Source organism: Nelumbo lutea, chromosome 3 (genome assembly GCF_056320005.1).
Source record: "Nelumbo lutea isolate HS-2025 chromosome 3, American lotus-T2T, whole genome shotgun sequence".
Lineage (NCBI taxonomy): Eukaryota > Viridiplantae > Streptophyta > Magnoliopsida > Proteales > Nelumbonaceae > Nelumbo > Nelumbo lutea.
Window position 1 is genome coordinate 30,502,026 of NC_142686.1, and position 72,089 is coordinate 30,574,114.

Consider the following 72,089-nt stretch of genomic DNA (forward strand, 5'->3'; position numbering starts at 1 on the left):
AGCATTCAGAGAGAAGAAAACAAATTCAGTTTTAATGTACGCAATTAATCAGTTTATCTCCTTAATGTAGGAGATCAATCACTTACATGTTGGATGCATTGTTGGAGTCCCAAATATAGGAGAAAAACTTTTATCCAAACCCTTTTTATACAACACTTAAAGAAGACTCTAACAACAAGATCCCCACAAATCTCAATCTACCATTTCTCCCACTTCATCCGTCATCTTACTTAGGGTTTCGTTGGATTAAATGATATACGAGGTGGCTTCTGTATCACTGTTCAACCGAAACTTGTCCAGTGATTGCTAAGCTTATTACCCTGTCAATGATAGAAAAATCTGTCGATTATGTAGATTCAAAACTGCAATAGACATCTATTAAGGTAAATAGTAATATTACCTTAGATACAGCAGAGAAAATAGAAGAACAAGAAAGCACAGGCGTAAGACAACCAACCACCTCATTTTTTGTTTATCACTCTCATTTTCCCCTCCCTTTATAATGATATATGTATTTGATGGTGGCTTAATTGATTGGTTCTCTGCCTAGTTGTATTAGAGACTTGTGATCAAATCCCGCTAACACCAACGATAAGGGATGGACTTACATTTTATGGTTGAATCAGAACAATCCATGAAACAAATCTATATTAAATTAATAAAAAAAAAATAGTGAAAATTTTGACAAAGTATCAAAAGAGCAATGGAACGATCCTTTCATATTTTTGCCTTATCAAAAGAGCGAAAGAGCAATGGAACAATCTATATTAAATTAATAAAATAAATAAAGACACATGAGTGTTTTAATTTTGCCTTATCATGTTTTTAATCATTTCATTTAAAAAATATATATATGCACATATGTGAAAAATGAGAAAGGAGAGGAGGCACACCTGAACTTTGTGGTGAGAGGACTCCTCACCTTCCCTCTTTCCTATTTTTTATCTAGCTATGGAACAATCCAACTGTAGCGCCAAATCCACCTCTTAATCTGCTATTTTACGTAGGTGGAGTTTGATAAATCTGAAAATTCAGATATGAAAAGTTAAAAAGTTATTAAAACTGTTGAAATTTGAAAAGATGAACAGTTGCTTTTCTACTTTTTAGAGGATCTGAATCCATATGTTTGTTTGTATTGGATGGACCCTTTACCATCTAAAATGTACTTGATTTTACTACTTTACCCCTAGATCATACTATTTGGAAATATTGAGTTCAATTTACATTATCTCATAAAAAATAATTTTCAACCTCAAAATAATATTAAAATAATAAAAATAATAAATAATAAATTATTAATTATTAATTAATAAATGAAACGATTAAAATTAAAAATAATTAATGCCTATAAAAATATTAAGCCAATCACATTATATTGATAAAGTACTTGAGAAAATTAAGCATTTAGGGTTTAAAGAATATAACACGCTATATGATTCTAGTATAAAGGTAGTAGAAAATACTGGTAGAGCAATTGCACAATTTGAGTATGCTAGTGCAGTAAGGAGTTTGATGTATGATATGCTTTGTACCAGACCTGATATTGCATTTGCAGTAAGTAAACTCAGTCGATTTACAAGTAATCCCAATGCAGAGCACTAGAAGACAATTGGGAGAGTTCTTGTGTATCTCAAGAGAACCTTGGAACTTGGCTTGTTTTATTGTGATTATCCAGCTGTACTAGAAGGGTACACTGATGCAAGTTGGATTACCGGTAATGGAGATAACAGTCCACATCTGGATGGTTTTTTGTCCTTGGTGGGGGTGCGATCTCTTGGGCATCTAAGAGACAAACTTGTATATCTCACTCGACCATGGAATCCGAATTCAAAGCCTTAGCGACTGCTGGAAAAGAGGCTGAATGGATTAGGAATTTATTATTGGATATAAAACTTTGGCCTAGTCCTATGCCTCCAATTTCCATTTACTGTGATAGTGAGGCAACTCTGTCAAAGGCCAATAGTGGTACCTACAATGGTAAGTCCAGACGTATAAGTCTAAGACATGAATTTGTTAGGCAACTAATTCAAAATGGAGTCATCACTATAACCTATGTGAGGTCAAGTAAAAACTTGGTTGATTCTCTTACCAAGGGTTTAGCCAGAGAATTGGTAAGAATGACAACCAAAGAGATGAGATTAAAACCCTTTACTTAGTCACCTGTAATGGTAACCCAACCTGAACTGAAAAGCCATCAGTATTGGGTTTAATGGGTAACAACAAGTTACAACAATGTGACTGTTAGCACTAACATTGAGAAATTTCCCATCACAACATAAACAGTGATGTCCGTTATGATGAGAGGTTGAGATAAACTCTTAATGAAGTTCTGAAATGTATCAAATAACAGAGCACATAGTGGAACTTCACCTATGTGAACATAGAAGTGGTGCCGCTTCTCATGAGGGTTTGGGTTTGCTCTCGGGATTGTTCATGAAACCAAGAAAGAAGCACATGGCTATAACAGTGCTGAGCAAAATTTGAAAATATTGCAGAGACTGAACATTTTTATGTGTATAGGTGTCTCCGGTCTGTCTTGAGAGTAGTTGGTTTAAGGTCTTACCACCAATAACTTTGACAAGGCTCTGAGACAACTATACTAACAAGAGGTTTAAGTTGATAAATACCTTTTGTATGCATAACTGTATCATAGTAGTTTGGATTGAGAGAGAACTATGTAATTGATCGATCAATGTGGGGGATTATTGGATTTTAATCTCATAAGAGATTAAATCCAATGGGTTTGATTAGTCAATTACATGAAAAATTGCACCTGCACACTTGGTTGAAAAATCAGTTTTTCTCTTACAAAAAAAAAAAGGGAAAAAAACACAGTTTTGAACTTGTCCCACATTGGATAATTACAAGGTTTGTTTTCAGTATTTCAATAGGAGTTGATTTACACTCCTTAGAATTAATAGAGGAGAGTATGGGGATTCGATACTGCGCAACGCGCTTGCACGCGTGTGCATGCGTGTGTGTGGCGCAATGAGGCGCTTTAGAGGTGCACTTTGCTCGCACACCTGCGTGGCTCGCAATAGGCGACTCTGGTTTTGGTGCATTGATGACCGTTGATCACCGTTGATGAGATCAATGGTCACGATTCAATCGGGTGTGATCAAGAGGCACAATTCAAAGTTAACAGTTATGCATACAAAAGGTATTCAAGGTGCCTTCTCTAAACCAGCATCTACATTTTCCTCATACCTCTTCACAAATTATTTAAGGAGTATGAATCAGACTCCAAAACACACAATTTTGAAATTCACTCTCTCTCTCTCTCTCTCTCTCTCTCTCTCTCAGTCTGGTTTGCTACAGTCTCATAGAAGGTTTTCTTGGAGACCCTTCAACTTTGCTGGTTGCAAATTCTTGCTCAAGGCTCTGTTGTATCCTGGGAACGAATTTGCTTGTAACCCAACAGCAAACTCGGTAAAGCTGAGTGGGGGCAAATAACGTTCTAAAGACAGTGTTTTCAGACACGCCTCAAAGCTTCTCCTCCAAAGTTACAATGACCCCATATTCTCCAACACTACAATCCTAATGTTCTTTTTGGTTTCTATATTCAACAAATCGAAGAACCGTAGCTCACATCAGCAGTTAATTTTCATCCGAGCGAAGGTGAGTTACCCGAAACCCTAGTTATTAGTAATTTTTTCCCCTATTTGTTATTTGAGAAGACGAAAAAACAAAAGTAACACTTTGTGTGTTGGTTTAATATCTTAACCAAGATTACTTGGTTTAGTAACTAAACCCAACAATTTCAAACACTGAATGAGGATAGGCCACTCTACCCAATCGGAGGCCTTTGAAAGGTCCACCTTTAATAAAAAGAAACCTTCTGAGCAATTACTCTTATTAATCGAGTGAAATAATTTGCCAACTACCACGACATTATCAATTATTCTCCACTTGACTTCCGACTTTTAACGCTGAACGTAATTAATGGGATTAATGGGTCATGACCAAGCATACATTTGTTTTGTTTGATTTTTGTGTTTTGTTATATCCCTGTCAAAACTTTGGTCTTGACTTGTTCAGTCTTCACTTGTACCATTTTACTTGACTTTCCTAACTGATACCGATGCATTCATCTTCGATTCCTCACCCTCCACTGCCACTGACTCTGACTGAAAACTCGGCTCGAAATGGGTCTGTGGGATAATCTTTTAGTTAGGGTAATTTTAGTCTTGAAAAAAAACAAAACTTCTCCAACTCACTGTTTTGGTTATCTTTTTTCTGATTTCATCATTTTCTTTTTTTATGTAATTACTATATATAAATGTAAAGCATGTACAATAATAAAACAATTTTAATGAGCTAGCCACAAACTATTTTAATTAACAAGACTTGTCCAAGTTTTCTTTTTTTTTCTTTTAAGAAATCCATTGAGCATTTCTATTGACTTTGGTCAAATACATATATCATTATAAATGGAGGGGAAAATGAGTGAATTGATATCGGCCGGAGTGATAAACAAAAATGAGGTGGTTGGTTGTCTTACGCCTGTGCTTTCTTGTTCTTCTATTTCTAAGGTATACTACTACTTACCTTAATACATGTCTTGCGGTTTTCTATCTTATATAAGAGACACACTTTTCTATCATTGGCAGGGGAATCACAGAGCAACGTGGACCTGTACCTCCGTCGGGTAAGTTCCATCCCTGGGGTAGGTACAGTGGTATTCACCAAATCAATCCATCTCCTACAGTATTTATTCCAAGAAGACCTTAAGCAAAATGACAGATGAGATGAAGTGGGAGAAGAGGTAGATTGAGATTTGTGGGGATGTTGTTAGAGTCTTCTTTAATTAACTGGTCTTTAAGATCCTTTTATTTATCTTATTTTTTCTATTGAAAAAACCGAAAATTAATAAATATGCTCTTGTTTTATTAAGCTCTTCAGTAGTTGGAGAATCCCTCAATTCATTGAAGGGTAATGAAGTGTTTTATAAAAAGGGTTTGGATCTCTCTCCTGTCATTCGCGAGCTCACACATTTGCCAAAAGCTTCCTATCAAGCTTTGCAAAAGGAAGAATAGGAGAGTGAGGAAAAGTTTTATGTTTAGTTTGTTTTCTGTAAGCTGTATACGATGTTTATTTTGCACCTACACAATGTTTGTTGGGAATAAACTAAGTTTATCCACAAATTATTTCTCTCCCAAAAATAAAAACTTGTAGATATTCAGCTATCACAATTCCAAACAAGGTATCAATAAAAACAATCATAAGCCAAGCAAAGAGAGACACACACGATATTTAACGTGAAAAACCCCTCCAATGTGAAGGGTAAAAACCACGGGGCCAAGGAGACCCAACAAAAAATCTCCACTAATAACTTGAGATAACAATTACAGCAACTCAAATACCACAATATGCTCACAAGCTTAGAGGAAATACAGATTCTCAAACATACAAACGAGAATACCAAAAGCGGTGAAAATAACAGTCAAAAAAACTCACAAACATAGCTACTGTTCAGGCCACAACATGGAGACCTTCACTACTCCAAATCAGATCTCCACCATTCCGATCGTAGGTATATGAGTTTCAAACAATCCCACCAAATTTCAGTCAAATCGAACCACAAATGACCCTTGATCAGAATAATTGATGAAGACTGCCGCGAAATGTTTTCTTTTCCCGAACAACTACGAGTTGCTTCTGTTCGACCTCAAATAACCGGCGATTCAAAGCTCCGATCAAAGATCCGACCGTTCAGAATGAAGAAAAATGAGTTATCCACTTACTATCCAAATTTCTGCTCGATCGGACGGTGGATCGGAAAGTTCTGGCCGTTTGATGAACTTTGCACATTGAGAAATCTGCACAGTATTTCGATTTCTCTCTTTTCCTCTCTCTTCAACACACCGCGCGCAAAAGAAAATCTAACCCTAGTTTTTGTTTTTCTTTTTTTTTTTCTTTTTTAAAAAAAAAAACAGTTGGCTGAAGGAGAGTGGGCTATAATATGGGTCAATATCCCATAATGGGCTGGGCCCAACAATTCTCCCCCTCCAGCCCATGAGAGAAGGGAGACACTTCAAAAAAGGCAACTATGCAAATTTAAGGCCGGCTGCTCCGGCACACAATTCAAACTTCTCCCGATGCACCACTTTTGTCATCATGTCAGTAGCATTTTTGTCAGTGTGAATCTTTTCAATTTCAATCAACTTGGAGTTGAAAACATCTCGAATCCAATGATATTTTACATCAATATGCTTCGATCTATTATGAAATGTTGGATTCTTACCAAGATGAATAGCACTCTGATTATCACAATATAAGACATACCTCTTTTGAGTGAAACCAAGTTCATGCACAAACTTTTTCATCCACAGCAACTCCTTACATGATTCAGTAATAGCGATGAACTCAGCATCAGTCGTAGACAATGCAACACACTTCTGCAACCTAGATTGCTAGGCCACAGCTCCCCCTGCAAAGGTAATCAAATAACCAGAAGTAGACTTTCTAGAATCAACATCTCCAACGATGTCTGAGTCTGTAAAACTACAAAGAATAGGTTTCACAATTCCAAAACAGAGTTTTAAACTAGAAGTACTCCGGAGATATCTCAATATCCACTTCACAGCAGTCCAATGTTCTCTACCTGGATTGGATAGAAAACGACTAACAACACCAACTGCATGAGCTATACCAGGCCTTGTGCAAATCATTGCATACATTAAACTTCCTATTGCAGATGCATAAGGAATACGTTGCATTTCTCCTTTTTCTTTATCACTAGAAGGAGTTTGTCTAGTACTAAGCTTAAAGTGTAAAGCAAGAGTTGTACTTACCACTTTAGCCTTATCCATATGAAACCGCTGATGTATTTTCTCAATATACTTCTCTTGAGATAATTACAACTTCTTGGCCTCTCTGTCACGAGTAATCTGCATGCCAAGTATATGTCTTGCTAGTCCCAAGTCTTTCATTGCAAAAGACTTACTAAGCTCATTTTTCAACCTATCAATTCTATAATAGTTATGACCAACAATCAACATGTCATCGACATAGAGCAATAAAATGATGAAGTCATTATCAGAAAACTTCTGCACAAAAACACAATGGTCTGAGGTTGTCTTCTTGAATCCCTACTGGATCATAACAAACTCAAACTTCTTGTACCATTGTCTCGGGGCTTGTTTCAACCCATATAGACTTTTCTTCAATCTGTAGACATAGTCTTCTTTACCCTTCACTACGAAACCTTCTGGTTGCTCCATGTAAATTTCCTCCTCCAAATCACCGTGAAAGAAAGCAATTTTTACATCCATCTGCTCAACCTCTAAATCAAGACTGACTGTCAAACCAAGAACAACTCGGATAGAAGACATTTTGACAACATGCGAGAAAATCTCCTCAAAGTCAATTCCCTTTTTCTAACGATAGCCTTTGACAACTAATCTAGCTTTGTATCGTGGATTAGAAGTATTCTCCTCAGTCTTTAACCTGTAAACCCACCGATTTTGCAAAGCTTTCCTGTCCTTAGGCAACTTGACCAGCTCAAAAGTATGGTTGTCAACCAAAGATTTCATCTCATCATTCATAGCGGCAACCCATTCTTTCTTGTGCTCAGACTCCATAGCCTCTTTATAGTAATCAGGTTCTCCCCCATCAGTGAGAAGCACATATTCATTAGACGAATAGCGAGTAGAGGGAATATGTTGTCTAGAAGACCTTCTAAGTGGGGCAACATGTTCACCAATAGCACCACTGGTAGAAACTTCAATATCATCAACAACATCATCATCATTATCTTCAACTAAATCATCATAAATATGATTTTGGCCATCATCATGATTACCAAACTCAGCTACACTGGGCGTATGTGTCTTAGGAACTGGATTAAGATCAACCAATCCATCAGTACTTGAAGATTCTGATTTCTCTGCCTTATCAATATCCTCAATGGTCTGATCCTCCATAAAAATAACATCACGACTTCTTACAAGCTTCTTTTCAACTGGATCGTACAATCTATAGCTAAATTCATCGTGACCATAGCCAATGAAGATACATTGTCTTGTCTTGACATCTAACTTTGACCTTTCATGTTTTAGCACATGCACAAATTCTTTACAGCCAAAAACACGTAAGTGGTCATAGGATACATCTTTTCCGTACCACACCCTGTCAGGAACATCAGCTTGCAAAGCAACAACAGGAGATAAATTAATAACATGTGCAGCAGTATATAAAGCATCACCCCAAAAAGATCCAAGCAACTTTGCTTCTGAAAGCAAACATCTAACTCTCTCCATCAACGTCATGTTCATCCTCTCTGCCAGGCCATTAAGCTGAGGAGTCTTAAGGGGCGTCTTTTGGTGTCTAATGCCCTGCTGCCTGCAGTACTCATCAAATGGTTCACAATATTCACCACTATTATCAGTGCGAATACATTTCAGTTTCTTCCCTGTTTCCCTCACAATAGAAGCCTGAAACTGCTTAAAGAAACTAAGTACCTGGTCTTTACTCTTCAAGACATAAACCCAAAGTTTCCTTGAATGATCCATCAATAAAAGTAACAAAATAAAATGCACCACCAAATGTTTTTATCTCCATCAGACCATAGAGATCTGAATGCACCAACTCAAGCAACTCTGATTTCCTAGAGGGAGGATGGCTCTTGAAAGAGACTTTATTTTGTTTCCCAGCCAAGCAATGAACACACTTTTCTAACCTTGCACCTTTCAAACCTGAAAGTAGATTCTTCCTCGCCAAACAATCAAGTCCCTTCTCACTGATGTGGCTTAGTCTTTTGTTCCATAACACTGATGAGTTATCACACTCAACTGCATTCACACCATCAATGGAAACCGAAGTCTTGGTCTAGTACAAACCAGAACACTTCTTTCCACGTGCCACAACCAAATAACCTTTCGAGAGTTTCCATTGTCCATTACCAAAGGTATTAACATAACCATCATCATCAAGAACATTGGTAGAAATCAGATGCAAATGAATGTCTAGTGCATGTCTGACATTTTTCAAAATCAATTCAGTCCCATTACATGTTTTTAGACAAATAGTAACAATGCCAATCACCTTTGACAAACCATTATTACCCATCTTTAAAACCCCATAATCACCTAGAGTATAAGATGTGAAAAAATCATTTCTCGATGTAACATGAAAACAGGCACCACTGTCAACAACTTAACTTGTCTCATCACAAGCAATATTAATCAAATTCTCATCACAAACAATCACAAGATCACCTATAGTGGTGGTAGAAACACGATCATCATTGTCATTATCTTTATTTTGTTGCTTACCTTTGTTACCTTTATTGTCTTTCTTCAGCTGAAAATAAAATCTTTTGATATGTCCCTTTTTACCACAATAGTTGCATTCAAGGTTTTTGTACTTAGACATTGATTTGCTTCTAGCCTTACTTTTACCTCTGTTACCTTGTCCTCGGTCTCTATCATTGCTTCTCCCCCTGTTTTCAGTAATCAAAACCTCTGATTGAGAAGAGAATGCTTACTGAGTTCGTCGTCTGACTTCTTCATTCAAAACAACAGCTTTTACATATTCCAAGGTCACTACACCACCAAGAGCAGAACTGGACAAAGTCACGCGCAAATTTTCCCAAGAGTCAAGTAGAGTTTTAAGCAACCAAAGTCCCAAAATTTCACCTTCAAATTTTATACCCATATCGGACAATTGATCAAAGCACCCCTGAAATTCACTTATGTGATCAGAAATAGGAGTACATTCCTTATACCTCAAATTCATAGCTTGTTTCAACAGAAATAATTTATTGTTCCCAGATTTAGAGGCATATAAAATCTCAAGCTTATCCCACAAGGTTCTGGCATGCGAATCATTAGCAATATGATTCAAAACATTATCATCTACCCATTGTCGAATAAAGCCACAAACCATCTCATGCTCAAAAGCCCATTCTTCATTAGATTTATTTTCAGGTTTTTGAGTAGAAAAAACTGGTAAATGTAACTTTTTCACAAATAGTAGATCCTTCATTTTTCCTCTCCACTTGTGGTAATTGGTGCCATTCAAACTAATCATTTTACCATAATTAGGCTCCATTATGCAATCAAACAAATTCACAAACAAATAACCTGGTTTTGATACCACTTTGTTGGGAAGAAACTAAGTTTATCCACAAACTATTTCTCTCCCAAAAATAAAAACTTGTAGATATTCAGCTATCACAATTCCAAACAAGGTATCAACAAAAACAATCATAAGCCAAGCAAAGAGAGACACACACGATATTTAACGTGAAAAACCCCTCCAATGTGAAGGGTAAAAACCACGGGGCCAAGGAGACCCAACCAAAAATCTCCACTAATAACTTGAAATAACAATTACAGCAACTCAAACACCACAATATGCTCACAAACTTAGAGCAAATACAGATTCTCAAACATACAAACGAGAATACCAAAAGTAGTGAAAATAACAGTAAAAAAAACTCACAAACGTGGCTACTGTTCAGGCCACAGCATAGAGACCTTCACTACTCCAAATCAGATCTCCACCGTTCCGATCGTAGGTCTGTGAGTTTCAAACAATCCCACCAAATTTCAATCAAATCGAATCACAAATGACCCTTGATCAAAATAAATGATGAAGACTACCGCGAAATGTTTTCTTTTCCCGAACAACTACGAGTTGCTTCTGTTCGACCTCAAATAACCAACGATTCAGAGCTTCAACCAAAGATCCGACCGTTCAGAATGAAGAAAAATGAGTTATCCACTTACTGTCCAAATTTTTGCTCGATTGGACGGTGGATCGGAAAGTTCCGGCCGTTTGATGAACTCTGCGCACTGAGAAATCTGCACAGTATTTCGATTTCTCTCTTTTCCTCTCCTCTTCAACACGCCGCGCGCAAAAGAAAATCTAACCCTAGTTTTTGTTTTTGTTTTTTTTTTTTTGTTGAAAAAACAGTTGGCTGAAGGAGAGTGGGCTATAATATGGGTCAATATCCCATATTGGGCTGAGCCCAACAATGTTTTGGGGTGAAATCTTTGTCAACTTCTCTAAATGTATTTTTTTATTTTCTTATATACTCGATGGTTTACAAAATTCAAGCAATCATGTTGGTAGAATCACCAAATAACAAGCGTAAAATCAAAAAATGAAACCAAGCCCCAAAAAATCAATCTGATTATCATTGTCATATTTTTTTGGTAATTGGATAATGATCACGAACCAACACTAAGGGTCCATTTGGTTCATTCCCAGAATCCATATCACCTGACCACACAAACTCTGCCCACGGCTACCTCCATAACATCGCAGCCACACATGGAGAACATATCATCCTCCTGCATAGTATTATGCAGGGGGAGATGTTCCCAATTTACGGGGGGTAATGTACTGTGGGTAGACGTGGGCAGAATTCTCATGGGCAGGAGATCCGGAGTCCCATTCCCAGTCTCCTTGGTTCAAACAAGAATGAGAATGGAATTTCATTCCCAAGAGAAGGGTAGGGAATGACCATGGAATTTCAATTATGCACAACCAAATAGTTGAAAATAACTAATTCATTCCAATTCCAATTCCAGACCCCTATTCCTGCGAACCAAATGGGGCCTAAGTTTTTAACTCTAGCAATAGCAACATGAAAAGAAAAGCACCGTACATTTTTTCCATAGCACAATCAAGTCTTCCTCGAATGATAAACTGGGTAGATTTACTGGATCAAGTGTAAGACCATCATAGCCAATAAGGTCCAAAAGCTCAATTAAACTAACCATGTGTCTAAGTCTAAGAGTGGTAGTTGTCTTTGACTCTTTTCCATAATTAACCATCCATATTTTTCACCTATATTTGGGGCTCCAACTAAAGAGATAAACCGATTGCGTACATTAAGACTGAATGCTTGGAAGGGCGCAAGGGAATGGGTCTTATACATACAGAAAATGTATTTATAGGTGATTGGTTACTTAGCCCGTAATACACGTTTGTGTTGTATCAGATTGGAGTACTGATGACCTAGCTGTGGTTATAGAATCTACTTCCATTCAACACACATGGCAAATGAGTACCCAGTTACTTATTGGGATTGGGTATGTTATGATAAAAGGAAATAGGCATAATGTTACAGAACCAACTCCTAGTTGTAGGGTTAATTGCACCATTGGATTACTTTTCATAAACTAGAAAACTTTGCTCAAATGATTTAATGCACGATCGATTTAACAGTTATGCATTATACATGGCTAGTATTCCTAGCTATTCCTATAAAAAAATAAAAAAAATAAAAAAAAGGTATATTTACAAGGGCAAATGTCTAAAGAACCCTCCACTTCCAATTAATCTACAAAAGTATCCTTCATTTCCAATTATTGTTGCCCAAGCATGTTTCAATGACCATACAGTACTCATTGATAAAGTGAATCATACTGTTTTTTTGGGCTCTTATAACTAACAAGAAAGAGATGGAGACAGCGACTGATCTCAGGCCTATTGGGCTTTGTAATGTCATACACAAGAAGATTAACAGTAAAGGAAAGGTAATTAATTACTTATGGACTGAAGCCCATGTTATCCAAGTCTATCAACCCTCGTCAATCAGCTTTTCTATCAGGTAGAAAAAGTATTGATAATTGGGTGTTATAGGTCATGAATTCTCTCGCCTTTATCAATGGAAATTTCTATTACAAGATATTCATGGCTTCAAATGCAAAATAAGTGCAGCTCCCCTATATATAATAAAATAATCTCATGTATGGCAGATGACCTACTGGTAGTGGGCAAGGCCTCTCTACACCAAGATTCACTTGGGTTATATGGTCTTTGGTCGGAACAGGCTTTCAATACCATACCTCAAGTCAGTCATATAGTTTAGCAAAAATGTTCATAAAAGACATAGGAGAGTACTTCTCCCTTGCTTTCAGGTGCACCACCTTCTTTTCTTCCAAAGGAGGACAACCATTTGGGCAATCCACTGCTATTTGGTGCATCAAAAACCAAATATACTAAATTATTGGGTGGTCTCCTTGGTGTAGAGAGGCTTTGCCCTGTTCTCATAGTTTCTACTTTACAAACAACCCCCTCATTTATCACATGTCCAACCAAATCATTGGGTGGTTTGGGCTTCAGGGATTTGCATGTATCTCCTGAACACTTGTATTAATTATGAAATTGTTCTGGCACTTTCTTGTTACATCAAATACCATATGAAGGTCTTTGTTGTTAAGCAAATATCTCCCTAATAGCTCCCTATCAAGTCTTACACTACATAATTCTTGCTCTTCAATCTGGAGAAGTCTCATGAAAAGTTGATGTAGAGATGTAGAGCAGTAATGTGTTTTGTTATATCGTTATCAATTATTTGCTGTGGTCTCCACTGCTGCTATTACTTGCTTGTTGTTAGTGATGTTAGTTTTGTTAGTTATTTGCTAGCTTATGTAAGCAGTAGGGGCATTACTATAATTGCTGCCTTATTTATGATGTTAATATAAATAGTTGAGTGGGGCGGCAACTCTAGTCAACCCACACTCTTTCTCTCATCTCTTTCCTTTTTTTCTTCTCTCTCTTCTCTTCTTTTTCTTCTTCTTTTCTGTTTTTTTTTTCTCATTAAATCACATCAAGAATTGGATTGATTACAGTCCTCATTGTCCAACTTGGCATCAAGGCCAGTCTAGGGTTTTTCATGTGTGTCTCATTTAGTCGAGTGCATGCGAACTTACTAGGTCCAAAAGTTTAGCAAGATCCATCCAACGGCTGATTCTTGGAGGTTACTAAAAGGGTTTAGCAGATGTCCAAGGATTTTTAGAGTCTTAGAGAGTGTTTGGTAATGAAGAAGAATCAAAGTAGAACAAGAAAGATCAAGATTAGGGTTCAAACTAGGATTGGAAGAGGCAACATGTTTTTTTCTAGGTAAGTTTTTATTTTTCCTTGAGATTGACACCAATCAGAAATGGATCAAACCTATCTAGAAGAGCGTCTAAGAATTTTTTTTGTTTTCTCAAGAGTTTTCTTTAGGGTTTTTCTTACCCCTTTGATCAGACCTGACTGTTAACAATTTTTTGGGTGATTTCCAAATTGGTTTCAGCATCCCAAACTGTTTTTTGGGTGATTTCTATACTAATTTCAACATTCCAAACTATTTTTCTAGGAAACATAACCTTTTCCAGGTGATTAACAAATCCGTTCTAACATAAAAGTTTCTCTTTTTTTTTTTTTTTGTTTTTTGTTTTTTGGGTGGGGGGAGGGGTCTTACAAAGAACTAGTTTCTTCTAATAAGCCTCTTATAGAAATGGTAGGAACCCAAGGGGAATGTGTTTTAGGATTTAGAAACATGGTAGAAAATAGTTTTCAAATTACCATTGTTAAATTTGATGGTTTTAATTACTTAGAATGGGCTTAGTTAGCCATGATGGCAATTGGGGGCAAGCAAAGTTCGGCTATGTAAATGAGGATGTAAAGAAACCAACCAAGGAAGATCCTTCATATGATAAATGTGTTTAGAAAAACTATTTGGTCATGACTTAGCTATGTAATTCTATGCAACCTCACATTAGCCCAAATTACTTTTGAACAAAAATAGCTAAAGAGATTTGAAAAGTGATGAAGGAGACATACTCTCAACCACTCAATATTGATAAGGCCTATAAACTGAAATGTAAAGTAAATAATCTCAAGAAAGGGGAAAAGCTAGTCTCAATTTACTTCACTCTAAAATCTTTATGGCATGAAATTGAACACCTAGAAACCATTGAGTAAGAAAGTTAAAATGATGCAAAAACCTATAGAAAATAGGTTGAGACTAAAGGGGTTTTTGAATTCCTACCTGATCTAAATTCAGAATATGATATTGTGAGACAACAACTACTCACTAGGGAGAGTGTGACCTTATCTCAAGCCTATTCTCCAGTGCATAATGAATAAAGTAGGAGAAAGGTTATGTTGCAGCGTTAGCCTATGAATAAACTCTAGTAGCAATGAAACCAAAATTTTAGGGCGACAAGGAAAGGAACATAAAGAAGGAGGATAATAAAGAGTTAGTTTGTGACAATTGCAAGAAATTGAAATATACCAGAGACACTTGTTAGAAGTTATATCCACATCTAATTCTAGTAAAGCTCAGAAACAAAAAAAGGAAATGCCAATGTGGCTATCACTACTAATGGTGCATCTTCATCCAACACAAGAGCTACATCCATAGACACTTTAGATGTTGTTTGAACTACTCTAACTAAGTTGGAAAGTGAAGTTGGCACTTCAGCCCCTTCATTTTAACCATCAGTTGCATCTACTACTCCTTAGCATTTACTCATTCAGGTACAAGGGCATCAACATATCGTATTTCATTTCTAAATAACAATAGACATTGTTGGGTCATATATTCAGGTGCATCTAACCATATGATAGGCTTATCTTCTCTGTTTACCATTTATTGTTTATCTTCTAATAGTGGCAAAATATTCATTACTTATAGATCCCTTGTCTTATCTCCCCTTGCCTGACTCCTGACTCTCACCCTTGCTGGCAGATAGTTCGTTGGCACCGGCGGTTCCAGCGCGTAGCAGATAGGGAGCCTGTCACTGAGGAACGGGGGCTTACTCAGGACTACTGCAACTGGTATGCCTCGGTCTATGTTGGACGCCAGAAGGGAGACATTAGATTGTTTGATATCATATCCCTGTCCTTAGTTTTGCATGTTCATAAGCTTGGTACTAATCTATTGTCAGATAATAGCATCACTAAAAATTAAAATTGTCCAATGATTTTTTCCCTGATCAATGTATTTTTCAAGATCTGGAGACAATGAAGGTGATTGGGATTGGCCATGAGATGTATGAAATCTAACTAATTGGATGGCATCTACATGGAAAAGATAAAGAAGTTGGAAGGTCTCTTGTTTCTCAGTCTATAAGTCAAATTATACTTTTGCATAATTGGTCAGGGCATTTGTCTTTTAGGTTTTTAAGGAGTTTGCTTTCCAATTTGTTTGAATCAATTCAAATGTCTAGTTTAAAATGTGATAGTTATAAACTTGCAAAGCATTATAGAACAACTTAATTCTTTGAGTAATAAAAGTAGTATTCCTTTTGAAATTATTCATATTGATGTTTGAGGACCATATCACATCATTGCTCTGAGGGAATACAAATACTTCATGTTGTTTGTTGATGACTATATTCCCTTCTATCTTATGCATTCTCGATATGAGGTCTCTACCCTGAATCAAAATTTCCATCAAATGATTCTAACCTAATTTGAAGTCAAAATCAAAATTTTCAGATCAGATAATGCCAAAGAGTATTCTACAAAACTTTTGGCCTCATATTTTCTTGACCATGGGATTATTCATCAAAGCACATGTCCTTGTACACCTTAGCAAAATGGAATTGCTGAGAGAAAAAATAAGTATATATTGGAAGTAGCAAGAAGCATTATGCTAAACTCTAATGTTGTTAGACGTTTTTGGGGGGATGCTATCCATACAGTTGTGTATCTTATCAACCAGGTTCTTTCACAGGTCCTAAATATGAAATTTCCATTCAACCTTTTATATTCCGATAAGAACTTGTTCACTATTTCCCTTAAAACTTTTCGATGTATTTATTTTGTTCAGATTCTTGGGCCTCATTATTTCAAGTTTGATCTTAAAACTTCCAAATGTATTTTTCTTAGGTATATACAAAATCAAAAGGGATATGGCTACTATGAACCTATTTCTAGGAAACGGTTTGTTTCTATAGACATCACATTCTTTCAGGATGTTCCCTATTATCATAGAGTTTCTTCTATGGGGGAGAGTAGTGAGATGGTTCAATTACATCAAAAATTCCATCACTTGTCTTAATCACTGAAAGGGGAGTGTAGTGTGAAGGGTTCTCAAAAATCTAAGGATTTGAGGGTGTTTCACAAGCAATGAGTTGATTTCAATCCTCAATAGTTTAGGCCAACTCCAATGTCCTCTATAGTTCTAAATCTAGATACCACAACTCCTTTACATCCTACCACAGATGAGATACCCCCCATCACTAAGCCTAATCAAATGCCTTTCATTACTGAGCTTTCTCCTCTAAATAATCTTGATCTTCCAATTGTAGTCTACAAAGGAAAGTGCCATTGTACTTCATCTACAACACATTGTATTTCTCAGTTTCTAACTTATAATCATTTCTCTCTATCCTATAAGTCCTTTTTGGCATCTATTTTTACTATTCTCATTCCCATGACAGTACAAGAGGCCTTGTCAATACCTAAGTGAAAGGATGCCATTAAGGTAATAATGGATGCCCTTCTCAAAAATAATACATAAGAGTTAGTTGATCAACCAAAAAGGAAGAAATTGATTGGGTATAAATGGGTGTTTACAGTGAAACATAATGTTGATAGCTTGAGAGGCATAAGGCCAAATTAATTGCAAAAGGGTTTACATAGACTTATGGCATAAACTATTTGGAGACTTTTGCATCGATAACCAAAATAAACACTATCAGAATCTTATTGTCTATTACAGCAAATCTTTCATTGCCATTATTCCAAATGGATGTTAAAAATGTCTTTCTCAATGGTGATTTGCAAGAAGATGTGTACATAAAATTATCTCTTAGACTCTATAGTATAGAAGTAAGGGAGAAGGTCTATTAGTTGAATAAAGCCTTATATGGATTGAAACAGTCTCCAAGAATCTGAGTTTATAAATTTAGACTTATTCTTAGAAATTTTGACTATGTCCAAGCCAAATCAGACCACACTCTTTTCATTAAGAAAACAAACTCCTTAATTCTACTTGTATATGTGGATGATATTGTGGTGACAAGGAGTGATACCCATGAGATTGACTTTCTTAAGCAATTACTTCACCAAGAATTTATAGTCAAATACTTGGGAGAATTACGTTATGTCTTGAGTATTGAAGTAGCCCGATCCAAAAATAGGATTTCTGTCTCTCAAAGGAAATATATTCTTGATCTTCTAGAAGAAACTAGGAAGCTAGGTGTTAAACCTGCTAACACACCCATTGAACAAAACCACAAGATAAGGGCTGAAACTAGAGGTCTCATTAAAGACAATGTTATGTTTCAACAGTTGGTTGGGAAACTTCTTTATCTTTGCTTCACATGACTAAACATTTCTTATGCAATCAATGTAGTTAATCATTATATGCATTACCATAAAAGTCTAGAACCACTCACCTTCTTGTAATTGAGAGGATTCTTGCTTATCTTAAGTAATGTCCTAATAGAAGCATACTCTTCAAAAATAATAATTACATGAAGATATAAACAAAATGTTGTAGTTCATTCCAATGTTGAAGTAGAATACATATTTATGGCACATGGTGTGGTTGAAGTATTATGGTTGAGGTCCATATTCAAGAAACCGGGAATTGCTTATGAGAAGTCTTTGATATTGTATTGTGATAATTAGACTGCTATTAACAATGCTCATAATCCAGTACAACATGACAAAACTAAACATATAAAGTGGATCGACACTTTATCAAAAAGAGAGTTGTCTCTCAAGAAGTGTCTTCCATATATTGCCTTCGATATACAACCTACATATCCCTTCACCAAGACAATTACAATGACCAAGTTGAAAACAGATCTACACAAATTGAGAATGATAAATATATATTTCCAACTTAAGGGGAAAGTGTAGAGATGTAAAACAATAATGTGTGTTGTTACACGGACAAAATTCAGTTACGTATCGAATGATACATATACCAAGATCTTCTTGATACACCCCTCCAAGGGGTGTTTCAATGTCTAACCCAGTTCAGGGAGTAACCGGGCCTTAAATTAACCACTCTGAACTAGGTTGAAGAAAAAAGAAAAAAACTAAAAAGTAAGGGAGCGAATCACGACATAATCGGATACGCTGAACTGTACCCAAATTTTGAACCTTGGAAAGGAAAGGGGTGAAGCAGTATTAATCATGAGAATTCATGTAGCCCATGTACAGTATTAAGCATGAGAATCCCAAATCACTGCTTTGCTATGGCAAAATATCTCAGGATTACTCGTCCATTGCTAAGATATCCTTATCTACACTTTATATGATAAATACTTTATAGACCCTAACCACAAAATCACATGATCCAGGCAACGATAACCATCTGATTATCCACTCTTTCAGTGATTGAACATAATGTAGGCATCAGGCTAATTCTTGCCAGTTTATTGGTTTCTGGTCTTCTTGCAGACGAGTACACCACATTTTAAACTGCCCACCTTGAATCTTGTGTCAAATAAAAGAACAGTTGAAGCACAGGAAGTATCAAGAGATGTCGCAGACATCCAAACTGGCAAACTATGAGTTTCAGAACCTAACCTACTTTTTACAACAAAACTTAGGGCTTCTTGTCTCATCTTTTACACATCAAATATAAAATGGTATTGAGCTCCATATTCTTGACGTTTGTCAATGGATTACAGGCTTGAGGGGATGCGCTCTCAGTTTTGATAGGTCAAGATTTGCATCAAGCTCCTCATCTAGTTCCCCAACGATACTTCTATGCAAGTCAAAGAGAGGAAAAATACAGGGAAGTGTTAAGAAAAAAATGCTCTGACAACATGACAACATACGAACATCATAAATGACTATTAAGAAGTCTTACATGTTATCACCCCTTATTATGTACAAGCCTAATACAAGTTGCTGGACGCCCTCCTGCAAAATGGGATAAAATAGGAATTTCAACTGGTAATGAACAAAATCTGGACTCAAAGACAAAACTGAAAGAACATTTAAGGAAGAAAAAGGAAGATAACAATGAAGAAGACTACCGTAACTAGATAGATAGCTGATTTTAATATAGGTGACCCATGTGAAGTGCCACAATAAGTGCAAACAGCAAAGGCATGACCTACACAGTTTGTACACCACTAACACTAAAACAAACACCTTAAGGTCACATTATTTAATTGTTTTATAAAATAAAATCTCAAAATAGTGGTGATGGCAACAACATTTAAGAAGCAAAATATGTTAATTTGATGATGTCTGTCAACATGGACTCCCAAGCCCTAAGCCCATTGAAGCAAGAAATAACCAAGTTCCTAAGCTTCAAATTAGGGATTTCAATGGGCCGGATATGAATTGAGTCCAATTTGAATGGTCGAATCTGACCTGACTAAAATGGACTGGACGGTCCAATACTTCATATTGAATCAGACCAGTCCAGAATAGAAGGTCCATTATTTTATCGGTCTCTCTCTCTCTCTCTCTCTCGTTCCTCATCCAAAAACCCCTGACGACAGAATGCTACCACTTCACCACTTCTGATGGCCAGCCATCAGCATTGCTGCCGCTACTGCCACCACCCACCTCATAGTGAAACTAAAAGAGCGTTCTTGTCTCTTGTCTCTAGAGTTGTCTTTAGTCACAACCTCGCTCCTTCCACAGAAAAAAAAAAAAAAAAAAAAAAAAAAAAAAAAAAAAAAACTCAATTTTTTTCATTTTTTGTATTTTTTCTATTGTTTTTATTTTCTAGTGATTTTTATGATTCTTATTTTTATGTTATTTTTGTAATTTAGACTGGTTCGAATTTGACCCGTCCAACCAGACCCATTAAAGGATCAGACTGAACGTTCTCTTTACTAGATTCAGATTGGATTGGGTCCAGGCCATCTGTTAGTGGATTTAAATTGGATCAGATCGGGTTAGACAAAAACCAGGTCCATTAACACCCCTACTTCAAATTATGTTTGGGGTGATAAATCATCTATCTTATTCTGCATAATATAAATATATAATGGTAGGTTGCAACAAGAGAAAATAGAATTCCAACAGACTTATCAAAGAAATAAACAAGGCACCTAAAAAAATCATTCAAGGCATTCATGATAATGTAAAGCCAAATAAAGGACAAGTGTACAAACTGTTGTGGAGTAAACCCGTTCATGAGACTCATCGAGGACAATATTTGTAGCCTGATCAAAACCTTTTAAGACTCCCTGAATGGAAATAAACAAAGATTAATGCAAATGTAATCAATACAGTACAGAAATTTCTTTTTTTGATGGACCTTTCCAGTACATAATTCACCACTTTCTAGTGATTGTATCCTGAAACTTACCACTATATTGCGCCCATCATTTGTTATAACCGATATTTGTTCTACACATAAGAAAAAGAAATTAAAAAGAAACAACGAATCTGAAAGTAAATAAATGCCATGGCTAGTGGGTTTTATGAGCAATAAAAAAAACTTCAAATTAGCTTCTCAGTAAGACCAAAATAATAGGGATAGGATATGGCTCAGACAAGTCATGATGGCCAAAAACAGAAACAGGGTTCAGAGTGATGACAGGAGTAATAGTATGGTCAAGTCTAAGTTGATGTAGTCAGCATTATTTTCAAGTACCATGATATTAAGCAGATGCTCCAATATCACTAATGCAGAGCTGATATGGAAAAGCAAATAATTACAAATGTAAAGTAGGGTTTAAAGGAAAACTATGGGCATGGAAGGAGTACGCTGGGTACACTGGGTACAAAACAAGGGAATTCAGCCATTTTAGTGCTGATGACAATGACATCATGAGAGCAAGGCAAGTAATATGTCTTCTGTACTGAGGACTTAATTATGGTTGCAGCCTTGCAAACCCAGCCAATTCTGGAATTTAGAGGAATATATAGAAATAGCAGGTGAAATTCTTACAATCCAAACAGGATCAAGTTGAAATTGGTTAACTCTGACTGTGTTGAATTACTTTCTGTTTTGCAAGGTCTGAGTTTAATCGTCTTTTGATGATGTAGAGCTTGAAGTGGGAGGGGATTTAAAAGTTGTAATTGGGTGGCCCAAAGGTGATGTGTCAGTTCCCTGGTTTTACACCCATAACATGAGGGAAGTAACAAAAGAGCTTGAAGTGGGAGGGGATTTAAAAGTTGTAATCCGGTGGCCCAAAGGTGATATGTCAGTTCCCTGGTTTTACACCCATAACATGAGGGAAGTAAGATCCTTGGTGTCCAGATTGAACATCTCATTTAATTAGGAGAGATGGGTTTTAGACCCATAACATCTTGGTATCCAGATTGAACATCTCATTTAATTGGAACCCTAGGAGAGATAATTCTTCTTGCTGACTTTCTTGCAAAAAAGGAGCTAACAAACTTACATTGGAGTCTAGCCTCAGCAGCAACAACTTTACTAGTCACTGTTATTGAGTTTTTTTCTATGTGCTTTTGACCTGCTATCTAAGCCTTTCAGTTTTCTTTAAACTGCAATAATATTCCCGGACCATTACTAGACCTGTAACTTGGGGGAGCCCAACCCAACCTAAGGTTTTAAACAGCTCAGGTTTGAGGTTTCAGGCTGCAGGATGAGCCTGGGTCAGAAAACTTGTGCCTAACCTAAACTTAAATCTATGCATTGTGTATTAAAGATATGTATATATGCATGTATATTAGATACATATTTATAATATCAGATACACCTTAGTCTGTTTAATTATTTATAGGGTTTGACTATGATACCGGAAAAACTTGTAACCAATCAACTGGTACCATAGAAGTGGTAATTAATCAGGTGGTATTTATCAAAATTCACGGGGGTTTTGATTGGTCAAAGCTCTTTTGGTATCATGTCATTCCAAAAGCATGGATTTTTCCTTATTATAATTAGCCAAAACTCATACCCATACACAAACATGTAGAAATTCACGCATATTTTGTATAATTTTGATCTATTATACTCTTAAATTGGGCTATAAGCCCAATAAAAGGTGAAAACCTACCAAACCCAACCAACCAGCCAAGGCTTGACCAAGCCCAGCCTAAATAATGTTGGGTTAAGCTCGGGTTTAGCTTGGGTTGGTAAACTCAGGCTTGACCTCAAGTTGGGAAAGGTCAAAGCCCAGGGTTTAAGTCATAGGGTTCGGCATAGGTTGACCCTCAACCCGGCCCAACATGACCAAGTTGCCTCTAACCATTACCAAAAGGAGTAAATGACCAAGTAAACCATCATCCAACTGATCCATTTACCCCCAGAACCAATAGTAGATGAATGCCCCAATTCACATGGTGATACACTCTTCCCTAGTCCAACTTGCAAGTCAGCCACTTCTTTGCAAATTTAATAACATTTGCTGCCATATTTTCATCCAAAATTTAAGATTATCTTCCTTCACAAAAGTTGAACCCGGAAACTACCTTCTCCAATGCTTCCCTCAGTCTAAGAGAAAGTGTCTTCTTTTTTTTTTTTTTTTTGCAGACGCTTTAATATCATCTGCTGCCTTGCTTGCAACCAAAATTTATTTTAAGATTTACTTTCCTTCACGGAAGTAAATTGAAGCTCAGACACTACCATCTTCAATGCTTCTCTAATCAAAATGATTAAGCAACAATCATTGGACACGAGGCACCCTGCATTCTATGGATCAAGGAAGTCAATGTCAGATTTATCCATTTACTAATCTATCCTCTTTGTTATCAATTATTAATCCTTCCTCTGTTATAACCTTAAATACATTCATCATAGCCCAAATGATTCACCTCTCAACATTTATGATACAACGCCAAAGAAAAATTATCAGGTTTGGTGCCTCATACATCTAAAAGATGGCTGCTTCACCTCCTTCATTACAAATGGTCTCATCAATCAAATAATTTGTCCTTGAGATCTTATCCCAATTTCACTATCACATTCTTTTCTTTTCTCCCATTTTCTAGACAATGGAAAGGTTTGCAATTCTCATTCCCTTCTTTTATTCATCCAGATCTAGTCCTTCACCTCGAGTTTATTTCCTCTCTCCTAATTAGTTTCTTAAACTCCATTTCCAACCTCTTCTACTCCATAATCCTCTTGATTTAGATTTCTATCATCTTCCAATCTATCCAGATCCACCATCTGACTGAGCAAGAGTACATCTCCCACCAAGAATCCTATCTAGCAGTACTCATCATTCAAACATTTATCTTCGATTTCCTTCACTTGTCCTCTATTCTTCAGATCTAGGCTTTTTGAACTTCAGCTCACATTCTTCTCACATGTAGTTCTTTATAAAAACATGAAATCGGATAATTGATAAACTGTCTATACAAAGTCTAATTTCACTCCCAGCATCCATTTTCCAAGCTTGTATTTGGACTCCCCACCCCACAAAGAATAAAAGGCTTTTACAGCTTTGCTAAAGTAGAGGAAAGCATGTGCACTCTTCTCTATGGACCCATTTCGTCGATATGTTTCGCACTAGGTGGTGCTTCCCAGGAACTCTCAAGGAAGCCTTTGAAGGGTAGCATGCAAAGAAATTAGGCCAAAAAGGAAAGCAAGGGTTTTCAACATCAAAGTCTCTTTCTCAGAGGCTTTTTGGCTGAAACTAGTTGGCAAGGTGTCCTATTGGTATCCATCAACAAAGAGTTTGGGGGAGTACCCCATTCAAAGTTATTTGTTTCTGATATTTTGAATACGCCGTATCAATAAAATCAGATAAGATCCCTTGTTTTATATGAATGCCTATATTCTGGTTCTCATGGTATAGTAATTTATCATGGGTAAATTGTATATGGCTTTAAACTTTTGACACAATAAAAATAAATAAAAATTTAAAAAAAAAGGCAAACTAGTAGCATTTGAGCTGGATTTGACGATAATAAATATAAAAGTGGGTGCAAATATCCTTCCTGGCCCTCAAGGATAGCCCATTGCCAGCATATATACAATGAATGTTAAAAGATTAAGTTAGCAATATAAGAGAATGATGAGAGTTTGCATACGATCCACAAGAGACTCTAATCCAGGACCACTTGACATTGTTCAGCTCCCTTCACAAACTAGCTATCACACCTAAACAACTTTTACTGCAGAAGAAATGAAAAAAATCTTCATCAGATCCAATGCATATTGAAATAATTATGATTTAGAAGAATTGTAAACATGATGATAATTAGACAAAACCAATACCACCCTAACATAAATAAAATGGAGTGCATTGCAAGGAAAATAAAATTGATGGTTGATAATGATAGTAACAGCAAATACTGTAAAAAAATAAGATACAAAAAAAACAGAGTAGAACTTGGTTGAACGAGAGAAAGGTTTTTTAGTATTCTGATTTTTCTCTCCTCTATATCGAACCAATACAGAGGTCTATTATACTAGATGAAGTCGGTTGAAGGTGAACCGACTTACATTGGACTTGGGCTGACATTAATTACCTTGGGAGAAGAATCGACAGACCTTGGGAATTAACTAGATTTGGAAGATGCAACGAGTTACATTGGAATGAAACAAAAACATTGAAAATAGATTATCTTTACTGATCTTCGAGAGAGTTCATTTAACGACTTCTGAAAATGTGTACCAACATTTAATACTCCTCCTTGGTGCACATTTCAGCAACTCCAATCATGTCTCGTAACAATTCGAACTTGCCTTTTGGTAGAGCCTTTGTGAATATGTCAGCTAATTGTTCTTCAGTTTTGCGATGTTTGAGCTCTATTTCTTTGTTTCCTTCTGCTTCTCTGATAAAGTGATACTTGATGCCAATATGTTTGGTTCTACTATGAAATATGGGATTCTTTGCCATTGCAATAGCAGATTTGCTATCACAGTAGATTTCAGTAGCACCATCTTGTGGTTCTCCCATGTCATCAAATATTCTTTTGAGCCATATAGCTTGGCTCGTTGTTATTGTTGCTGCAATATATTCTACTTCAGTTGATGATTGGGCAACAGTTGCTTGCTTCTTTGAAGCCCAAGAAAATATCCCTGATCCAAGTGTGAAAGCATAACCAGATGTGCTTTTCATGTCATCAACCGAACCTGCCCAGTCACTGCCGGTGTAGCCAATGAGCTTAGAGTCATGTGTGACTCTGTACCAAATTCCATAGCTCTTTGTACCTTGCAAATACCTTAGTATTCTTTTAGCTGCTCCATGGTGGACTTAACTTGGATTCTACATGAATCTTGATAGTAGACTAACTACATACATGATGTCTAGTCTTGTAGCAGTTAAATAGAGAAGACTTCCAATCATACTTCGAAATTGTGATTCATTTGCCTTAGGTGAGCCATCTTCCTTTTTGTATGCTTTAGTGTTGTCTAATGGAGTGGAGACTGTTTTGCACCCCTCCATTTTGAATTTCTTCAAAAGAGTTTCTGTATACTTCTTTTGTGAGATGAATGTCCCTTCTTCTTCTTGAGATATTTCAATTCCAAGAAAGTAGTGCATTAGGCCTATATCAGTCATCTCAAAAATCTTCATCATGTCTTCTTTAAACTTCTTGACCATCCTCTCATTATTTCTAGTATAAATGAGATCATCAACATATAAAGAAACAATGAGAGTGTCATTTGTACCTTGAGTCTTGATGTAGAGTGTTGGCTCACTATAGCTCCTCCTGAATCCTTGCTCCAAGAAGTAATTGTTGATTCTGCTGTACCAAGCTCGCGGAGCTTGTTTTAAGCCATATAATGCCTTCTTTAATCTGAGAACTTTGTCTTCTTGTCCTTGCACCACGAACCCTTGAGGTTGTTCCACATAGATTTCCTCCTTAAGATAGCCATTGAGGAATGCAGATTTCACATCAAATTGAAAAGTTTTCCATTTCTTCTGTGCAGCAAGTGCTATCAATGCCCTGATTGTGTCAAGGTGAGCAACTGGAGCAAATGTCTCATTGTAGTCGATACCGTATTGTTGTGAGTATCCTTTGACAACTAGCCTTGCTTTAAGCTTCTGGATTGAGCCATCTGAGTTAAGCTTTGTCTTGTAGACCCACTTAACTCCAATAGTGCCTTTGTCTTGTGGACGATCCACAAGTTCCCAAGTCTCATTTTTTTCAATCATTTATATCTATTCATTCATAGCTTTTCTCCATTTTTCTTCCTTAAAAGCTTCTTCAAAGCTTTCTGGTTCTATGATCATCAAGTTGTATGTCTCATATATTTCTGTTAAGGATTTAGTGCGCCTTGGTGGTGAGTCCGGAGTAGACTGTGAAGCTTGTTCCGGTTCTGATTGTGTTGGCGAATTGATTTGATCACGATCTTCTTCAATTCTTTGACTTGGTAATAGAGGCAAGTTGATAGTCTTTCTTTCAACTTCTTTTGTCTCCCAATTGTATGCAGCATCTTCGTCAAAGCTTATGTCTCGACTGATTATGAGTTTTTCTTTCCTTAAACTATAGACTCGATAGCCTTTTGATTGAGTGCTATAGCCTAAGAAAATTCATTTCTCAGTCTTCTCATCCAGTTTGCCTCTTTTCTCTTGTGGGACATGTGTGTAGCATATGCATCCGAAAACTCTGAGATGCTTTGTTGATGGTTTTTGCCCACTCCAAGCTTCAATTGGTGTCCTATCTTGCACAGCTTTAGTAGGACATCTATTGAACAGATAAACAGCAGTGCTTACTACCTTTGCCCAGAAAATTTTGGGAAGACCTTTTTCCATGAGCATGGCTCTTGCAGTCTCCATAACAGTTCTGTTTTTTCTTTCGGATACTCCATTCTGTTCTGGAGTGTACCCGACTGTAAGTTGATGCTCCATGCCTTCATCTTCACAGAACTTGTTGAATTCATTAGAGGTATATTCTTTGCCTCTGTCACTTCTTATGGTCTTGATGTTGTGACCACTTTGCTTCTCAACACGGGCTTTGAATTTTTTAAAAATATCAAAAACTTACGATTTTTCTCGCAAGAAATAAACCCATGTCATTCTAGTATAATCATCAATGAAGATGATGAAATACCTGCTTTGATTATTTGATGGAGTGAGTACGCATTGGACCACAAACATCTGTATGAATTAACTCCAATGGTGCTTTGGCTCTCCAAGCTTTCCCGGATGGGGAGGGTTGTCAATGTTGTTTTCCGAGCATACACCCTTCACAGACATTGTTGAACTCCTTGATGGCTGGTAGGTCACGCATCATGTTCTTCTACTGAAGAATCCTTAATCCATGGAAATTATAGTGTCCGAATCTTCTATGCCATAGCCACGACTCGTCCACTTGTGGTTGCATTGCGATATAACTTACATCTTTCCATTGAATGGGAAAGCACCTGTTTTCTGTCATTTTTGTTTTTGCAATTTCAAGGGATTTGTCTTGCTTATCATAGATTGTGCAAGAGTTTCCCTCAAAACGTAGAGAGTAGCCTCTTTCTACCATTTGGCCCACACTAAGTAGATTTTGATCAATGTTAGGGACCAAAAGTACATCATTTATGTATTTCTTGCCTTGTTTGGTGTCAACAACAATGGTGCCTTTGCCTGTTGCTTCTACGAAGTCGCCAATACCAATTTTGACTTTTGTCTTGATTTTATCAAGGCTATGGAAGATGCTTTCATTTTTAGTCATGTGATTACTACACCCACTGTCAAGATACCAAGTATCATTTTTTTCTTCTATTGCAGAATGACAAGCATAAAAGAGATTATTTTCCTCATCTTTCTTTTCTGAAAAATTAGCTTGATGGGTTTTCTTGAATCTACAAACTTTTTCAACATGGTCAAATTTTTTACAGTTTTGGCACTGTGGTTTTCCTTTAAATCAGCAACCTTTCTCCAAGTGATTTCTCTTCTTGCAAATACCACATGAAGAAAACTTGTCATTATTTTCTTTTGGTTTTCCTTGTGACTTTCTTCCATCAACTTTTGGTTTATGAGACCGCAGATTAACTTTAGACTGAAAGGCAGATTCAACCGAATTTTCATTCTACCTGTCACGCCTATTTTCATATGTCTCGAGAGAGCCCATCAATTCTATTGGTGATAGTGTTTCTAGATCCTTTGTTTCTTCTATCACCGAAATTATTTGATCATATCTCTCTGTGCAAGAGATTATAATTTTTTCGACTATTTTCTTGTCAGAAATAGTCTCCCCATAGGCTCTCATTTGATTTACTATTCCTTTTATTCTAGAATAGTAATCTTTTGCAGTCTCATTATCCTTCATCTTAAGATTTTCAAAATTCCTTCTAAATTTCTACAATTTAACAGTGCGTACCTTGACAGATCCTTGGAACTCCTCTTGCAATGTATCCCATGCTTCTTTTGCAGTTGATGCGCCCACGATTCGAGGAAATATCTCCTCAGCCATTGCTTGCTGTAAGCAGAATAGTGCTTGACAATCCTTTTGTTGATTTTCTTCATAGATCTTCTTTTGACTTGCTGAAAGAGTATAGGTGTCTTCAGCGATGCAGAATCCTTCCTCAACGATTCTCCATAAACTTTGTGACTAAAAATAGGTCTTCATTTTGATAGACCAGAAGTCATAGTTTTCTCCATTGAAGATTGGAAGAGAATGGGTGGAACGATTGGCTTCTACACACATTGTTTAGAAGAACTCACACCCAAGAGATTTGATCGAACGTGCTCTGATACCACTGATGGTTGATAATGATAGTAACAGCAAATACTGTAAAAAAATAAGATAGACAAAAAAACAGAGTAGAACTTGCTTGAACAAGAGAAAGGTTTTTTAGTATTATAATTTTTCTCTCCTCTGTATCGAACCAATACAGAGGTCTATTTATACTAGATGAAGTCGGTTGAAGGTGAACTGACTTACATTGGACTTGGGCTGACATTAATTACCTTAGGAGAAGAATCGACAGACCTTGGGAATTAACTAGATTTGGAAGATGCAACGAGTTACATTGGAATGAAACAAAAACATTGAAAATAGATTATCTTTACTGATCTTCGAGAGAGTTCATTTAACGACTTCTGAAAATGTGTCCCAACATTTAGAAAAAATGCTAACATTTAGAATAGATATTTGGGCCAAGAAATTGTTCATTCTACAGAGCTCCTTGTAGGAATTGTTTAAAAAAATCAACAGAAAAATAAAAATAGAACAATAACATTCCTTCGTTTTGTTGGTACAGCACAACAATATAGTTGCTAAAGGCCCTTAAGACCATATGCATAACCAGCAAATCTTCGTTGTACCCAAGACTTTAAGAGATAAAGGTGGAGGTGAAGTGGTTAGGGCTAGAGAGGCTGGGGTAGACCTTAAGGTGTTACAAGATGTAAGCAATAAAAAATCAGAATTATCAATATAATTTATAAAAAAACAAAAGCATAAAAGAAATTAGCTAGATTGCTAGTATAATCCTGTAGCTCAGTTGGTAGACTAGTGATCCACAACAACCATGGGTTTGAGTCTTGATGTATTATTTTTTTCTAAACATATAAAAACAATATTACAATCAAAACAAATTAAGAGCAATCTATCATGTTCCAAAATGACAACTAAACTTATTCTAATAGTCTTTAAACAAGAGAACTTCAAATTCATTCTTTGAACAGGCAATATTACAATCAAAACGAATTAAGAGTAATCTATCATGTTCCAAAATGACAACTAAACTTATTCTTTGAACAGGAGAAACTCCAAAGAAACTTTCTTTGAAAAGGCAGAGGGGAGAAAAGAAATCACCAAGTAAGTTGGGAACAAGTGTGCAAACCTGAGGAAGGTGGGTTGGGAACCGATCATCTTAAGGAGAAGAATACCTCTCTTTTGCGAAAATGGCTTTGGAGATTTCCTAAAGAATCTAATTCCATGTGGTAAGCCATCATTTCCAGCAAGTGTGGGACAAGCACTAACAGCTCGGATAGCAATCTCCATTTGAACCAGGTAAAATCCACAAATCCTTGGAAAGGCATCACTTCTACCTAAAGTAGTATTTTAGAGAAGAAGAGGAGGAAGACACTAACCTGCTTACAGCTTTTATTGTAAAATCCTAGTTATCTACTGTACCAGCACCAATTAGTGAGACATGGAAGCTTCCTAAATAAGCCTAGCAATACATATTTACAAATGGGCCCTTACCTAAAAGGCTAAAACCCTTCTACTCGGAAGGGAAAACTTTAAGATGCATCAGTCTCTCATCTGTCTCCACACCAAGGAACTCCGCAGAAATAGGCGTCTCAATGCCGTCGCGATACGACTCTGCGCTGCATAGAACTGAGAAACTGCAGTCCTGCACCTGAGAATCTCCAGTAATGTGACCGGAACTGCCCTCCTCACCATCACCCCATCCTGATGTGATGGAAAATAAGTCAACTCTCGAAGACAGGCTGTCATCTGCCCTCATTGCCATTCTCCACTATAGAGCTGACAGAAAGCTGACTCATCCTCTCTAGCAGAAGCCAGATCTATCAAACAGAAGCTATCCTCATCGTCCCCATTTTTATTTGAGAACAAAAATGGCCATATTGTAGCCATCTTTTGAGGCCCTATCAGTATCAGGAGCTCCATGAGGGCTGGGCTCCTTACTGCTCTCCAAGGAATCCAATGGGTAAAAGATATGAACTGGGAAAGGCTAATCATTGGGGGTGACTCCATGGTCGTGGTTGGATGGCTGATGAACAATGAAAAGCGATTTGGGAATACAGGAATGAGATAAAAAAGACAAATGGCTGACTAGGAACATGGATGTAAGAATGCAATGGGAGAATAAATCGGCTAATGGACTGGAAGATTCTTTAACCAAACAGGGGGTCAATAGGGATTCTTTGTTTTGAGTTCTATTATAATCAATAACTGTATACTTGGGGGAGGTGGCACTGATGACCTATCCAAGGAAAGGGTAGTGATGTTGTATTAATAAAGTTTTCTTCACAGTTACCAATCAAAAAAATTATCCTCTCAAAAAGTTTCAAAATGAAATTTCTTTGCCTTGTACCCCTTACAAATGCATTTTTAACCATATAACTGGGTTATTATATGTAGAACCACCTGAACTGATAGATTGATGAAACAGGACTTATGTAGCCAATCCCACCATATAGATGGGATAAGGCTTCGATGATGATGATGGCCTGAACTAAGAGATTGGGACTGAGCTCTACAACGACATCAAAGTGAATGGCTTCTCTAAGGAAGTGGTGCCATCAATCTTTGAATAAGGGGCAAGTATGTGATGGGTGCTGTTTGATAACAGTACAAGTGGTTGAACTGAATGATTAATTGGTTGCTGTGTTAGCAAACAAGATTAAATAGGTTGTGAGCTCCTTAACGGCCGAACAGAATGTTGAATTAGGTTACTTTATCGCTAAGTATTTTTTCTAAATATTTTGTCCAGTAAGGGAAAAAGAAATTATCCATCATCACCATATTTGGGCTGCATCTGGGGGAGGGAGTTTTTTTCCATCTAAACAGGTTTGCAAAAGGAATCCACTGTTTGAAAAGTGCAATTTGGCTGAGTGTTTGGATGAATGATTTTTGCCAATGTGACTGACTAATAAAGGGGTTCATTCTATTCTATTTTTAACGTTACACTCCTTACCATTTATCATGTATATTTTTTTGATAATTTATTTTTTATCAACTTGAGAGAATCAATGTTTGGATCTGAATGGAACACTAGATGGGCAAATTGCCCATTAATTGCATGTAAAAAACTTAATTAGTCCTACACATTCTATTTTTACCATTATATCCCTACCATTGACATGATCATTATTTTGAATATTTTCCAAGCAACTAAATACTAGGAAAGTTAAAATAAGAATCACCAAATTTAAAAAAAAAAAAAAAAAGGAATAATTGGTTAATGGTTCAAGCAGAGAACATGACCTGTGATTTACTTGCTATTATAGAGAAAGGGATAGTTAAATTGCTTGCTTTCACAGATGGCTAGTAGAAAAAAAAAAAAAAAAAACAACATCTAATGAAATTTACATTGCTTAGAAAGTAAATAACAAAAGAAGGCAAGCACAATGGCCACGATCTAAAATCATTCACTTGACTTTGTAATTCTTAGAGGAGAAAAAAGTCCTTTTATAATAGCTACATCATACTCTTTCATATATGTTGTCAACCTGACAAAACAGACAGACGCCATAACCATTCATATATGTATCGGTCAACATAATCCAAGTTTTAATACTCCCTCTCTTTCTCTCAATCAAATTATTTTCCCATCTCTCTCTCTCTTAATTTTATCACTTTTAATTAAGTCTTTAAATTTGACATGCCATTAAATGTTAATTTAAATCACATTTAATTAATCTTTTGAATTTGACATGCCATTAAAGGCAACATTCAAATTCGAATTTGAATTTGGCACACCACGGAATTAACTTGTTAAAAACCATAAGTAGAAGACAGGCAGATGTGAACACTGGTCATTCATTTCGAATGACCGTAGCCCACCACTGTGCCATACGGCCCATACCCTGATTGGATGTGATCATTATTCATCCAATCCGTTTGCATTCAAATGAATCAGACTGGGTCGGATCAGGTTTGGACTGTTTAGTTACGGACGCTTGCTGGGTTGGGTCAGATTGGATCATAACATGTTCAATTGACACCCCTGCTAGTTAGATGATTAGTGGGGTTGCCGGGGAGATGTCTGAAATTCAAGCAGTGCTGTTAATGTTATTTGTAAGGTCGTGTTTGAGTTGGTAGCTATTCAGGATAGTTTCACTAAATTTAGTGTATGGTTAGAAACCTTCATGTATACGATGGAGAATGGGGATCTGTCTGTAGAACTGTGTACTGCATTGTTATAGGCGAATTCAGCTTGGGCTATAGCGAAATCCCACTGTTTTGGCCTCTCCCGACATATGCTGCGAATTAAATTCTCTAAGATCTGGTTTACCACTTCTGTCTGTCCATCTGTTTGCGGATGGATTATACTAATAAAATTAAGTGATGAATCAAACAGCCTTCACAGGGATTTTTTTCATATGTTCTCTTTTTATTTTAATGACAATTTTCTTTTACTATTAAAAATAATAACAATAACGGGATGTTACTGATTCAACTATCAAAGAGTGATATACAGTTTATGGATCTAGTTCATCCAGGCAATAGGATAGCCAATAGTGTAAAATTGGACTCTATGCGTAGAGACCATAAAGTTGAACTTAATACGAGCTCGAATGGGAACCACGGGCATCAGGTGTAGGGAGGAGTATTTTGATTAGTTGTCAAAATGCAGAGGTGAGATTTGTAGATTGAACCTCCTCATACTTTGTACGTGCTGCGATAGAAGATAAAAGAATTAAGATTTGAAAATATCCCAAGTTCATCGGCAACGGAGAATTACTGAGAACTCAAAGTAAAACAGAAATAATACCAACTATCCTGAATTTACGAAACTGAAAAGAATCCTACACTACACAACAACATTGCCATGACATAGAAAATTTTCAGAAGACACCCATGGAAGTAAATGGATAAAAATGTCTTGAAACAAGTCGTGATACAATTAACAAACTCATCATCACATCCACACTTTGCCCAGAAGAAAATAAATACATCAAATCCATCACATTGGGTGAGCTTACTTGTCAAAATAGATGATAGAATGGCGATGGTTCAAATTGGTGAGATTGAGAATCATAATCACATCAAATTAGTATGTCCACTGATCTATGACAACTCGTTTATCAACATAGGTCTATCACTCAGTTTATCAAAATAGATGACGGAACCGATCCATGACTCAACAGTTGGTTTCTCGTTTATGTTTGAGATTTTCGTTTCTCCATTGAGGCAAGATTATTGGTACCAAAAGAAAAAACCTTTAAAAGATATCTGCACAGGGGAAACACAACCATACCATAGGCAGTAGTTTGTAGCCTCTTAACCAGCGGCGGTACTCGCCCTACCGTCTGCCATTGATCAGACGGTAACGCCACAGTTCTTTGTTCTTTGTTCGGTGTATGCCTGTGTGCTGAGGATATACCTGTTCTTGGCCCAGGTAGCCCGACGGGCTGGCCCGGCCTGGCCCGTTATAAGTCGGGCTTGGTCATAATTTTAGGCCTACAGGTTTGGGCTCGGGCCTAAAGCACCAGGCCTGACTTTTTTCGGGCTGGGTTGGGGCTTTCATAAAAGAGCCCGGCCCGAGCCTGAGCCTAACTTGATACTATATATTAAATAATAAAAATATATTTTATTTAATAAAAATTATATATACAATATTTTTTCTTTGTTCTTCTTCTCTTTTTTTTTTCGAATAATAGTAAGATGTTTATCATTTTTGAGTTTTGAAGGTTCTTAATATAAATAAAACATTTTTTATTGAATAAAAAATTTAAAAAAAAATTGTTTTCAAATTTTTGGTTGGGCTCAAGGTCAAGACCTAGGCCCAATGGTCGACCTAGGCTCAAGCTTGGGCCTAAGCGTATTCTATTGATACATATACAAAACTCGGCCAAAACCCAGCCCAGCCCAACCTATGAACATGTCTAGGTGAGGATAGGAGGTGCAAGTCAGACTGGCTTAGGTCGGGTTGTAGTCAAACCTAACCCAATCCGAGTTGTTGAGCCCTAATTATAAACCTAAAGTATAGGTGTAATGCAGGTCATGCTATTCTGACCAGCCCATTTTTTGTGCTACGAGCAATATAGGCCCTGTTTGGCAACATTTCGTGAGAACATTTGGCGGTGTTCTCACAGATGTTTGGTACAAGAAAAACAAAAAAAAAAGGTGTCTCATGTGACAACAACACCCAAAAAGCGTGTTCTTTGGGAGTGAAAAAATGGATGCTCCCAAGGAATGCATGGTTCCCACAACATTAACCCCTATTAACAAATACGTGTTAACAACTCCCATGTGAGAGAAGGGGTATTTTGGGTATTTCACACTAAATGATTGAAAGAATCCCTACCAAACATTTTTCATTCAACAATGAACGCCAATCAAATGGCAAGTGAACAGTAGAAAGCAACATTGACATTTCCAACTAGGAACACATCAACAGGTATGTTATCTCGTCATTGTATCTAGTTTTTGTATCGTGTTCTTTGTTTAACCTCACTTTTTCTCCAGCCAGATTCACTTGAAATCGTCTTTTCTCCCACCACAAAGATGAATTTTAAACAATCTCTAACCGATGCTTTTTCATATATTAGTTTATTTGCATTTGCTAAATGTTATGACGAATGGGTGTAGTTTCTTCTCTAGTCCCATCATAGGTTATATGTTATGCCAAATGGGCGGGGTTTTTTCTCTAATCCCATCGTTGTGTTTTGTTATATCTTTTGTTGTATGTTGAATATCATGAAGATTGTCTTTTGTTATGTGTTAATGTCTTTTGTTATGAAGATTATGCTAGTGACAACATGAAGACATCGCTATGACAATGACACGTTTTTTTATGGTTAATTTTATGCTTAATGTGGGTGAATTTGCAAAAAAAAAAAACTGATGTTAAAAAATAGTTTCATTATCCAAAACTCCTGAAAGAGCAAGAAATAAAATCCTTGTTCTGGAATAGGAATTTCTAAAAGAATAGGAAGAGATGAGAACATTGCCAAGCAAGGCCATAGTGGTCCATGCTGGCATGATACAGCCATGGTAGTGGGCTGTAGCGACATGACAGAAGTGCAAGGATGGGGCCAACACGAGCTCATACCCACAGCCCATGGGCCTGTGCCAAGCCAACACATTTTACACCTTTACTTAAAAGGTTGGGCTTGATCTACCAAAAAAGAAAGGTTGGGCTTGGGTGACTCCGGATCTCCTGCCCATGAGAACTCTTTTCACGTCTACCCACAACACACTACCCCATGAATTGGAAACATCTCCCCTGCATAATCAATATCTATCAATATCAATATATATATTAAGCTGAAATGTGTACTTGAGAAGGCCTGAGAATGAAGGAAATTGAATCTAACCATATTTTTTGCCTTTTTTCATGGAAATTACAAGAATGCCACTCTCTCCTACCAACTCTCTCTCTCTTACTTTTTTTTTTTCAAATTACAAGAATGTCACTCTCTCTCCTACCAACTCTCTCTTATAAATTACAAGAATGCCATCTCTCTCTCTCTCTCTCTCTCTCTCTCTCTCTCTCTCTCTCTCTCTCTCTCTCTCCTTATAAATTATTAAGGGATACCTCGGCTCGACACTTTGTCAACTAAGGGAGACCTTAGCTCGACACCTCACCTCCTAAGGAAACCTTAGCTTAACACTTCAATAGTTGAGGGAGACCTCGGTTTGGCAAATCAGCAATTGAGGGAGACCTCAGCTCGGAACCTCAACTCAACACCTCAGATGCTTGAGAGACCTACAATCAAAGGTAGTCAAGCTCGAACTTTTGAAGTTTTGACTTGAGTCAAGCTCCACTAGTAAATATATTAAGATGAAATGTGTACTTAAGAAGGCTTGAGGATGAGGGAAATAGAATCTAACAGTATTTTTTGCTTTTTTCTTAAAAATTACAATAATGCCACTCTCTCCTACCAACTCTCTCTCTCTCTCTCTCTTTTTTTGTTTCAAATTACAATAAATGCCACTCTCTCTCTCTCTTGCAAATTACAAGAATGACATCTCTTTCCTTATAAATTATGAGAATGCCACTCTCTCTCCAATTGATGGAGACCTCATCTTGGCAACTTGGCTGTTAGGGGACCTACAATCAAATGTAGTCAAGCTCAAATTTCTAAGCTCAAGTTCAAATCTCTAATTTGAATCAAGTGCGAGCTAGATGACACCTCGACCACTGAGGGAGACATTGGCTCGATCATTGAGGGAGATCACAACTCAGCACTTCAACAACGAAGGAAGACCTCAGCCCGGCACCTTGTCAACTAAGGGAGACCTTAGCTCGACACCTCTCTTGCTAGGGAAACCTCAGCTCAACACTTCAACAATTAAGGGAGACCTCGACTGCTTGAGAGACCTGCAATCAAAGATAGTCGGGCTTGAACTTCTGAGCTTTTGACTCAAACCAAGCTCGAGCTCGAGCTCAAGTATAAATTTGAATAAAGCTTGAGCCTGATAGTTTATGAGCGAGCCCATACAACTTAGGGCCCCTTCCGCTAGTATTATGTAAGAAGATGAGATATTCTACATGTGTGACTGCAATGTTATGTGGGTAGACGTGGGCAGACTTTATTTGGGCAGGAGATTGGGACTCAACTTCGGTTAGGTTTGCATACTTTTCTACTTCCTTTCAAATGCTGCATCAGATATACATGTGCCTTTTCCAAAAAAGAAAAAGAAAATGTATAATTAAAATATTCATATTCACAATACGTTCTCTCTCTCTCTCTATCCAAGTGTTCTCAAAAGAAATAGCTCAAGAGAGAGAACTTAACATGTAGACATATCTTTCCCTTCTGTAAATCTAGATTTGCTCCAGTAGCCAACCAATGCCCGGGGCTATCCTTTGGCCCCTTACACAACTCTAATAAGTCTACAAATTTCAACAGTTTCTGAGTATTCACAGGAAGTGGTGGACCCTTCGGAAATACCGCAGAATCTATGACTACTGGAGCTGGCTTCTCCTTCTCTGAATTGCCTGAAATTGATGTACTAATTGCTGAGAAAAAGCTTGATGACTTGTGAGAGAACTCTGACGGGCATTGTGTCCACACTGATCTTGCAATGCCAGAACACAACACCTTGGAGAACAAAAGCCGGAGGTGGAGTACACTCTTGGACCCATGCTTCTTCACATGGAGCTGAGCTCCTGTGATAATGAATACAACATCTCTGCAGCCAACAGTCCACTGGGGATCATACTTCACTGGTGCTGTGCATACATGTGAGAATTTCTTCCATTGTAGAGCTTCGAGAAACCGGTCGTCGGCAATCTCTTCCGATCCTCGCCATATCGGAACATCATCTATCCTGTTTTGGAGCACGACTGGTGTATTTGATAAATGTTCTAGATGTATGGCTAACCTGAGCAGAGATTGTTTCTTGTTAGCTTTAAGTATTGGAGATGGTTTTGTGTTTGTAGACTATCAAGCAAATGTTTTACAGGCTTTCCAAGCAAAATATCCAATTTCGGCTTCATTGAATGTGGCCCTGCCCATCAAACCGGCCCAAAAAAGGGTGGGCTGTTTGTTAGCCGGCCCATTTGCTGGAAAATGCTCACATTTGAGTAAAAAAAAATGTACAGTACCCAGATCGGGTGGACAACAACAACATATGCTTACCCATTACATTTCATTCCCTCCAGATACAACCGCATCCCTGTCACTGGTCTCTTTCCAACCGTAACCTGAAGATCAGAATAGATCACTTCGATTTAACCCAATCTGACGGTACAAAACAGAAAGAAAATCTCGAAAGCAGTTCATTTGTTCACCGACACCTACCTGAACTGGATTTACGTAAAGCTTTGGGCCCATTAAGTTGAAATGAAGAGCTGGAATTGGAATAACCCTGTTTGTGGTGGGACCCAATGGAAGGTCATTATGAATGGGGGCCCACAATTTGTGAGATTGGAAGTCCAGAAAGTATTGCAAATCAGCCATAGGTGGTTTATCTGTACATAAAATAAAAATAAATCAGAATCCAAGTGTGGGCCAATTCTTAGGCAGTAGGGTAGGTTAGGTTATTTATAATTCAAGCTGGGGTGGACTCAATCCGGTTTAATGCCTACTGGATATCGACCCGGTTTAGTGCCCACCTCGTTCTCTCTATTAATCATGCTCATGCTCAATTAGGTATATAAACGGGTCGAGTTTGGCACGCTTGGCTCAACCGGAATCTGACCGGATTTGTATTCAACATGGAACCCGATAGAGTCAGGTCAGTGCAACACCACATAACCCGACCCATTGACATCCCCAAGTTCTTCAATCCTTGACTGAGATTGACCAGCCAATTATAAAAGGGAAATGAATGGAGAGACTTACAGCGGAGGTAGAGGTTGATTGCATGTGATAAGAAACCTTTGCCGGGGACTCCTTGGAGGAGAGAAGTTATGGGTATGAAGCTGAAATGGATGGCGTCCGGCATCGACGGCACTGTAAGAAGCCACTCACAGTGGCTGTTGGCTAATAAATCCCCTCCTCTCTTAGAGCAAATAACTGAAATTCCCTGAAATTTCATGGATTTCTATCTTAATTAATTACTAGCTTTCCAAAATGCTAATGAAGGGAAAATTTTATATATGTTGAGAACAAATTTGATTTTTCCCATTATTCCATTTGTTTCACCAGAAATGGGGTGGGATTGGGATCTGTACTGGTGCAAAAGATTGAAATTTTGCACTGTAGTTTTACTTGCACTGGTGCAAAAATACGAGAACGCAAGGAAAACAAACTTTAGTTTGTTTCTATTTCATGTTTTACGTTTGTTTTGTTCGTTTGCAATGCAGATGAAATAAGTAAAAGCCTGAAGCAAAAATAAATCAGAATTTGCACTCTGATACATTTATTCCAATGAATATAATTGAAAACACCTATACATACATCTTTAGTTGTGATCGACGAGAAGCTGTCCATGAAGTTCGGGTTTGGGTCGAAAACGTTGAATGCCTTAGGAGCCTGTAAATGAAATACAAATTAATAAATTTAGGGTTGAAGGTTCAATTATGATATAAAAAGACATAATACCTGAAAAACTTATAACCAACATCTATACCACAAAAGTGTATGATAATTAATCAAGTTGTATTCATTAAAATTAAAATTCATGATTTTATTTTTTTCCCTAGAATTCAATCGAGGTTTGATAGGTCAAAACTCTTCTGATATCATACCTTTTTAACATCATAGATTTATCAGTTTATTAGTGATAAAGAGAAAGAGTGTCTAGTTCAGACCTTGTGCCTGGTATAAACCCTGGATTTGCAATGAAGTGGGAGGGTGCATGTCCCCGTAAACAATTGATCTCCAAGGCTTTCCAAGTGCTTTTTGATCTCTGCTGGCTGCAAGTTTGAACTTTGATCTTGTCTAACAAGCACCACATCTTGACCCCCAATCCCCAACCCCACAATAACGTGAGTTCCGTAGGTCTCTATGAACCTGTAAACAGATTAATTTAAACGGTCCAGTTAGACTTGGATCATTCAATCCATAGAATCCTTCAAAAATAACCGAGACTCAACAAAAATTCTTTACTCGATCATTACACAATGGTTGAGCCATCTGATCTGACCAATCCAGACAATTGTTTTAGATCGAATTCCATTCCGGACTGAAGTGTTTGTTATACCGTCCACCATTGATTTTTTATTGATCCCATGCTACGTCGAATTGGTTCATATCATGATATTCAATCATTAATTTTTTTATAATAAATTATCAAGATTTTATATTAAAAATTTTGTTGACAATAGGGATGAGTAAGAAAAATCAAAAAATCGACTGAAATCAAAGCAAAAATCTGGTTAACTGAACCGATTGGTTCAATTTTTTAAAAAAATTAAAAGTATTTTAACTTTGAATTGTGTCTCTTGATCACACCCGACCGAATCGTGATCGTTGATCTCATCAACAGTTAGCATCGCACCAAAACCAAAATTGTGTGCGCGCAAAGTGTGCCTCATTGCACCACACACACGCATGCACATGCGTTGCACGGTATCAAACCCCCATACTCTCGTCTGCTATTAGCTCCTATTAAAATACTAAAAACAAAGCTTATAATTTTTTAATGTGGGACAAATTCAAAATTGGGTTTTATAAGAAAAAAACTAATTTTTCAATTAAGTGTATAGTACAATTATGTGATATTAATCTCATATGATATTAAAATCCAACACATATTATAATATTAACGAGTAATATCTATGTGATACCAAAAGAACTTTGATGAATCATAACCGCACCGTGAATTTTGATCAATACTGGGCGATTGATTACCACTTTTATGACTGATTAGTTATCAAAGTCAGATTTATAAGTAATGTTTTGAGCCCGTTTTAACCATTGGTGCAAGCCAAGATTGGGTAGAAGTTAACCATAAACCAATTAGTGTTGTCGAACCCCCAAACCTAACTCTAATTCAACTTTTTTTTTTCGCATTGGGTTCATGCATGCATAATTTCATTAATACATGCATAAAGGCTATGTTTGGTTTGAAGGAAAAGGTAGGGAAAAAAAAGGAAATGTAAGAAAATTTATACAACATTTATAAAGATTTTCCTACTTTTCTCTTCCTTTCCCTACTTTTTCCTTCAAACCAAATAAAAAACAACATAGACCAAGGACCAACCAGCCAGACATAATCCTGCACACAAACAACTTGCAAGAAGCATATTAGCCGATCACTTCAGATCTATTACCCCCAGACTTCTTCCACATTTCCACCCACACGACACTACCACCTTGAATTGAATTGGGAACATCTATCCATGAATGAAAGGAGATATTTCCAATCCGAACCTGTAATGTTGTGTGGGCAGGGGATCCGAACTGGCTTAAGATTAAGGGTGCAATTCTGGTTGGCTCGAAATGGCATTTTACACTCCCTTGGATAGTTGGATTTGGGCCTTTCAAATCAAATGAGGCTCATTCAAAGTTTGACAAAAGCCCAACCTAAATCCATCTCAAATTGCAAGGGTACTTAAAAATGTCCAGAGTTGTAATACCTGGCTAGGGCAGCGGGATCCCAGGTAGAGGGAACTGCTTTCCGGACTTTGTCGGAGAGTAGAAGCGGATAACGGTCGATGTGGAGGTTGAAGAGGATGATGTAGTAACCATCAAGAGCCAAGCATTTGGTCCCCGAAGCGTCTCTCGCCCATGAACTACTGTCGAACCCAAACATAGAATTGAATAACCCCGACGGGATCTTTCCCGGCAGCGAGCACTTCTGATTGAAAAAGTCCGACATCTGCATCAATTTGTTTGTTATAATATCTCAGTTTCTTACTCATAAACATGATTCTCAAGAGTAGGTTTATCAGTTTGGTTCGTTCTTCTACTAAGGTTTCTAAGCTGATCTCATCTACTGACGTTTTAAAGAAACCTACAAAGAATTTAGCCCAAGATCATTCGTTTTTCCATGGGACTAGTATCTGTCATTGTCTCAATTACAGAGAAAGAGAGAGAGAGAGAGAGAGAGAGTGGAGTGGTCACGAGCAGAGCTTTTTACGAGCTATTCGAGTTAGGTTCGTGAAAAGTTCGGTTTGGCTCGGTTTAAATCAAGCTTCGAGTCGAATTCGAGCCTAATATATAGGTTCATTTGTTAATTGAGCCGAACTCGAGCCTAATGAAACTCAGCTCATGAGGCTTGCAAACCTAATAATAAATAAATAATTTTTATTATATATAGTATATATGCATACATATATATAATAAATAATTATATATAATACTATTTTTATTTTTCGTGTATAATAGTAAATAATCTTTATAATTCTTAATTTCTTGTCTAAAAAATAAAAAATAATTTCATACATATAATTTTTATTTTTCAAAAAAAACTTGGCTTATAGTTGAGTTCTAGTTGAGCTGAGTTCAAACTTGCAAGCTATGAACTGAGCTGAGTTTGAGCTCGAGCCTAATACTACTCTTACAAGCTGAGCTCAAATAGCTAAATATTCGACTCGGCTCGGCTCAAATCCACCCTGAAGAGAGAGAGATGTAGTTCAATACAAAAAAAAAAGCCGAGATTGATTCATTAATTAATATGCTATTTGTGACAAAGCCAGTGAAAAAGCATGATTTAGTCTCTGTCCATAGTATCAAAGAACAGTGGCACTGACTGCTATCTTGAATTGAACATATTGTTTGCTTGTTGCACACAGTTTCTTACTTAGGTACAAGAGTGCCACATCAAGAAAAACCACAGGTTTAAACAACAGCACTTGGTGCGCTTTATGCTATAGGAACGGTCGCATGGACTGGAGCATATAGAGTCCAACGATTAGTTGAATATCGAAAGCAAGAAGTGAACAGTGGGCGTTCCATTATGACCAATCTTATAAGTTTGAATTATTTTTCCATAGCCATGTACAGCCATATTTTCCTACATTTTTTTCTTTTTGGCTAAATTACTTATACCTCCCTAGAGTTTGGCCAAATACTCATACCGTCTTAGTCTTATAAACACTAAGTACAGTTTTATGATGTTAAATTCTTATTTGTGATAGAAAAATTCATCTATTTAGATTAATTTAGGGTATCTCTGGTATAAATTTATGAGGTAAAAAGGGTAAATTGGGCTTTTAAAAAAATCAAGGCCTTCTGAAAACTCTTATCAGTGCTTTTTTATTTCCTAGATAAATAAGATAATGATTAATTTAACTATAAAAAAATCATTATTAAAAGAAATAATTTTGTATTATTCTTGATAACTTTCCTCGAGAAATGGAATACCCCCACGGAATGAATTTTTCATAGACCATATAACGCCTGTTTGGGAGGATTTTCATACAGCCGCTTTGGCATTGTAAGGTAGGCTCCACACGGAAAGTCATGCGCATTTGATAAAAATCCCAAAAAGCCAAAAACATTGAAAAAATAGACTTTACCATGAAATTATTTTGGTAATTTACAGTAAACTGTTCAATAAATGCAAAAACCCTTTCAAATAAATACAGGGGAAAAATACGGATACACACGATGCAGAATTCTGAATTCCAGCCCTCTCTACTAGCCCTTTCCACCTTATAAATCACATCCTACGGTCAGGATGCATTCCCCCTGTGGGGTTATAAAATTCTGATCTCGCTATAATACAGCAACTACTTGTCTCGTTGCTCCCCACCAAGAGTAAAGCTAGTAAAACGGACCTACCACTAAGAGCAATATTAGCAAAACGGGTCCATGATAGTAACATGGGTGCAGAGCCCCAAACGACAAACATTAATAAGGTGACAGGGACTCAGGTGTGGTGTTTGGTATGAAACATCCTTTAATTTAATCTATTTTAATTTAGAACGATGTGCATCTATCCTGTCATTTGTTGGCCGGGCTATGCATGAGCGCTGCTCACTTAGCATCAATCCACGCTCACTTGCGTGTGAATCTAAAACTACTTTTATTTCCACACGCTCACTTGCGTGTGAATCTAAAACTACTTTTATTTCCACACGCTCACAACTTACAAAATGACAAGCCGGGTCCCAGATACTTGGATTTACCGATTTAGACCTAGAGTAGCAACAGATTACAAGTAGACCTGTTCATAGGTCAGGTAACTTGACGGCCCGGCCTGCACTTCAGTTGGGCTTGGATAGGTAATTAGACCCACGGGCCTAATCTGGCCCGATTTAGTATTATATATCTTATAAAATATGTAATATGTATTTTATATTATATAAAATATATAATATTTATTATAATATATATTAATAATTTAATATATACATTTTTTAAATTTTTTTATAATCTCTCTCTCTCTCTCTCTCTCTCCAAATGTTTCAACAATAGCAGCGGCATGAGTTAGACTTTGGGCTCGGGCCCAAATTGTAAGCTTGATGGTTGGATCAGATTCGGACTCGGGCCTTAGAAAAATCTGTTAATGCAGAGTAAAAGCCCGGCCCATGAACAGGTTTACTTATAAGAAGGGATTCTTTCCTATTTAGGAGTGTACAAGTATAACCAAGCAGAAAAAAGAAAAAAAAAGTTGACTCATTAGTATTTAAAGGATTTAAATCAGATTCGAAATTTCAAATTGAGTTCAGATTTTCAATTATGAATAAAATGATAATTTGATAATAATTTTTATGAGTAGTAAAATATATAGCATTCAAACCAATTTTAAATCTTATAAAGATACAAGTATATATATTTAAATATTATGGGATCGGATAAGGGTGGGTTATTCAATTTAATTATAGATGGATCAAATTCATAACACCCTGAAGTTGCTAAGCTAAAGTAATAAACCATGAAATTTTTTTATCTTTTGGTTGATAAAATAATTAAATAAATATTCAATAATATAATAATCATACCTAACTTCAATTTTAACCATTAACCTCAAAACTTATTCACCGAAAGAGAGGAAGACAACGATGCTCAGTACAATAAGCTTTTCAGTTCTGCCACTTCAACATCAAACGATTACTTAATTATGGGATTTTTTATTTCTTTATTATTATTATTATTTTTTTAATCCCTTAATTATGGATTTTTTTTTCTTTTTGAATTCAACGAATACCATTTACAGCCCCAGTGGAACTAGATCTTGCAATTTTGCAAGAGGGTGAAACTCCAACATTCAAGAGCCTCGCTAGAATTACCAAAGTTCCCTTGATGGAAAAAGAACTCCTGGTTCGGGTTTGTTCGTTCAAGAACTAGATCTTCCACGTCAGATGTTTTATGTGAGACATTGACCTGACAGACCTTTTATATGTGCCAACCTAACCAAATCTGAACCCGAATTGCTGCAATATTTAATGTCTGTGTCACCAATAATAACGCTCCACCTAAGCTACGCATGCCATCGGGCGTTTTCATTGGTTAGACAGCCTTTCACACACGGCCATCATCATCAAGTGCAGCCAACTTCGACTGAGCAAAATAGGTGTCAACGCTTGCGCCACGTAAGATGTAAATTTTGGCACCCAACAGGAGATCACATTGAGAACATTTGTCATACTCGTTATGGGGAGATGTTCTAAAATGTGCCGTGGGGTGCTTATGTGAATTCACCATTCATACTGTGAGTATGAATGAGTCTGGATATCCCATTAATTGAAGCAGCCCACGGGAAACGGAAGCCAGAACTAGGAATTTTTGGTCAATTATATAATTAGGGATTTGTCCCACAGCAGCCGCCTTCTAATTTCCTGGTCTAAACTCTAAAGTGAGAAACCAAGTTCTGGGTGGGATTCACCGGTGTGGCTTCTGTCCCTGGAAAACGCTCAATGTTACTCCTACTTCTACCATATCGCATTCCTGAAATACAGCTTACACTCGCTCAGAGCCTCAGAGGGAGAGAGTTGCAGGGGCGATGACAGAAATTGGGTTTTATCTTCATTTTTTGGGCTTCTGTTTTAATTTGGGCCTGAATGGACCCGAGAAATCACAGATAAGAAAAAAGAAAATTGAAAGAAAACAATAAGCATCGGCCCAAAAATTAAAACATACTATAGAAAAGAAAGAAGAAAAACCATAATGGAAAAGAAATAAGTTCTATAATCGGTAGCTCAAAACGCAAGACTCAAGATAGGGATTAAGAAACCAAGAAACGAAAGACGTTGGAATTAATTTGGAAACGATGAAAAATTAGTAAGGGAGGAAAAGAAGAGGAGAAGCAACATTACCTTATTGAACTCAAGAACGTCGGACTGGTATCTTGTCCGGTCGCCTTTATCGCATTTTATGTCGACGGAGACATCATTATAGAATCCGAAACCTGGAACAGCGAGTTCTCTCTTGTCCGTTTCATCGAGCAGGACCAACCTTCTCTTTCCCTTGCAATATTTCAGTCGAAAATCAGATGTTATGTCGTACCCTCTCCCCAAACTGTTCAAAGCCTTCTCTACAATGCCTTCACCGCTCATCTCTCCCTCTCTTCCTCTTCTTCTTCTTCTTCTCTTAGAGGGTTTGCTGGACGATGGGGTGATGATTTATATGAAGATGATGTTGCTAGAAACAATTGTGACGAGAGAATGTCAAAACCGAGTACTTTGGGTTCATATTTGAGTGATCGATACCTTTCAATTTAGAGGAAGAAGAAATTTCGGAAGGTTCAAAGTTGCCCTCTCTTGTTTCTGAGCTACCACTTTTGATTTGACCAGGCTCTTGTTTTCTGTGTCTGTACTTTCCTTGCCATACAACGACTACTTATGCTTCGGAGCTGAAATTGGTGACTTCATATATAATGACATGCCTACCCTTTTAATTTGCCAATTGGCAACTTAGTTCACAAGGGTAGATTAGTCATCCGATAAATTTCCACTCCTGTTGATTGTATGTGGTGATTTAAGGTGGTGTTTGGAATCATTTCTGTTTTTACCTTTTCAACCCAAAATAACAGTTTGTATGTCAAATTGTATTTGTAATTGATCAACCCAAAATGTTTATTATGATTTATGACCGGGATAAATCTGTTACGGCTTCTCTGTCTAAACTTTCAGGCAAAATGGGTGAATTTTTTGATCCTCAATATTTGAACTATATTTTATAATGTTTTTGAACCGTCGTTAACCTGGATGGTGGGACCGTTTGGCCCAGTAATCATCTAGGCAACTGATTCTATTTTACCCCAAACCTGAAACTTGGTTAAAAATCATTGAAAAAGTCAATAAATCATTGACCCGGGTGGTTGAACCATCGATCCATCAACCCGTTCAATGGTTTTTGATCATCTTTTTATTTTTTATTTTTTTTAATTTTACTATCAGAACGGGCTGTTCATTCAAACCGGACGATCAGACTGTCAACCCAAAAACCAGTGACCAGAACAATTCCATTTCCAAGTCATTTTTTAAAACGTTGATATTTCAACCTCTTAATTTTCACTGAAAATTTTACTGTTAATTGCATAAATAAATCAGAGAGGGTAAAAGACAGACTTTTCACTGAGCACAGGGCAACAACTATAACTCAAACATTTTTAATCTGAAAAAACTATAGCTCAAACCATTTCAAGCTCAAATCATTGTTTGCAGCCTTACAAATATATGTAAATGGGTTAGATCCATCGGGCCTGCCCGACCCATTAACAACCCTACTTATCTGATACACGGTTCAAACTGGCCACATAATTCGTCACATCGCAGATATAGATCAATCTAAAGGATCAATGGTTTTAGTGATTATATGTAGGGGTGAGCATTATTCAGTTAAAACAGAATTATCGTACAAAAAAATTCAGTTTTTGTTTTTGGATAATTCGGTTTCCGTTTCAGATTTAGAAATTTGATTAATCAAAAACCGAATTAACTAAAATTTATTATATAATATATAATATATAATATGCTATATATTTATATATTAATATATTATATATAATGTATTATAATGAAATTAAATTTCATAATATATATTATACATTATAATATATAATAATATATATATATTAATTAAATTTGGTTTTTAACCGAAAACAGAACTGAAAATTTCGGTTTGGTTATTTCGGTTTTATTGTAATTCGATTTCCGGTTTAGTTTTTTATTTTTTAATTCGGTTTTAAAAAAATTGGTTTATTCACTTCGGTTTTTAACCGAATAAACCGAATGCTCATCCCTAATTATATGCTTTCCTTTTACCTTGAAAACCTATGGTGCAGCTAGGAGTGTCAATTAGACTAGATTTGGTCTAATCTGATCCAATCCAGTGTGAGTCCATTATAAATGGACCAGGTCCAGTCCAATCCAATGAATATTTTGGACCATTTTGGATTGGTCCAATTCAATGTCTAGACCATTCAATCTATTCAAATTTGTTTTAGTTTAGATTAATTCTAACCCAAACCTGGTCCATAGACACACCTATATTCTTATCTTTTATCAACGGACCAGATATTGGCTCAATTCAACCCAATCCAATATAAATTCATTATGGATGGACTAGATCCAATCCAATCCAATAAATACTTTAGGCCATTAAGTTTGGACTGGTCCAATTCAATATATCTTGTTGGTCCATCCAATCCGTTCAAATTGATTTTGGTTTGGATGAGGTCCAATCCAAAACCGGTCCATTGACACCCCTAGATGTGGCTAACCCAAAATTCCGTGAAGACATTCTGTTCTTATTCTAGAGTCTCATATTTTCAATTTAATTTTCCAACCCAAAAGTCAAAAACATTTTCCCTAGTGAGGCGCTAAGACTGATTAAAAGTACATATGCGAGGGCTTTAGCATTGAGGGAGGGAGGGTGAGCAAAAAAAAACCAAAAAACTGAACCAACCAAAAAACTGATCGAAACCAAACCAAAAAATCGGTTAACCGAATCGATCGGTTTGGTTTTGGTTCAGTGTTTTTAAAAAACAGAAGGTACCGATTCGGTTTCGGCTAACCAATACAGAAAATCAGCAATTAACCGAACTGATCGGTATACATATATTACTATATATTTATGTATATTATATATTTTATATTTTTATATATTATAGATTAATAAATATGCATTATATATAAATATATATTTATAATGTATTATATATTATTTATTATTAAAAACATAATTTGTTATATATATTTATAATTTTTTATTATATATTTTTATAATATATATTGTAAAAACTAAAAAACTGAAAAACCGATGAATCAAACTGACAGTTAACCAAATTAGTCAATCGATTAATTGATTGGCTTCGATTCGATTCCGATTATTGATTTTCTAAAAGTCAATAATACCGGTTCTATTCCAAAAAATACTCAACAATTCAATTAACTGAACCGTAAACAGCCCTAGAAAATGTTGCTAAAGCCAGATTTCCCGAAAAGTCGATTTTGAAGCTCATGTAACATTTGACTTTTTGGATTTTTATCAAACATGTTCTCATGGAATTTTCATGTGGAGCCTACTTTGCAATATGAAAAGCCTCCCTAATAGGCATTAATTTGAAGTTTGATTTAACAAGGTATCAACTGGATAGTTTACAAGGTCTCTTACAAGTTATAATATAAACTTGGGAGTTGGGATCAAATAGCACTTGCAGCAGGGTTGGGAGCTTAAGAGTTAGGGGGATGGGTTAGCAGCTGCAACAGCCAACAATAAATAAAATAAAGTTTGTGTAAACATGAAGCCAAAAATAAATAAAATAAATTTTGGTTTCCACTGAAAAATAGAAAAGCCAAAAAAGAAGGCTTCAGCTTCTTTTCAAGGTAACGGCCTAACCAAAGCAGGGAACGTGTGAACTGCTTTCCACCTAACAGCCATATGAAAATTTTGAAGTCATGTGAAGTCATTTAAATCATGTTGCTAGATGTCTGATGTAGGGAATTAAACAAGTTTCTACAACTTGTAACTGGCACGGGATCACAGCACACCCACGGCAGTCTCCATCAAGGAATTTTAAACCCGGATCGGATAGGGAACCGTTTTGGGATCGGTTTTTTATTCGACCATTTGGTTCAAACAGACAATTTATTCTAACTTAAAAATAAATAAATAATAACTAACCATAAACTATTGTTTGGATCAACATGACAGTTTGACGATTCAACTGTTTGGGTTAGCTGTTGCTGATTAAATCAATAATTTTTTTATTAAAATGCAATTTTTTTAATTCAATCGTCCGGTCTGGTTTAGTCTAGTTTTAAAAATCATAGTCCCCATCCTCAATTCCTTCTAATGCAAAATATGTAATACTTGATTTGCATGGTATTCACAAACTGAAACCTTAAACAGTTGGGTCTCTGGTGGTCAGATAGAGATCTGATCAAATGAATATTAGCTCACATTTATTTTATGTTTATTTATACTTTAGATCCAGATCCACTTATGGGTAAATTGGAATGATCATAGAAACTTTAAACAAATACTTATACGAGATTTGGTGTATGCTCCACGACACCAAATGGTAAGCCCATATCAGCACTATTGAAGTAGACATGTTTTTTGTTTTTGAAGGTATCGTGTTTTCTTTTTTTTTTTTTTTTTTTTTTGTATAGATAAGATTATTATTTATGAATCAAACTGAAAATGTTTTACTTAGAAACATGTTTTTATTTCACTTTAACAATTTATTTCCTAAAAACATGAAAAACAAAAACCTTCTTATTGGGAACAACCATTGGCATGTTAGGGTGGAAAATGAATCAAAATTTTCACAAGTTATTTGAATTTGGCTCATGAAAAGTTCGACTTGGCTCAGTTTAAACTGAGTTTTTAGTAAAGTTCAAGTCCAATATATAGGCTTGTTTGCTAATTAAACCGAGCTTAAACCCAATAAAGCTCGGCTTCTGAGGCTTGCAAGTCTAATCGAGCCTAATATATACATGCATACATATAAAATAAATAATTTTTATAATTCTTAATGTTTTGTATATAAAATAAAAAATAATTTTTATATGTATAACTTTATTTTTTATAGGAAGCTTGGCTCATAATATGAGCCAAGCTCGAACATACAAGCTTTTGAGTTGAGACTAATTCGAGCTCAAGCTCAAGCCTAACATCGTTTTGGCAAGTCAAACTCAAATAACTAGATATTTGTCTTGGCTCGGTTCAAATCCACCTCTACTAGCATGGTCCTTGTGGCTAAGCTGGCCTAAGACTGCCAATTTAGTCCAATTTTCTTGTAGTGACCTTAGGGGCGCCAATGGACCCATTTTGGGTTGGACCCCATCCAAATCAAAATCAATTTAGGCAGATTGGGCAGACCAAAAGACATATTGAATTGGATTAATCCAGACTTAATGGTCTAAAGTATTTATTGGATTGGGTCGGATTGAACCAATATCTTGTCCATTGATAAGAATGTAGGCATCAACGGACCAGATTTGGGTTGGAATTCATCTAAATTAAAACCATTTTGACCATATTGGATGGTCCAAACATTGAATTGGACTGGTCCAAAGAGGTCCAAAGTATTCATCAGACTAGATCTAACCTAGTCCATCTATAATGGGTCCTTTTGAGTTCACCCTAACGCCCTTTCATTTTTTGGTAAGTTACTTACCGGATAAATGCAGTTACTTATGTAAGTTTTTCTTGGAAAACGCTTATCCGGGTAAGTCATTTAACCATATTCTTTTTTATTTCTCATGTTAATAAGGGCAATGACCATTTTAGCCATAAAAATCTATTATTAAAAAGGACATTTTTATCCCATTCAAGTGTTGGCAACTTTCCCCCTAGGTGAGAAAGTTATTTATCCACCTAGGAGATGACGAGTATTACTTATCCGGATAAATGATACTCATGAAAATAAACTTTCCCTGATCCCCATATAAATCTGAAGAAAAAAAATGAGATTCTTGGTCAATAAGAATCAAAATCCTATTGACTAACTTCCCCCTCTCAAAATTGAAAAAAAGAATTGTGCTTAACACAGTCCTTACCTTCTTATAGAATTGTGCTTAACACAGTCCTTACCAACACAACCCTCTAATCTCTTAGGTGGGACCACTTAAAATATTGTGTACAACCCTCTCCATTGATCATTGTTTCAGATCTCTTAACCACAAAGTGCTGATTACATCCTGTTCACAACATTACAGCTGCACATAAAATATCTCCTCATAAATAACACTTAGATGTTTCTGATGCATGCTTGCATTGTCTTGTATACAGCGTCTTGTGGTTAGTAGATTTAGGCTTATAATAGAATCAGTCAGAATGATTCTGGGTCTATTATTTTGTCCTGATAGCCCTAAACGCAGCTCAGTCAACATAGAAGCACTACCATACAGGCTCTTAAATCATACTTTGCTCCATGATTCACACTTACAAGCAATTCTTTACCATGATTAATTAGTAAATAAATCAATTAGTAATGGCATCCATTTATGGTCAAATTGATAGATCCCATCTCATGAAACCCATAAAACTACATTCATTATTTGGTATTAAAATAATCTCCTAAGAGAGAAGAAGAAGAGCTGTTTTTCTCTCTACTTTCAGGGAAAATAATATTTCACTCAAGGCCCAAGTCATCAATATATGGTTTAGATAGGATCTTTCTCCATTATGTCTCGCAAGTCTCCCCCAAGAATAATTTATGGACTCCATTGACCAGTAGCGTTGATTTATTGACTACTCACTTTTTCAGTTTGATAATTTGAAAATAAGAATATTATTATTATTATTAGTAATAGTAATAATAGTATTAGTATTAATATTAATATTTTTTCCATCAATACATATTATATGATATAAAAGATAAACATGCCTAATTCAAACCATCCATTGAATTCGCTGATGGCCTGTGTTTTATCTACATTAGCCCTAAACTCAACCATGCAATGCATGGGGCCTCCCCTTCCCTACGATGTACAAACAAAAACCAAGTATCTCATTGAAGCTTTTCTTCACATTTGAAAACACAGATTAATCGTTTAAAAAGGATTTGTGAAGAGGATCTTATTAGAGTATATGGATAAATAAGAGTCGTTTGGCAAGTCTTTTTGGGAAGATCTTCCGGTAGTTCTAATAGTTAAAAGACGCATTGAGCTTTTGTATGAAAATTTAAGCAGTCCGAAGTTAGTTTGGCTACTGCACATCTTTCCGTGTCTTTCTATGCGAGGATAAAGTGAGAAAGACGTGAAAGGCTTCAATTTGAGCTTCCTGAAATCAGCTCAAAATGGGCTTTTCACGTCTTTTTTGGTGCATTGAATTTTGGCAGCTAAATCTGTTATGAACCAAAAAGAAAAGGACAATGTAAACTTTTGCATCAAGATCTTAGTAACTTGAAGACTGTTTGGTTAAGGCACATCTATTCGTGCGTCTTTTCATGTATGAATGAGTTGAAAAAAATGCTAAATTCTCCATTTGAAGCTTCTCGAAAATAGCCTAAAACGGGCTTTTCACGTCTTTTTGGGGCTACGCCTTTTGATGACTAAATCTTTTCCCAATCAAACAAGAAAAAAGCAAAATGCGAACTACCTATCTTCTAAAAAGCCAACAACTCACACGAAAAGACGCACCAAACAAGACCCAATTTTTAGCTAGCATCTATCTTTTCGTGGTCTAGGACTCTAAGGTTTCATAAGGTTCAACTAAATCACATGCACTTCTTTTTTATGGCTGATTGCTCTTTTTAAAAGATTATCTGAATCTTTAAATGATAAGGAAAACTAAAATGTTTGACATTGAATTACTCAAAAAACCGCTAAAATTATTGATATTCTTTTTAAGGGGGTGTTTGCTTTTTTGGTAAGTGGGGGTATTTAAGTTGATAGGTCCTGTTGAAAAGAAAAAAAACCAGTGCTCATGTTTTAATATTATTGGATCCCACAAAAAAAGAATAATTCCCGAACAACTCATTTATTTGGTCAAGTAATACCCTCTAGAGGAGACTTGGGTAAATAACTTTCATGTTAATTGGCACAGAAAATTGCTAAAGTGTGACGGGACAACATTGTCCCTTAAATAATGACCCTTTTATGGATTATCCAGATAAATATTTCAGAGAAAACACTTGTTTGGATATATACATTTATCCAACTAAATGATTTATTCAATGATCAAAATTTTGATACAATACACCCCATATCAAGCTAATGATATCTTCTGTTTTGGTTCATAATGCACCCGTTTACAGGCGTATGGATATTTTGATCCATGGACTTATCGAAAAACACACAAGGCCTGAGAACTTTCCCGAAACGAAAGCCAGCCTTACTAAAGACAAAAGGGAGGAAACGTACAAATCACCCTCCAACAAATGAATAATGCCAATTCCATCCGTGTCAAAATAGTGGGATGGGGTTGTTTTATTAGTGAGGGATGTGCTGTCTTGGGCGCAAAGACAAGGGGCATAACTCTAGCATTGTCCTTGTTATGCTTCAATATAGTCTAAGTTGAATGTCACTTCACCAAACCTCAAACAAAAGTGAAGAAGACATGTCCAAATTTTTTCTGGAGAAGAAGAAATACAATGACTTACATAAATTCCTTGTTTATTAGCATTTCTTTAAGAAATACAAGAGAATAAAAAGTTAGAAATCAATTGATGCTTTACTCAATAACCATATAATCTGGTTGAAAAATGGAGATTCTATTTAGGGAGTAGTGATGAAGATCTACCAACACCCATAATTTGATTTATAAATGTTAATCAAAGCATTGCCTATATAGTTGAGATTTTGGATCGAGAGTCTTGCTTAATGAGCTTAATTTATCTCTATTGGAGGAATTTGTTCCTGCTTTTTGGGCATCATATGACTTTAAGGCTGAGTTTTAAAGGAATACAAACTCAGTTTGGAAGCAGTACAAATGTAAATATGTACAGTGTAAATGCATACAAAATATAAGGTTTTGCACTCCATATTTGCACTTGTATTCCTTCCAAACTCAGCCTAAGGTTCAGTCTGAAAGGAGTACAAATCCAAATACGTAGAGCACAAAACCTTTTATTTTGTATTAGTTTGTATATATTTGTACTATACATATTTGTATTTTTACTCTTTCCAAACTGAGCTTAAGTGTCATTTTGAGGGGGTCTAAAGAGACGCACTTTCTGGTGGTCAAAATTACTTATTTTGGTATAGCAGTTATGTTTCGTTCCCTGATATGGGTAATCTAAGCATCTATAGTGAAGAATTTTTTTCCTTTTTTTTTGAATTTTCTATTTTTTATTCCATGTCAATTTTTAAACAACCAATGAGATGCTCTCTTTCCCCGTAAGAATTACCTAAAATCTCTCTCTCTCTCTCTCTCTCTCTCTCTCGTTCTCAATAACCTAAATAACATCCTCTCCTAAATTTTTTCTTAAACTACCTCTCCCACTATCCTTCACTTTCTCCTAAATTATCTCCAATTTAATAGAGGTTTCTCTCCTAAATTATTTCTGGTCCTATTTATCCTCTCCCCCACTTTTTTTCTATATCTATCTAAAGAAAGTTTGAATTAAAAAAATAAAAATTATTTAATATTCTCCTGAATTTATATTATAACTTTAAAACACAAAAATAGTTGTACTCTCTCTCTCTCTCTCTCTCTCTCTCTCTCTCTCTCTCTCCCCACACACACACACATTCCCAATAACCTAAATAATATCTTCTCCTAAATTACCACCCCCACTATTATATCCTTCACTTTTTCAAAAAATTATCTCTAATTTAATAGAGATTTCTCTCCTAAATGGGAAAATCTATGATACAAGAAATATATGATATGGAAAGAGTTTTGACCAATTAAAACCCACCCATGAATTTTGATAACTGACACCTGATTCGCTACCATGCTTATGATTCCAATTTATTGGTCAGTTCTTTTTCCAATATTTAATCCTATTTATCCTCTCCCCCACTTTTTATCTATATCTATGTAAAGAAAGTTTGAATTAAATTTTAAAAAATGGTTTAATATTCTCACAAAATTATATAATAATTTTAAAATATTTATTAAAAATAGTTATAATAGATTTAATATTATTCCAATTATGAATAGTTTTTTATTTTTACAAATTTATTTTTTCCAGGTTATTCAATTTAAATGTTATTTAAATAAATAAATATTTAATATTAAAAAAAAACAAAATGTTGTTTAAATATTTCAATAACTAAATATCTAAAATAACAAAATATTCAAAATATCTAAATAATTATATAACAAAACATTTATTGTATTTTTATAATTTATTGGTTAATATTTATTAGAGATTAAACTATTATTTGAGATTACATTATTTATTGACTAATTTAATATATTTTTTAGTATTTGTTGTATTTTTGTAACTATTGTATTTATTGTATTTTTATTAACAATATATTTTCAATATTTGTGTATTTTGCTATAATTATTAGAGATTAAACTATTTTTATTTATTAGAGATTAGATTATGAATTTAGCTAAAATTATGAGTGTTCACTGATTGGTTCAATTTAATTGTAAGTTGTTTGACCAACAAAATCAACCTGTTTAGGTTGGGGAGTTGGTCACCCGAAACTAGGGATGTAAACAGATTGGATCATATTTGAATCAAGGTATATCTGAATTCAATCTGATACTGTTAATTGTAGATCTTAGATATGATGCACATGGATTTGAATTCGAATTTGATGAGGAAGTCAAATTTTTAGATCTAATCCAATCCGATATGATTTAAAAAAAATAAAAAATTATTAATGAAAATAAAATCTAACAATTTAAATAAAGAAAAACAAAAACTACAAGTATCTTTTCAACAATTTTCACATATATATATATATACATGTTTTTTAATAAAATAAATAAATAATATAACAATTTTACAAAAATACAATATAAATAATATATTTATAAGTGTATAAATCAATAAATAACATATATATTTATATAAATAAATAACATATATATCGGATTGAATCTTATCAAATCAAATAGGGGCCAGGTGATCTGAATTTGATCTAATTTCTAATCAAATCCAAAGATTTGAAATAGGATTATCTAAATCCAAGAATATAGGATCGGACTTTGGATTGGATCATGATTTGATCCATTTGCACCCTACCCAAAACCAACTGATCATTAGTGAAATCCGCCCAACTCGGGTTGTAATAGTTTGAGTTGGTTTTCAATTTGGTTAGTCGGTTCAAAATATTTAAACTTAAAAAATAAATTTGAAAATTAAATTCATGATATAAAATATTTTAGACTTGAAAATATGGGAATTTTCCCACTTTCCCCTATTAAAAAATTATATTAAAAATATATATCTTTTCTATATCATTGTCAAACTCAAAATATAAATAATTATTAATTATTTAAAAATTAAAAAATATAAAACAATTGTATACTCTTATATGTTTCTATTATTTAATTTTTGCTTAACAAATTTTGTGCATCGCACAGGTCACCCTGCTAGGTTACGAATGGAATTTTCCTTTCAAGCTTAAAAATAAAAGATCCAAAGACATGACACATATAAAGAATAGGACAATGATCCTATCCCCAATTTTGGTACTCTAGGGAGCAAGATTCGAATTCGAATTCCCCTCACCCTTTTCTACACATAAAGATCCATGCTGTTAAAAGTGTTGATCTATTTAAGGAGCCTGCTTGAAACTTGAAAGTAGCTTGGCTTTAGATTATTATGCTTTTAAAGTAACTCTTATTACTAAATGCTCAAGGCACTTTTTGAGTCATTTTTGTTTCTTATATCCCGAAGCTCAAAAGCAAAAAATTTATCCAAACAGAGCCTAAATTATTAAGGAGGCTGTAAGTTCTTAATGATTGAATTGGTTTGATTACTATAGCTTTGAATATTTTAATATTTCAATTACTTTATTCACTAAAAACAAAGGTGTGAATGAAGAGAACCAATCAAATATGCTGCCAAAGCCAAACCAATCATTCTCAGAATAGCCCCGGCCCATTACGCTAGTTTCCAAACACTCAATTATAAGCTAGTAAACCCTAACCCTAAAACATGTGGTGACTGGAGTGGTGAAGAAGATAAAACCCACATTGATATGGATGCCCCTTACGCGCTTATGTGTGCGTGTGTGTGAACCTATTAGATGTCTGATGTGCCTACTAAGAAAATGACGATGTTCACACTCTAACGGACAGTATTAACTTTGGAGTATTCTATGGAATGGAATTATATATAATCATGTATTATTATTATTATTATTATTATTATTATTATTATTATTATTATTATTATTATTATTATTATTTTGGGTATCTGAAAGCAAATATAATCTCGTATTAATTGTGGGAACTATTGGGCCTCTTGGTTGTTTCTTCTGGACATCACCAACATAGGTTTCTTGTCACAATATAACCTGCTTGCGTGTGACAATGTTGATGTGATACTGTAGGATCACGAGCATGGCTATAAATCAATTGGGGCAGTTATCCATCTTTTTCTGCTTGATGTAGAAACCCTTCATCCTTCAATGGATTGGGCTTCTCCACCAGATGGATTTAGGTGAACTTTTCATTTTTATTATCGACTATAAAGCTGATAATTAAAGCTTGCCAATCAAGAATATGGAGTTATCATAAAGTTGATTTTTCGTTTTGTAGTTCGGATATTATATCATATATGATTTCTCTCAAGAACATGTTCTCCATGGTTTTGTTTTCAAATGAGATGGTTTTTTATTTGTGTTTAGAACTTGCAACAAGAAAAACGATAGAACCATTTGCATCCACTATGATAAATTAGCCATTAATTAAGGCTCTTATACTCCTTCCAAACTGAGCCTAAGGAACAACCAACCAGTTAAACTTAAAGAATCCCACCTAGTTTCAATTGCCTAGTCCAGCCCAATTTGTAAAATAATGGCTAATACTCTACAAGGTACTTCCATATCACCATTGGAGCAATTTGTCGTTGCTACCTAAAACATTTAATTGAAATGTGTTGCACCATCCTGCTTATCCCATGGTCAATTTTAAAAAGATAAATGTTTTCTATTGATTGGCTCAATCGTAACAAATAGATTAACATTTAAGGGTTTGTTTGGCTTGCAGTTAGAATCGGAATCAAATCAAAATCCACCAGAATTAAAATTGGAATGGTCCATTTCAGACAGAAATTGGAATGAGAATTAAAATCAGCCGGAATGGGATTTCATTCCCTAGGGAGGGGCAGGGAATGGCCATTCCCTCAAATAGGGGAATGCCATTCCAGCAGGAATTCCCATTCCATCCAACCAAACATTTGGAATCAGAATAACCCATTCTGATTCCGATTCCAGACCCCTATTCCCATGAACCAAACAGGGCCTAAATGTAGTTCTAACGGTTTTATAACCATTAAAAAAACACACAACAACAACAACGAATCTAGGGTAGAAAATAATCCTGTACAGAAATGTTTTAAACAAACTGGCAAGTGTTCAGAAAGGCTCAGAGGGGCGGGGTTTCTCAGAGGTGATAAAGACAGCCCTAAAAAATTGAAAACAGTTTTACATTCAAGTTACCAAATGGGCCTAGTTTCTCCCAAAATGTTTATTTTCTTAAAAAAAAAAAAAAACACTTCCTTTGAAGAAGGCATGGCCCTGTTTTCAAAAATCGAAAACACTATTTTGAAGAAGGCATGACCCTATTGAACACCCCTTAATAAGCAATAGTGCCATTGATAAATTTTGTTGCATGATAACATAGGTGATTATATATTTCAAGCATCTATAATTTTTTGTATGCAATCTAAACAACATTTAATCTAGATTTATGGCTCTTACAAGACATAATCTGGTTGTTGTCTGGGTTCCTTATACCAACGGGGTTCAGCAGCATGAATTTTGTTCTTCCATTTTGCTCTACCTAAAGTTTTGCCTTTCTGAGGTGGAGCGTTACCTACCGAGAGAGATTTATTTCCTTTCTTATTCGGGGATGAAGCTGAATGCAGTTCATTGAAGTTTAAAGTTTGTATCTAGTCTCTCCTTAGTCCATATATTTCCAAAATCATGATAGGTTTGAGTGACTACTCACCAAAACAAAATGCTTCAGAAAATACAAAAGAAAAAACTAAAGTAAATAATAGAAAGATAAAATGTTTGAATGAAATGTTGGGGAAAATCCAAAATGTCAACTCCGAGTATTGAGAAAATGGCCACATGGGCAATAAAATAATATTCGGAATATCTAGAATGTAAACTCCTAGTATTCTTAAGCTAAACTTGAGGCAGGTTTCTGTATGAAATCTAGGTGAAAATTAGAAAAAAAAAAAGGTTCTAGTAATTGCAATATACTTGATCCGGGCAAGAGTGCAATATCATTTACTATTAGCAACACTAGTAGAGATCAGTGCTCAGATGTTTAATCAAATTGGAAGTTGGAAATCATTAAATTTGAATGTACATAAACCATAATATATATGTAAGTTGAAACCTAGAAAACTATTCCCAAGTGTATTCATAACATATTCAGATGAAGAAGTAAAATTGTTCAAAATAGACAACATTAAAATCTTGCAGCAATCTAATACAAACTGACCAAGCTAGATTTGCAATCTGAAATTTGTCGTGAATGTGTCAATGGCCAAAATTAATCTCCAACATGGTATCAACATCTGAATTGCTTATTCAAAGAGATAACATAGGGTTTCTTGGTTCCTGATTGGAGTCTTTATAGAAGGTTGTTTTTTAAAGCTAACTACTGATTAGCCTAGCCAACAGTAGTTGATAAAAAAAACAATTCTTGATTTCCATGGAGAGAGAGAGATAAGAGAGAAAGGAAGAGGAAAATAGAGAGGAAAGAAAGATAGGCATGGGTGTGCTACCATACTTATAAGTTCAAAGGGAAAGAAAAAGTGAAAAGAAAATGAAGTTTTAAAGGGTCTAAATCCAAGGGTAGGTTTATATCCAACCTACCCTTCCCAACATACAGCCTGCCACTTGGGTAGGCTGGATTTTAAGAATGAAAATCACAATGTTGGTATGCTGCATTTCCCCCTAAGGTTGGTATTCCTTGATATGGCACTACAATGGTTCTCTCATGCCATGGGAATTTTGACATTGATCACTTGTAGTTGTAGTATTTTTTTTTTAATGTACTCAATAGGTTCCAACTTGATCCCATCAACAGTATTCTAATTCCCATCCATAGGAATGAAAAGAATGAAACAAAGAAACATGCATAACTTTCATCAGCAACATCAGCATTCTAATTGCATTACATATTCTATAAAAGAGAAGACTTTGGTTGGATAGTCGCCATGTGAGGAGTAATTAACAAGATGCTTAAAAACTAAAATAACATAACTCATAAGATAAATAATACTATTGGATATAGTCAAAAAGAAGAAATATTGGAGAAAATGATCATCATCATGTCCACTATTAAATTATTAGTGCTTTAATCATTCCTTACAACTTATAGCCCCTATACTTGTAACAAATCATGGAGCAAAGAACCTTTAAGATAAATTACACTATTACATATAACATTCTTCAAACAACGGGGACATCCAACCTTGGGACTCCTACACTTTGGAATCAACTACCTTGAGTTACCATCAACTAATGACAACCCACCAAATTGACCATTGAAACCTTCTCATATGAGGAAGGCACATTACACTTTTGGAGCCTCTCTATAAGTTGCAACAACTTTGTGAGTATAGGATGTTTGAAAGGATTCGATTTGTTATTTTCTCCCTATTATGGTACTGGTCTTATATTCTTTTTCATGTGTGAAAGATGAAAGTATAGAGATGAAAAGATCTACCAGTTCCTTGTCTAATAAATTACAAGGCAAAAAGAATAGGAAGAAGAATATGGGAGGAAAGAACAAACAACAATGTCGGGTCAACCAAACAAATCAGTAACAGTTAACCTTTTATTCTGATTGACAGCCAAGTTCAAAACAAAACTCTAGCACATCATAGGGATTGCTAAACCTAGAAAACTATGCCCCTCTACCTAGCACATTATTTGTATGCCTTTCATACAAATGTCAGGTTTGTGAGTGATAATTATGCTACAAAATTATTAGTAATGTAGTATAGTTTCTTATGGTCTTTTATATCTAGGATAGATAAAATAAAATGTTTCTATAAAGCACTTGTAAGGAAAGTTTCAAGGGAGTTTTAAAGGATAAGCATGGAGGGATGAATAAAGAACTCCAGAAGGTTTATAACCACTAGATATTTAGACAATTTTCAATCTTCACCATCCATTATACTAATTTAATCATATGAAGGGAAACACTCATCGTTTGTAAGGGGCCTCATCAAATTAGAAGAATTAGCCTGAGACATTGAAGCCACTTCACACTTCACTTGTCCCAGGCGGGTTGCTATAGATATGAGGGATGATGAGCTTTTCAATTAAGAGAGTCATGCTTCATTTGTGACTCTCTTAATTGCTCCCACTCTTGAGAAAATCAAGCTAAAGTAATCACCAGAAAAAAAAAAAAAAAAAAACAAGATAGAAAGACAAGGAAAGAAAGGGATCTCTATGGGAGAAACTATTTCTATGTATGTTAGAGTCATCTATCCCTTATCCTAAACAAAAGGCAGAGGAAGATGATAATCCAGTCACTCAAGAAATCTGGCCCTGAACTACCTCAGCTTCTGAACCAAGTTTCTACTAGAATTGTTGGGACTGATCTTGCTATTCTCTCATCTGTTTTCTGTAAGGTTGTTGGAGGGAGAGTTCCCTTCTGTGCATCCAAGTTCTTGAACATGGGGTTTGGTTTTGGATTGGTTTGGTTTTCTTAGGGAGTAAACACACTCAGAGACACCATCATTTGTATTAGTAAAAAAATTCATACAAACTGGGGTTGAAGGAGGAGGAGATGGTTAAGAGAACGGACAGGAAATATGAATGAAATTTTCTTAAAGACTGCAACTTTAATGGCTATGGTAATGCTAAGGCTTGCATGAACAATGGTGGTAAGAGAATAATTTGAAGATGATGAGATGCATTCATTATTTTTCCTTTTTTTTTCTAACCTGGAGTGGTTTGGGAAGTTTAATCATTAATTAGTTGTGGTATTTGACCAAGCTTAGTTTTTGTGGTAGGTTGTTTTTGTTTTTATTATTTTGAGTATGTTGCTAATTGTTGTAATATGTAGAAAGTTTGAATTAGAAAACATGAATCAAAAGGGAGGAGTATTAGGAACATCAATATTCAAAAAGATGAGGAAAGAGACATGGTCCACTCTATTTTTCTTCATTTTTTCTTATTACATTCCTTGGTGCCTCATGTAAGCACACAATCATCAAATGAATATGTACAAATACTAAATCACATGGAATAAAAGAGATGTATGGTTAACATGTTAATGGCTGGGATGCAAATGGTTCAAAGATGTCCTATGGCTATGAAGTATGGAGGGGAATTTATATAGTCGTCCCTGATTTTATGTAAGACAAAAAGTATCATCTTGGTAGTGGTGGAAGAATAAAACTTGGTTGGATCCCTGGAAAGGATATCTGACTTTAAAAGAAAGGTTTCGGAGATGTTTGTGTTGGTTACTTGGTTAGAAACAAAGGAAATGCTTGTTAGAAATGATATCTGACTTTAAAAGAAAGGTTTCGGAGATGTTTGTGTTGGTTACTTGGTTAGAAACAAAGGAAATGCTTGCTAGAAAAGGAGTCAATTTTCCAAATCTTGAGTACTCCTTTTGTAATGGGGAGTTAGAGTCATTGAATCATCTATTCATGTTTAAACTCTCTTATGGAGTGTGGCATTTCAATAAAGTTGTCCCAATATAAGGTTGTTTTCCTTATTCAGTGAAGGCTTAGTTGGTTGGCAAGTTCAAGTGATATCAAAGTGAGGCAAAACAGGATTTTTGAACAGAAGTTCAATCCAGAGGAGGTGGTTGTCAACTATGGACTTGACATGATAAGAAGTTGGGTATTTACTCTTACTTGTTTCAGTAGAGTTGATTTCTCATCCCCTTTTTTGAATATATGTTTTATTTAGGGGTATATTTTGTTTTTCAATCAATACAATATACTTTACACTTTTCAAAAGGGGGGAGGGGGTAAATCAGACTTTGAAGATCACCCATAATAGTCTAATGTTTATGAAGGTAATCCCACAAATGGGAAATAAGGGTCCCCACTCGTCTTTAAGTGTGACAGAATATTCCATGAGGCCATGACAAACTGCATAGTGTTATTCTTCACAAGAATGCACCATAGGTTCCACCTAAGGTAATATAGAAAATGCTTCACGGGTCTTGTACTCAATGATATGGATTTTTATAGGTACTTTATAAAAATCAGAGATTAGAAAAGGTGATGAATCTGCCATTAAACATCTGTTTTGGATAACCCTTAAAATATAAACATCTGTTTTGGATCTTAATGTTTCGAAAACTAGATTCGACTTGCTTAATTTATTTAAAGACATATAGAAATCATAAATGCTATAGCTCGGCATTACAAAACCTCCAAGACATATGGAACCTAAATTTATTTAAAGAAAACACTTTATATGTGTTGTAAGGCTTATTTAATTGTTACTTTATAGTTGTTGTTAGTAGGTTGTCCTCTTAAGATACTGTCAGTTAGTTATTTTTCCTTTTTTCTTATTAGTTTATTTCTAGGGTGTGCCGCCAGGGGCATACTTATAATTTATATTCTTTTTTATTAAGTTAAACTGGCGGCAACCAAAGATAGTTTTCTTTTTCTCTCAATTGCATCCCCATTTCCTTCTCTTTCTCTCTCTCTCTCGTCTCCCACTCTCCATGACTGATTACATGGTATCAGAGCAAGTTTTTGGGCTGTAAAAGAATTTTGATCCCTCTTGTTTTGAACCTGCTTTGCCTTTTTTTTCCCTTCTTTAAATTCTTGGACGGGGAAGACAGAGAAACCCTAGATTACTAGCAGCACCTCCTGTGGGTTCTTCCTTGGTCATAATATCAAGGAAACCCTAGTCAAAGAAGGGCGATGCTGATAGAGACTCCCTTTCTTCTTTGTTCGATGCTGTGAAGTCGATTTCTGGTTGGCACCTCCGTATAGGTGCTGGACAGGTATGTTCTTGTTTTTGTCTTTTTTGGCCAATGGTGTGAGGGCCTTATTCCTTGGTTCTATACATTTGTTTGGATGCTGGATTACTAGATTGTATGGTTGTAGTCAGACTGATAGTAACGTCTGCCTTGGTTGTGTTGGACTGATTACTGGGCTGGTATAATGACTGAACCATCACATAGTTGATTTCAGCAGTTTCTTGTTCTCTTCCTCACATCCAGAAGTACATTTCTTGAGGGTTGGTATTCTGCTTGTGGTTGGTGTATAGTTCTGTGGGATTTGGACTATTTTCAGTAGTATTCTATGGAAAATTATGAATCAATTTCATCGGGGGTTACACCGACCCACAGTACAGCTGGTATGGGAGGTGAAAACATGATGTTTCCCATGCCAATTACCCCTTTAAATGGTCTGAACTACCTGAAGTGGGCTAAAAGTGTAAAACTCTATGTAACGGCAAGGGGAAAAGTTGGTTACATAAATGGAAGGGTGAAAGAAGGTTACATAAATGGAAGGGTGAAAGAACCCAAGGGTGAGACAGCTGAACATGATAGGTGGAACCAAGAAAACAGTATGATGATGTCTTGGCTCCTTGCAGCCATAGAACTTGATGTGAAGAAGAACTTTATGTGGACAGACACCGCTAGTGAGATCTAGGAACATGCCAAAACTACCTATTCTGAGCAAAGGCATTATGCCAAGGTTTACCAGTTATAAGCTAAATCTTCAACCTGTAAACAAGGAAACCGTAGTTTGTTTTCATATTATTCAGCCCTTACCTCCATATGGAAAGAATTGGATCATTATCAAGCTATAGAATGGAAACATGATGATAATGCTAAGGCCTACAGGAAGTTGGTCTCTCAGCAACGTGTGTTTGCCTTTTTGTTGGGACTGAACCCTGCCTATGAACCTTTGAGGGTTCAGATCCTATGAAGCAAAGAGTTTTCATCGGTTCACGAGGTATACTCCCTTGTTCAATTGGAAGAAAGTAGGCGGAGTGTGATGGTTACAGCTGAGGGGGGAGCAACAAGTTGCTTTGGCTGCAATGAATAATAACTCCACAGGGAAGAAAAGTGACACTAAAAAGACTGATGATAAAGACAAGTTGTTTTGTACCCACTATCAGCGTTCACGACATACATGTAACACATGTTGGGACATCCACGGGAAACCCAAGTGGACAGTGAAGAACCAAGAATAGGGTAAAGGTCAAGGTCAGAAGAAGATGAACATAACACAAAATGCAGCACATGTGGCAACCCAAGATACTCAGGTTGCTGGTACTACCCGGGACCACCTTAATAATTTTGACCCCAAGGAAGATATAATGAATTCCATCAGAGAACACCTGGAGTCTTATGGTAGGGCTTTGCGACAAATGGACAGCTCAGTCACTAGTACTCCCTCTACTTCATTTGCATCTACATCAGGTAATACGACTTCTACATTCCATGTCACTCCCACGGGTTCTCCTTGGATCATTGACTCAGGGGCCTCCAACCACATGATCAGTCACTCCCACCTAGCCTGATCTTCCTCCAACCTTGACCAATCAATCCCTTCGATTTCCCTCCTCTCTTCCAAGGGTCTTTTGTAAATCAAATTGAAATGTTCCACAAACTTCCTAGCAATATCATCCTGGTTAGTGAATTCCTCCCCCTCTACCTCTAACTTAGACACAATTTTTTCTCCTCCTCCCATTTGCTACATCATGAAAAAACTTAGTATTCCCATCACCTTCCTTAATCCATCTATACCTTGATTTCTACCTCCAACTTATTTCTTCCCTCAGTAGGACCTCTTCTAGGTCATTCTTCAATTGTCCCCTCAGAACTCTCTCCCCCTCCTCTATTTTAGATTGAGACTCTCTTTCATCCAACTCTTCTATCCTAGAGATTAGATTCACTTTTTGCTCCTCAAATCTTCCAAAATGTTTCTTATTCCAAACTTTTATTTTGGCTCTTATCCTTTATAGTTTCTTGTGAAATCTTACCCCTTCACAAAATCCGGGTGGGTTAGCCACATGTTTTCAAACCTAAAGGGTCTAAGTCCACTGACAAAATCTTCCACACCTATTCTTATAGGACAATGATCCGAGGTCACCCTAGGCAAAGCTCTAGACACCAAACTTCCCCAATAGTTTTCCCAGTCAACATTAAAGATAAATCTATCCAACTTCGACCACAAGGGCACTTCCTGTAAGTTAGACCAAGTAAATCGAGCTTGCACTAGTGGGATCTCCTTTCTCAATTTCTTTTTCTCTCTTGACCTCTTGGATGTGGAAGACCAAGAAACCTAATCGGACTGGTCAGGCTACATGCGGCTGCTTTCTTTGGGTTCTTCATTGATCGTAACACCAAGGAAACCCTAGTAGAAGAGGGGTAATGCTGTTATGACATCTCCTCTCTTTGTTCGATGCTATGAAAATTGATTTCTGGGTTTGCACATTCGTACAGGTGCTGGACAGGGGTATGTGTCCCCATTTTTCTCTGTGGTCTATGCTGTGAAGACCTTGTTTTTTGGGGTTTACACCTTCGTACAGGCGCTGAACAAGGGTATGTGTTTTTTTTGTTAATCATGTGCTGTAGTCGAACTGTTAATAGGCCTTTTTAATGACTGCTTGTGGCTGAACTATTGCTGTTAGTAGACTAATTTCAGCATACTGTTAGTAGACTGGTAGTTGGACTAATTACCGGGTTGTTCTAATGTCGAACTATTGCTGGATTGATTTCAGCAGTATCTTTCTCATTCCAGAAGTAAAATTCTTTGGGGTTTAGCATTATGATTGTGTAGGATTTGGTCTGTTACATTTGTGGTTCTATTTCTTGTAGTGTAGACCCTATTCCTCAATGGAAAACTATGATTCATCATCATCTAGGGTTACACCAACCCGTAGCACAGCTGGTATGGGGGGTGAAAACATGATGTTTCCCTTGCCAATTACCCCTTTAAATGGTTTAAAATATCTGGAGTGGGCTAAAAGTGTGAAACATTTAACAGCAAGGGGAAAAACTGGTTACATAAATGGAAGAGTGAAAGAACCCAAGTGTGAGAAAGCTGAACATGATAGGTGGGTCCAAGAAAACAACACGGCGATGTCTTGGCTCCTTGCAGCCATGGAACCCGATGTGAAAAAGAACTTTGTGTGGGCAGACACTGATAGTGAGATTTGAAAACAGGCCAAAACCACATATTCTGAGCAAAGGCATTATGCCAAGATTTACCAATTGCATGTTGAATCCTCAACCTGTAAACAGGGGAATCGTAGTTTATCTGCCTAGTATTCAGCCCTTACTTCAATATGAAAAGAATTAGATCACTATCAGGCTATAGAATGGAAACATGATGATGATGCTAAGGCCTATAAGAAGTTGGTTTCTTAGCAGCGGGTTTTTGCATTTTTGTTGAGACTGAACCATGCTTATGAACCATTGAGAGTTTAGACCTTAGGAAGCATAGAGTGTCTTTCGGTTAAACAGGTATATGCCCTTGTTCAATCTGAAGAAAGTAGGTGGGAAAGAAAAGTGACTCCAAGAAGGTTGATGATAAAGACAAGTTGTTTTGTACCCACTGTTGGCGCTCGAGACATACACGTGACACATGTTTGGACATTCACGAGAAGCCCAAGTAGGCAGTGAAAAACCAAGAACAAGGTAAAGTGCAAGGTCAGAAGAAGTCGAATACAACACATGTGGCAACCCAAGATACTCAGTTTGTTGGTACTACACATGACCACTTTACTAGTTCTGACCCCAAGGAAGATATCATGAATTCCTTCAAAGATCACTTGGAGTCATATGGTAGGACTTTGCAACAGATGGATAGTTCAGTTACTAGTACTACTTCATTTACATCTACTCAGGGGCCTCTAACCACATAACCGGTGTGCCAAACTTGTTTCAGACATATAGCCTTTTGTTAAGAAGGGATAAAGTGAGGCTTGCAGATGAATCATTATCCTCCATTGTAGGCTAAGGATCAATATCCCTTCCCCATGGCCTTAACCTGAATAGTATATTGCATGTCCCCCAACTTCCTATAAATTTGCTTTCAATCAGTAGTATCACAAACTCTTTAAACTGTAGTGTAACATTTTTTCCTAGTTCATGTATTTTTCAAGATCTAATTTCTGGAAGGATGATTGGTAGAGGAAGCCTAGTGGATGGTCTCTACATTCTCAACAATAAAGATGGTCCCTTGGTGTCGTCCTTGAATTCACTTAGTCAGTCAAATAAGAGTCAAACTTTTTTGTGGCATAGTCAGTTGGGTTATGTTTCATTTGAAATAGTGAAGTCTTTGTTTCCGATTTTATTTAAGTCATGTTCAGTGTTAGATTCCAGTGTCAAACATGTCAATGGAGCAAACAATGTAGAACAACCTTTCACTCAAGTAATAAAAGACCAAGTGTTCCTTTTCATGTTGTGTATTCTGATGTATGGAGGCCTACTTATGTAATCTATGAGGGCGGATATAAGTACTCTATCACATTGATCAATGATTACTCTCACTATACATGGGTATTTCCTATGCGTAGTAGAGACGAAGTTCTAAAGATTGTGAAAGACTTCTAAAGGATGATATTTACGCAGTTCCATGTTGAAATATAGATCTTCCAATCCGATAATGCAAAAGAATATTTTCATGGTGAGCTCAATGAGTTCTTTGTCTCCCACGGATCTATTCATAGGAGCTCATGTGCTAGAACACCACAACAAAATGGTGTTGCATAAAGAAAAAACAAACACCTCCTTGAGGTAGCTCGCGGGATGACGTGACACATGATTGTTCCAAAAAGGTTTTGGGTGGATGATATACTTGTAACTGCTTATGTCATCAATCGCATGCCCTCCAAAGTGCTGAACTACATGGCCCCTCATCAGTTATTGTACCCTCAGTCCCCTTTATTTTCTATTCCCATGAGAGTCTTTGGTTGTCGTGCCTTTGCCTATGATTTGTCTCCAACTCAAGGTAAGTTAGACCCTCGGTCCATTCCTTGTATCTTTCTAGGGTATCCTTCCTCTCAAAAAGGGTATCGGTGCTTTGATCCCATTAGTCATAAGTTTTTTGTGTCTATGGATGTGTCCTTCTTTGAGTCTAAGACATTCTTCCCCGCTTCTCCTCAGGGGGAGAGTAGTAGTGTGGAAGAGGAGAAGCATGTTCAAATTCGCCAAGTATCTATTCCTTCTATTTCAGACCTTGCTCCCTTTGGTGTCTTCCAACGTACACTTCGTATACTACTCTTACCTTCTGCTCTTTTTCTTCCTGCTCTTGCCGCCCCACCCTTTTTGATCTCCAGTTCTTGGATTGGATCAAGATTGGATTTTGATATTGTTTCTTGCCAGAAGAAACAATCTAGAAGCGGTGCTCACTGTCCTATTCGATTCTTGCTGAAGAATCACTAGTTCTTGGTGATGAACTACCTACTAATCCTGCCTCAACCCAATCTGTGTCATCTTCAGTGGAGAGAGGATTTGGTATTCTCTTTGGGCGTGAACACCTACGTTGGGAGGAGCATTCTTGAGTGGATTCCATATCAAGTATATCCCTCCCTTATTTTGGTTTCAAATTTGGTCTGATTTGGTTATAAGAACGAACCTTGAAAATGCAATTTTCTAAATTGGGAATAGGATTTATGGATGAGAGTAAAAAAAAAAATTTAATTTCGCCCAACCTTCCTTAACGGTCGGTTTGGTTAACCGCTGTTTTTTTTGTTGATTAACCGAAAACTGAACTGACCCTTCAGTTTTTCAAAAATTCCAAACCGAAATCAAACCGATTAGTTCAGTTTTTTGATTTTTTGGTTTTTCAGGAACACCCCTAGAATATAGGTGTCAATGAACCAAGTTTGGGTTAGAACCAATCTAAATTAAAGAAAATTTATAGTTCAGACATTGAATTGGACCAGTCCAAAATATTTATTGGATTGGATTGGACCTGGTCCATTTGTAATGGACTCACATTGTACTAGATCGGATTGGAAAAAATCTAGTCCAGTTGACACCCCTAACTGGCGTCACCTTGACAATTATGGGTGAGAACTTGATTTTGCTTTTTTTGCATCCTTTACAAAATGTCCTTATGACTAAACCTGTTCATGGGCCAGGCTACAGGCCCAACTTTACATTTTCTCAGGTTCAGGCCCATTAGAATTTTGACAAAAGTCAAGTTTGAGCCCGACCCATGAACAGATCTACTTATGGCTAAATACTTCTTTTTTGATCATACGTAAATTAAAGATGTGAAGTTATGGCAAGTTTATTGAAACCTAATTACAATACTTATTATTTAAGGGGCATTCGCTAGTATGTATGATTTTGTTTTTTAGAATAAAAACAACTGCCATCGGCAAAACCATATTGCTTTTTTACTGATTTGGTACGTAGTTGATTTTGCTTTGAAAACAAAACCGTCTATATGGGTGAAGACCCCTTTATTAATTTGTGAATCCTTTTCACTCTACCACAAAGGATAAGTAATTTTGAATATGGCAGCTGAAAATTTACCACTGATTGGCAAACCTATCCATATGAAGAATAATTTGCCATGGATACCTGATGTGT

General features: G+C 36.2%; 2 protein-coding genes across 9 annotated transcripts; both read right to left on the reverse strand.

The window, feature by feature from the left end:
• Nucleotides 1-19,041: 19,041 nt before the first annotated feature.
• On the reverse strand, nt 19,042-31,766 carry LOC148863986 (sm-like protein LSM8). 7 transcript variants are annotated; one of them, XM_088980318.1, is made up of 7 exons: nt 30,721-31,322; nt 30,356-30,563; nt 24,664-24,747; nt 21,026-21,066; nt 20,829-20,903; nt 19,565-19,617; nt 19,042-19,459 (listed from the first exon to the last, which is right to left on the reverse strand). In XM_088980318.1, the coding sequence occupies exons 3-7, from the start codon at nt 24,698-24,700 to the stop codon at nt 19,369-19,371; spliced, it is 297 nt and encodes a 98-aa protein (XP_088836444.1). In that variant the 5' UTR covers nt 24,701-24,747; nt 30,356-30,563; nt 30,721-31,322; the 3' UTR covers nt 19,042-19,368. The 7 variants fall into 7 exon arrangements, with proteins under 7 accessions (XP_088836444.1, XP_088836447.1, XP_088836443.1 ...); XM_088980321.1 differs by having other exon boundaries at nt 30,402-30,563; nt 30,721-31,056; XM_088980317.1 differs by lacking the exon at nt 30,356-30,563 and having other exon boundaries at nt 30,721-31,766.
• Nucleotides 31,767-37,762: 5,996 nt separating this feature from the next.
• On the reverse strand, nt 37,763-47,342 carry LOC148863987 (MACPF domain-containing protein At1g14780-like). 2 transcript variants are annotated; one of them, XM_088981574.1, is made up of 8 exons: nt 46,811-47,342; nt 42,185-42,426; nt 40,415-40,616; nt 40,062-40,136; nt 39,504-39,687; nt 38,961-39,130; nt 38,799-38,863; nt 37,763-38,541 (listed from the first exon to the last, which is right to left on the reverse strand). In XM_088981574.1, exons 1-8 carry the CDS (start codon nt 47,048-47,050, stop codon nt 37,920-37,922), a joined length of 1,800 nt encoding a protein of 599 aa, XP_088837700.1. In that variant the 5' UTR covers nt 47,051-47,342; the 3' UTR covers nt 37,763-37,919. The 2 variants fall into 2 exon arrangements, with proteins under 2 accessions (XP_088837700.1, XP_088837701.1); XM_088981575.1 differs by having other exon boundaries at nt 42,185-42,405; nt 46,811-47,192.
• Nucleotides 47,343-72,089: the final 24,747 nt, after the last annotated feature.

Bases quoted from the DNA above. Each gene is read 5' to 3' on its own strand.
- LOC148863987 (XM_088981574.1), bottom strand. From the start codon at position 47,050: ATGAGCGGTGAAGGCATTGTAGAGAAGGCTTTGAACAGTTTGGGGAGA. The intron at 38,864-38,960 runs GTAGGTGTCGGT...TCTGATCTTCAG, and splicing joins TTTACGTAAATCCAGTTCAG to GTTACGGTTGGAAAGAGACC. The intron at 38,542-38,798 runs GTAAGCATATGT...ATCTCTGCTCAG, and splicing joins GAGGGAATGAAATGTAATGG to GTTAGCCATACATCTAGAAC.
- LOC148863986 (XM_088980317.1), bottom strand. From the start codon at position 24,700: ATGTCAAGTGGTCCTGGATTAGAGTCTCTTGTGGATC. The intron at 21,067-24,663 runs GTATGCAAACTC...TCTTATGTGTAG, and splicing joins ATTAGAGTCTCTTGTGGATC to AACAAATATCGGTTATAACA. The intron at 20,904-21,025 runs GTAAGTTTCAGG...ATTTCCATTCAG, and splicing joins ATGATGGGCGCAATATAGTG to GGAGTCTTAAAAGGTTTTGA.